The sequence below is a fragment of the Callithrix jacchus genome, chromosome 10, assembly GCF_049354715.1.
Source record: "Callithrix jacchus isolate 240 chromosome 10, calJac240_pri, whole genome shotgun sequence".
Classification (NCBI taxonomy): domain Eukaryota; kingdom Metazoa; phylum Chordata; class Mammalia; order Primates; family Cebidae; genus Callithrix; species Callithrix jacchus.
In genome coordinates, this window is record NC_133511.1 from 21,486,349 (window position 1) to 21,558,437 (window position 72,089).

General features: G+C 39.4%; 1 long non-coding RNA gene across 1 annotated transcript; it reads left to right on the forward strand.

Annotated features, from left to right (window-relative positions):
- The first annotated feature begins 21,004 nt into the window (after positions 1-21,004).
- LOC103796057 (uncharacterized) lies at positions 21,005-56,364 on the forward strand. Its single transcript, XR_623721.5, has 4 exons — positions 21,005-21,301; positions 21,415-21,527; positions 29,783-29,851; positions 56,188-56,364. It is a non-coding gene; the product is annotated as an uncharacterized LOC103796057 (long non-coding RNA).
- The last annotated feature ends 15,725 nt before the right edge of the window (positions 56,365-72,089 follow it).

The following is a 72,089-nucleotide window of genomic DNA, read 5'->3' on the forward strand; positions in this document are numbered from 1 at the left end:
ATTCTTCACAGACATTGGTCTCATCTTGCCCGCTGGACTTTAAACTATTTGAGAGGCAGAATTGTCACTCCTCTTTATCTTTTCTTAGCACATTTTGTCCTATCTCTTTTGCTTTTTGAGAAGTAAGTTGGCAATATTTTTGATAGAAAAATAGACTTCTGACCAGAGCAGTTTAGTTTCAGCAAGATATAATCCTAGGCTACTCAATGCCTTACAATGTCTGCCTGTGGAGAGTAAAAGACATTTTGGGGTGACATTTGATCCCTCCCATATAATTGAAATACAAAGGAGCTAAATGTCAACCAAGTTTTAGGTTACTTACAGACAAGCTTCCCACTTCAGTGATTTCAGAAACTGAGTGGATTGTTCTTTGTCTCATAAACAATTCATTTTTAAGATGCTGATGGCCTCAGCTCTGGCTCGTGGCCAGCTTCAGGAAGTGTGGTTCACAAGCCATCAAGGCCTGTGCATACTCCACATTCCTTGGGAAATGCAATTCTGGACCAAAATCGATTCCAGAAGTCTGATCTTCCGAGAGAAGCCAGTGCTCTGAGCTGGTTGAACAGCCCTCTCCAACTCCCCCTGCCCACCACCACAATCAGCCTGGAAGGGTTAAACAGCCAATCAAGGAGCTAAGCGAGCAGTTTGGTGAGACCAAAGTTGCAGGGATCTGAACAAGTAGATGAGCTTGGCAGCTTGTGTTTGAAGAATTTGTTTCATGTTTTGGATAACGTCTGGGAATTTACCCTTCAAAATTCCTTAGATTTAGTAACATGTCAATGCACTGTGTTAATGCAAAGAGTTTTCTTTCTCTTTTTCTTTTCTCCTCTTTTTTTTTTAAGGTTAAAAGCCGCCTTCCTTTTTAAGTATGAGTAATCCATCCAAATCCTGCCTAAGGGAACAAAAGGGGTGCCGGTAATTTTCTCTTTCACAAAATGCAGAGACTTCCTCTCTGTCCTCTCCAAGTACCATTCTATGAAGTGAAGGGAAATTACACTCCACCATTGAAAAAGAGATTATGCAAAATGAGAAGGTAAAGCCAATCGCTATAATACAAATACAAATACCAGCTTAATTCCTTCCATCTAGAGCCCTATGCCTGTTCTTTCCAGCTGTGGATGTATGTATATCCACATCTGCCCTAAAAAAATTATATTATCTTGTATTTTTAAGGGCTCATGCACGGTAGAATCTTCAGTAGCAACATCATGAGCTCCAGCATTGGGCTCCACATCTTGCTAAACTCATCGCTTTATCTTAAATATGGACCATCTCCACCGAATCATCTCACTGGGGGCTACAAAATTCAAGGTTATTTATTTATTTATTTATTTTGAGACAGAGTCTAGCTCTTGTGGCCCAGGCTGGAGTGCAATGGAGTGATCTTAGCTCACTGCAACCTCTGCCTCCTAGGTTCAACCAATTCTCCTGCCTCAGCCTTCTGAGTAGTTGGGATTATATCTACCACCCCCAGCTAATTTCTGTATTTTTAGTAGAGGCAGCGTTTCACTATGTTGGCCAGGATAGTCTCTAACTCCAGTCCTCAGGGAATTCCCCCACCTCCGCCTCCCAAAGCACTGGATTGCAGGCGTGAGCTATTGTGCCTGGCCAAGGTTGTTTTTTTTTAGGTAGTCTTGGCTCTTCATAATTTTGGAGATGGTTATTCAATTCTTCTTTCTTCCCTTACATGCACACATAACAAGTAGGGGTGACTTACTCTTCAGTGTGATAAGGTAGCAGAAGCCTCTTCTCTTTCCAGCCCAGACACTGGGATAGCTCAGGATCCTTTGTGTGCTCTGTGGAATGTCTTGGGTTCATGTTAGGACTACGAGAAGGCAGGGAACCTGCAGTAAATCTTGAGTAGAACCCTCTTATAGCTGGGGCTAATGGAAGGACAGATACCTGGAAATCCAAAAGTGGGGAATTCAAATGCATGCTTTGTTGTTGAAGTCAAATTTATCTTTCAATATATCTTCACTGCTTTTCCATGTTCAATATTAGGTCAATTTGCACTTTGTCAAGTTGGTGCCAATGTGCTGAAGGGAATGATGGGTAATAGGCAAAAGCTAGCATAGGGATAATTACTGGTCTCAGATTATTTAAAATATTGATTCCCTCATTTATGCATTAATTAATTAACAATATTGGTTGAGGTGCTGCTCTGCAACAGACACTGTGCAAAGAGTTGAGAATAATTGTAAATCTAAATTATCCTCAAGTTTCTTATAGTGTATATATGTTCTACACTATATGAAATATTCTGTACAGAATAAATATCCTGTGGCCTTTGCCACATTCAACGTAATGAAATATTATGTTGTTTGAGAAAACATATGAATAAAAAAAAAAAGGGCACAAGTTTCTAAGTCTGATTGTGTTAAAATACAGGTTCAGCTGTGATTAACCCATAGAAACCTGCAAAAACCACGGTTTAACCAAGATACACTTCTCTTTTTCACAAAAATAAGTCTGTGGATAGGTAGTTGGGGCTCACATTACAGCTTTAGATGTCAGCAGAAATCTGGGCTTCTCCTACATCTTTCCATGGTTCCTAGCTTCCACCTCATGATCCAAGATAGCTCTACTTTGCTCCAGCCATCACATGCTCATCTGGCCAGCAGAAAGGAGGAATGGGGAGAAGAAGAGACAGCTCCTCCTACAAAGAACAATTGTCAGTTGTATGCTAACACCTTATTGGCCAGAAATTTGTCACATGGTCACACTCACCTGCAAAGGAAGCTGGGAAATGCAGTCTGTATTGGGACTTACATTCCTAAGGAAGAAGAGACTATAGTCCTGAGTTTGAATCTCAGCTGTGTCATTTCCTAGCTGGGTGACCTCTGGTGAATTCATCTTGTGAATCTCAGTTTTCTTATCCCTCAAATGAAAAGATAATATCGAACTTATATGGTTATTGTAGAGATTGAAAAATAGTGTGACTTCATAATACCTAATGCACAACTCAAGTGTACTTGCTATCTGTAGGAGCACTTACTATTTTGATAAGATGTCATTGTGGGACAAAAAGGGGAGTGTCGTATCTCAGAATGACAGGAAAGGATCAAGAGAAGTGATCACTGACAGCTGAAATATTAATGTGTGTGATTCTATTGTAGTTCTTATTTAGCTAAAAAGCTAGTCTCAAACGAGAACCATAACCGTTGGCACAGTTGTCCTATCTGTTAGCTACTCAGAATCTGCCTCTCTGTCCCATTCTTTTCAATTCTACAGCTATCACACTACCTCAGCCCCTTACTATCTTGTGGCTGGGATGAGGCAATAGCCTCTTAACTGGTCTGCCTATCTTAATTTTTTGTTTTGCCAGCCCCCTCCCCTCCCTCTGCTCCCAAGAGTGATTTACTAAAATCATATGTACGTGGTTCTTCATTGGTTGCAGAATAAAGGAAAACTGCCTGAGCCTGGAGTTCAGAAATTCAATCTATTCTTTAGCTTCGTCTCTACCTGTCCCTCTACAGCCTATCATGCTAGACACAATGGGCTTTTATGCTGGTTGGGATTTGTTCGCGGTGTTTCTGAGCCTCTATTCTCCTCCCCTTCTTTTCTGACCAGCTAAATCCTACTTATACCTGAAGATAAGCTAAGATGCTACCCCTTCCTTGAAGATTTTCCTTTGTCTCCTTGAGTAAATTTAAATATTTATTTCTCTATATTTTTATCATATTCAGCTTGAATTCAACTACATTCAAAAGATACTTCTTGAGGGTATTCTATATATTAGATATTGAGCATAGTCCCTGCCCTGAGGGTGCTTGTAATTCAGTAGGGGAAAAGAAATGTAAGCAGACTGTGATACAGTATGATTGCATCACACCAGAAATATATGTATAAGGTAAGTAGATAATACAGAAGAAGGACTGACTAACTTGGAAGCAGATGGGGTTGGAAGAAAAGAGAGTACAGGGAAATCTTCCCCAAGAAGATGATGTTTGTCTTGGGTTTTGAAGAAGGTATAAAAACTATTCAAACTAAAAAGGGCAAGAGGAAGAGGCTGAGAACATCTGAGACAGAAGAAATAGTTCGATAATTTAATTTGTTAGGGAATTATAAGCAGCCCAGCATAATTTGATAGTAAACATAGTTACCACTCACAAAATGCTCACGATGTGCCAAGTACTGGACAAAATCATTATATTCTTTGTCTCCTTTTACCTTACACACCCTGTGAATAAAATTTATCTCTAGTTTTTAAGTATGGACACTGGGACAGGGCACGGTGGTCATGCCTGTAATCTCACCACTTTGGCAGTCGGAGGTGGGTGAATCACGAGATCAGGAGTTCAAGACCAGCTTGGCCAAGATGGTGAAACCCCATCTCTACTAAAAATACAAAAATTAGGCAGGCATGGTGGTGGGTGCCTGTAATTTCAGCTACTCGGGAGGCTGAGGCAGAGAATTGCTTGAACCTGGGAGGCACAGGTTGCAGTGAGCCTGGGCGACAGAGCAAGACTCCGTCTTAAAAAAAAAAAAAAAAAAAGAATGGACACTGCTCAAGGCCAGACGTTTAGTAAGGGATAGATATGGCATTCATATCTGTTCTCAGTGCTGCTGGGGGCTGAAAGCGGTAGAATAATGGGATCCAGGATGCATTAAAAGTCAGATGCCAAAGGAATGTGGACTTTATCTTCAGGCAATATGAGATGGGAACAGTGTGAACCCTTGAAGGGGAGGAGGTATGATTAGATTAGTGTTTTGGAAAGATGACTTTGTTGGCCCTGGAGAGGATGAATGAGATCAGGTTATTCCATATTTTTATTTAAAATCTTTATCATCAACACTACTTATATTAAAGTCAATAAATTTTGCAATTATTTTTCTGTTGGATGGAGCTGTTTTTTTTTAATCCCTCTCATGGAGTATGTTAATTAATAAGTGAAGTAATTAATTAATGCAATTTTATTTTAGAAAGTTTCTATGTATTATAAGGAGACCAAATAGCCACTTAGCTGAGCCTATTTGCTGACACCTAAAAAATGTTGTGAAAAAATAAAAAATGGTCACTAACTTTGGAGATAAGCCTTATGAAGTATGAGAGTACAGCTGACATTAGGGGAAAGACTGCTAAGTGACATCTTAGCAAAAATCGAAGTGAAAAATGTCCTAGTGTTTAGGAAACTTGGATTTGAATTGTAGCTCTGCCATTTCTTAACTGTGTATTTGGGCAAATTCCTTCACCTCTCTGAGCTAGATTTTTCCCATCTCTACAACGAGAATAACTTTTGAGTGATTCAGAGAAGGCACAAAGAAGGTGGATTCTAGGTACTAATAATGTTTAATTTCTTTATTTGAGCAATGGTTGTATGAGTATGTCCCCTGTGAAATGTTATCAATTATGCATTTATATGTATATGTTTCTGTATGTGTTTTTTTATTTTGAAAAGTAAGTTTATGAAAGAAAGCAAAACGAAGAAATTGTTTTTGACTTAACTTACTGTTTTTCCAGATTGGGTCATCAGTAGTCATAATTATTGATCTTTGGCAGAAATAAAAGTGTAGCTGTCATATCAAAACACAAATACCATGAGAGACTAGTCCATGAATTCTTTGGAGCAGCTACTTAATAAATTAAAAAGGAAACTACAATGAAGAGACTGCTTATGAAACATGCTTATCACTACTTGTGAAGCGTCACTAAAAGGGCAGCAAAAAAAAATAATAAAAATTTACAAATCTTTTTTTGACAGAGAAAATGGGAGGGAGAGTAGATGGTAGAAAATAAAAGTAATATTTGAAAATTTATTTTTATTACTTTAGATTTTGAAATAGCTTAATATTCATGATCAGTTGCAAAAATAAGTACAGAAAGTTCCTGTGTTTTCTTTAACCAGCTGTCCCTAGTGACAAAATTTTACGTAACCAATAGTACCTTTAAAAAACCAGGAACCTGACATTGGTACAACACTATCACTTAAGTACAAATTTTATTTGGTTTTCACCAGTTTTTATATGCACTTCTTTTTATGGTGGATAGTTCTATGAAATTGTATCGCATGTTAGATTTGGTGAACAGTCATCAGAATTAGGATACAGAAATATTCTGTGACCAAAATAGAAATTGTTTCATGTTATACCTTACTAGTCTCACCCTTCTGTCAGCCCTGACAATTACTGATCTGTTCCTTAACACTATAATTTTGTCATTTTGAGCATGTTATATAAATGGAATTATATAATAGATAACTCTTTGATATTAACTTTAAAAGCAAAATCAAGTTGTTACATGTATGAGCAGTTTGTTCCTTTTTGCTGAATAGTATTCCTTGACGTGGATATACCAGAATTTTTAATCCATTCACTTGTTGAAGCGGATTTGTGTTGTTGCCTATTATAGTAAAGCTGCTATAAACATTTGTGTACAGGTTTATGTGTTGACACAACTTTAGATTTTCCTAGGAATCATATGCAGCAGTATAACTGCTGGATCATACGATGAGAATATGTTTAATTAATAAGAAACTGCCAAACTTTTTTGATGACTATATCAGCAATGTGTGAGAAATCCAATTACTCCACCAACATGTGGTTATCACAAATATTTTAATCATCAGTATTAATTTTAATATTTTAGCTTTAGCCATTCTAATAGATGTGTAATGATATCTTATTTGTAGTTTTAGTCTGCATTTTCCTAATGGCTAATAATGTTGGATATATTTTCATGTTTATATTTGCCGTCCATGTATCCATGTACCCTATTTGGTAGTGTCTGTTCAAATTTGCCACCATTTCTGAGTTAGATTGTTTGTTTTCTTACTGTTTAGTCCAGAGGATTCTTTGTTTATTCTGAATACCCTTGTTATATATGTATTACATACATACATTGCAAATATTGCAAGTACTTTCTTAAGATCTTTCATAGAACACATATTTGTAATTTTGATAAAGCTCTATGTATTAACTTTTTTATGGATCATTCTTTGGTGTCATGTCTAAGAACTCCCTGCCTAACCTTTAGCCATGAAGATTTTCTCCAGTGTTTTCTTCTAAAAGTTTAAATAATCTTATGCTTTACATTTATGAACATAATTCATTTTGGATTAATTTTTGTATAAGGTGTAAAGTTTAAATTGAGGTTCATTGTTTTGCCTTTCATTGTTCCAACAGCATTTGTTGAATAAACTATCCTTTCTCCATTGAAATACTTTTGCATCTTGCCAAAAACTAGTTGGCAATATCTGTGCAGGTCTGCCATGGGACCCTATATTGTGCTCCATTGTGTTCTGAATCATATTATGATGAAATGTTTAACTTTATTATTTGTTTGTTTGTTTGTTTGTTTGTTTTTGAGACGGAGTCTTGCTCTGTCGCCAGGCTGGAGCTCAGTGGTACAGTCTCGGTTCACTGTAACCTCTGCCTACCAGGTTCAAGTGATCCTTCCACCTCAGTCTCCTGAGTAGCTGGGACTACAGGCACATACCACCACACCTTGCTAATTTTTGTATTTTTAGTAGAGATGGATTTTCACCATGTTGGCCAGATGGTCTCAATCTCTTGACCTCGTGATCTGCCCACCTCGGCCTCCCAAAGTGCTGGGATTACAGGTGTGAGCCACAGCACCTGGCCAAAACTGTCAAACTTCTCTAGTAACTGTATTAACAATGTGCCTTTACCAATACCACACAAGTCAAAATCAGGTCATGTTATTCCTCTACTTTCACTCTTCTATTTAAAATTGTTTTGGCTATCTTGTTTCTTTGCCTTTTTACATAAATTTTAGCATCAGCCTGTCAATATCTGCAAGTAGTCTTTCTAAGATTTTGATAGAAATTGCTTTAACCCTATAGATCAATTTAAGGAAAATTGGTATCTTTACTATGTTAAGTCTTCCAATCTCTGAATACAGTATGTCTCTTTACTAATTTAGATCTTTGACTTCCATCTCATTGTTAAAGGATCCCTAAACAAAAGGTTCTTATTTTTTATGGACCCTAAGTTTGGGGAAAGGGCGAGGGTGGGGAGCTATTAGTAGAAAAGTACTGTGTACTGAACCAGAATGGAGAAAATTGTCTTCAAGACTTCTTCCTCCTTCCCCAGTAAAGAGACTCCCACCATCATAGTATCAAATAGTGAACCAGTCTTTCATTCCTGCAATAAACCCAATTTGGTCATGGTGTACTATTATTTTTATGTATTTCTGGACTTGAGTTGCTAATACTTTGATGCAATTTTTTTTTTCTGCATCTCTGTTCAAGAAGGATATTGGTCTGCAGTTTTTACTTCTTTTTTAATAAAATTAGAAATTCAGTTTCTCTAACACTATGGAATTGCATGAATTTTCTATTTTATCTTGAGTGAGTTTTGATAGTGTGCTGTTTTGAATGAATCAGTCAATTTCATTTCCATCGTCAAATTTATGTATGCAGAGTAATTTGTAGTACTTTGTTATTATTATTTAAATGTCTGTTGGGTCTGTAGTGATATTTCCTTTTAGTTTTAGTATTGTTAAAGTGTCTTTTCTCTTTTTTACTTTGTTGGATTTGCTGAAAGGGTTTTGACTTTACTATTTTTTTCAAAGTATCTGCTTTATATTTGATGAATTTTCTGTCTTGCTATACTTTTTAAAATTGTTTTGTTTTACATTTTATTGAATTCTGGGCTTGTTTTTATGATATCTTTCCTTTTGCTTATTTTGAGTTTTTCTAATTTCTTGAGGTAAAATCTTAGATTATTTATCTGATGCTTTTTCTTTTACAATATAAGTGGCTAGTGTTATGGATTTTCTTTTCAGAACTGTTTTAGCTGTATCCCCATATTTTAATATATCATATTTTCATTTCAGTATAGTTTAATACATTTTTAAATTTTAAATTTGCTTTGAGATTTTTCTGTTTGAGCCATGGATCATTTAGAAATATTTTGTTCACTTTCCAAGTGTTTGGATTTTTCTGCTACATTTCTTTTATTAATTTCTACTTTAATTCCATGGTAGTAAGATAATATAATCTGTATTATTTTAATCATTTTAAATTTGTTAATGTTTGTTTTATGAATGTCCTATGAACACTTGAAAAGAATGTGTATTCTAATGTCTTTGGGTGTAGTTTATAAGTATCAGTTTGATCCCATTAGTTGAAGGTATTGTTCAGTTCTAGATTCATGCTAAATTTGTCTCATGGTTCTATCAATTACTGAGAGAGGGATTCTAAAACTTTCAACTATATTTGTGGATTTTTTTTCTCTCCTCATTTATCTCTGGTAGTTTTTGCTTCATACGTTTTGCAGCTCTGTTTTTTTGGTGCATACACATTTAAAATTGTTATGTCTTCTTAGTGAATTCACCCTTTTCTCATTATATAATGTCCTTATTTGTCTCTGTTAAATTATTTTTTCCATAGTTTATTAATACAGCCACTTCATCTTTCTTCTTGTTAGTATCTGCATGGAATTTTTCCCCACCCTTTTACTTTATTTTTAAATTTTTATTTATTATTTGTTTTTGAGACAGGATCTCCCTCTGTTGTCCAAGCTGGAGCAGTGCCATGATCATGACTCACTGTAGCCCAACCTCCTGGGCTCAAGCAATCCTCCAACCTCAGTCTCCTGAACAGCTGAAACTATAATCATGTGCCACCATACCCGGTTAATTTTTAAATATTTTTAGACATGGGATCTTGCTATGTTGCCCAGGCTTACTTTATTTTTAATCTACTACTGTAATTATATGTGAAGTTAGTTTTTTTGTAAACGGCATATATTTGGGTCATGTTCTCCACTTTTTTCTTCTTTTTAATTCATCCTGTCACTCTCAGTTTTCTAAATGGTACCTTTAGATGACTTACTTTTAATGAATTCACTCATATGCTGGAATTTAAATTCGCAATTTTAGTTTCTGCTTTTTGTTTGTTTTCTCTATTTTCATTCTTTTGTTTCTCCTTTTCTTTCTTCTTGTGGAATGCGTACACATTTTTTAGAAATCCATTTTGATCTATCTATAAATTTTTTTAGTATACTATTTCTGTATTCTTAAATAATTACCTCAGGGATTACCATAAACATACACAGTCTTTTTGCAGTCTACTAGTATCAACATTTTATTATTACCACTTTAAGGAGAATTATAAATACCTTATCACTATCAGTTCCCTTTTTCCATGCCCCTTTACAATATAGTCATCTTAAATATTACATTGAGAACCTTTTGTGACCCTGATGACACAGATATTAGATCATAATTGTATACTGATACTCTCTCCTCCCAACCCCCTCCCTGCAAGTCATAGAATCAGATATTTTACAGGTGAATTTACAAGGGCAGATATCTTCTCAAGTCATATTATGAGGGAAGTATGACTTTGATTCCAAAATCCAGGTATAGGTATTACTCCCAAAAATAAAATTGTAGTTCTATTTTATTTATAAATAATATAAGTATATAGATTCTAAATAGATGGCAACAATGCATTAAATAATGTATCAATATTGTGTAGAATTTTTACCTGAAGTGAAAGGGGAAAAATGGTTGTCTCAGTAGATTCAGAAAAGAACTATGATGAAGTTTATAACCTATTTATAGTTGAAGCTAAAAAATAACAAGGAATTTTTTAAAATCCTTAACATGGCATTAAAATAAATACATCAAGCCTAATATTCAACAGAAAAACTTTACTGCATTTTTTTAATTGTCTGGAATAAAATGAGGATGTCCACTATCACTGCTACACCTCAACAAAGTATTGGAGGTCTTGGGAGATAAAATAAAAATTAAAAAAGAAGTAAAAGGTATAAAGTTAGAGAGAGAAGAGATCAAACTCCTATTATACATAGACGACAAGATTACATACACAGAAAATATTATAAAATCAGGCTAGTAGGACGAATAAGAGATTTCTGTAAAATTTATAGTGTTCTTCTACCTAAGTGATAAATAATTACAAAAAAATAAAAAATATAGTACCATTCTAAATAGCATAAGAACCTATGAAATATGTAAAATTAATGAAACTCTATAGCTTCATGTGGAAAATTTGAAATCTCAGAAGGACATAAATGAAGAGTTATACTGTATTTGAATAAGTTAATATGGCAAATATAAAATTTTTCTTTCAAATGTAAATTCAGTGAAATTAAAATTATTTTTATAATTTTTTTTTTTTTTTTTTTGAGACGGAGTTTGACTCTTGTTACCCAGGCTGGAGTGCAATGGCGTGATCTCGGCTCACTGCAACCTCCGCCCCCTGGGTTCAAGCAATTCTCCTACCTCAGCCTCCTGAGTAGCTGGGATTACAGGCACGCACCACCGTGCCCAGCTAATTTTTTGTAATTTTTAGTAGAGACAGGGTTTTACCATGTTGACCAGGATGGTCTCGATCTGTTGACCTCGTGATCCACCCGCCTCGGCCTCCCAAAGTGCTGGGATTACAGGCTTGAGCCACCGCGCCCGGCCTTTATAATATTTTTGAAACAATCAACAAAATGAAAACAAAGTTAATGCTTAAAATTAGAATTTTTAATGAATGAACCCATGACTAAGTACATTTCATCGTAAAGCAAAGAAACATATCTACCATGTAATCTATCAGATATGAAGACATACTATAAGGCATAGGAATTTGAAACAAATTGTGATACTGCTGCAGAAATATAAAAATAAAACATAATATACAGTTTAAATATCAGCCATGTATGTAGATAAATAATATACGATGGAAGTACCAACAAAATCAGTGGAGATAATATAGATTATAAATTGGATGGTAGGACAACTGGCTCACTCTATGTAGACAAGTTGGATTTTTTATTGCATGCCATTTACAAATGTGAATGGCAGGTGAATTAAAGGCCCAAATGCAAAAAGCAACACTGTTTATGATCTCGTAATGAGGAAGAAGTTCTTAAACAATATCACAAAACAAACCGAAAAATTGGTAGATTTGCATGAAACCACTTTGGAGAACTGTCTGGCAGTTTCTTTTAAAGTAAAACTTGTGATTTCCATATGAACCAGCAATTCCACTCCTAAGTATCTACCCCCAGTGAATTAGAACATATGTTTACACAAAAAAAACTGTATATAAATGTTCTTAGTGTTTTATTTTTATAAAAGTCCCAAGCTGAAAACAACCCAAATGTCCACCAGCAGGAGAATGGATACATATACTGGCAAACACAACATGGATATAGCTCAGAAACCTTATTCTGAGTAAAATAAGCAATACAAAAGAGTACATATGGTATGATTTCATGTAAATAAATTTCAAGAACATAATAAACCAACTGACTGTAATAGAAAATAGGTCCATGGTCTTGAGGCCAGAGGCTAGGATGGGGTATTAACTTTAAGGAGGTATAAGAGAATTGTTTGAAATGATGAACATGTTCTATGTCATGATTGTGTGGTAGTTACATGGGTGATTGATTTGTCAAAAATAATCAAACTGTACACTTTAAAGGTGGTGTCTTTTACCGTGTGCAAATTATACCTCAATGAGGTTGATTTAGAAAAACATTAAACAAAAAATTATGAATCTGACTATATCAAAATACATGATGATTGTGCCCTAAGAACACCATAAACAATATTAATAGAAATGTGCCTTGGATCAGATGGGTGACACATTGGAAGAAGTTTTTCAATGTCAAAAACTGAAGAGATTATTATGTGCAATAGTCAAACCATCAAAGAGCTTTGCCAATCAACAATAAAACTGAGAAACCCAATAGAAAAAAAATGGGAAGGATAATAAGTTGATAATCCACAGAGGGGAAATTTAAACAACCTATAAATGTACAAGGAAATGGTCAACTTCACTAGGAGTTAGAAAAATCAAATCAAAATTTCAAAAACATTTTATATATGGTAAAAACTTAAGTCATATAACAAAATACTGAACTAGAATGAAAGAAGTGAGAATCTTCATGCTGCTCACAGTAATAAAGACTGGTATAGCCATTCTGGAGATTAATCTGCCAGTTTATAATCAACAAATATTTCAGGGCTAAAATAATGAGCCAGAAACTATTTCAAGGGCTAGGAAATCAGCAGTGAGTGAACAAAACATATAGAAGCATTTGCCTTCCTTAAGCTTATAATGTAGAGAAAAGAGAAAACAACAAACAAAAGTAAAACTAAGGTATGTTAGATGGTAATAAGAGGTATAGAAAAAATAAAGACAGGATGAGGGTAAAGTAGGTGGTTAAAGAAGACCCCATTAAGAAGGAGACATTTGAGCAAAGACCAATGAGAGATAAATCACATGTATACCCTGGAGAAGAGAGTGCTAGGCAGAGTTCATGACAAGCACAGGTCCTTAGAGATAATTAAGGAAAGCAAGGTTAGTGTGGCCTCGTCTGAGGAAATGGAAAGGAGAAAAAGAGAAATACAGTCAGTGAGGTAAATTGGAAGAGAGAGAAACGGGCCTTGAAGGTGTTTTCACAACTTTGGATTTCACTCTGAATAAGATGGGAAGTCATTCAACAGTTTTATGGAAGGGGTCCTTGTAAAAATTAGATACGTATATGGCCTAACATAGCATTTCCACTCCTGGCCAAATTTGACAGAAAAATCAGTAGAGAGCTGCATAATAAGACATACACAAGAATGTTTTCCTCAGGATTTTTTTGAATGAGGAATAGGAGGTCACTGAGTCATCCATCACTATGGGCCTCTGTAAAAACTCTTGAAACAGGAGGAATAAATAGTAGATACGTATAGTGCCATGGATAGATCTAAATAGTATTGAGTGAAAAAAAGGGAAAGAGAATGAGACCTACTGCACAGTGCAATAAGTAAATTTAAAATACAGATGGCAATACTAAACGTTGCCAAGACACAAATATCCAAGGATGTTGACCAATTAGGTGTCTATGAAGGGGTAGTGAAGAAAAAATAAGAATCAAGTTGTAAATGAAAAACACATATTTCTTTTTCAAAAAAAGAAAAGGTTATGGGAAGTTAAGAAAGGATTGTCTAAAATTTTGTATTCCCTCTGACAGTACCAGCAGCCTAATTGTCCTCTTCTTTAAAAAAATATTATAAGGAATTTCAAAGATTAAAAGTGTGTAGTGAATAATGTGGCAAATCACCATGTAGCCATCATCCAGCCCTCCAAATCAATCTATGGTCAGTCTTCATAGATTCACAGCCTATTCTCCTTCTTCCCTTTGCTTTTACCTGGTTTTTGAGCATTTAAAACCAACTTTGTTTGAAATGCAATTTATACACTAAGTATACTGTACTTAGTGTATTAAAATAATGTATATAATAAAATACATCATCCAAGTCTATTGACACTAATAAAATGCCTCCATTTTACATGTACATTTTGATAATTTTTTAGTATAATCATCTCAATCAAGTAATAGAATATTCGCATCACTCTAAAACAATTGCTACAGCCTCATTCCAGGCAATCTTTTATCACCACCTCCAGGCAACCAATGATCTGCCTTCTGTCATTAGATTCCAATTGCTTCACAGGTGTAATTCAAACAAGATTCACAAAGTAAAATTGTTGATCTGCCTTTGAAGCCTCTTTTAATATCCATGTTAACTTTTCATTTCTTTTATTTTTATCTTGACATATATGTTGTTTTTGAAGAATCTGGGTGTTTGTTCTGAGTGTTCCTTGCCATATGGATTTTGCTGATTGCATTTCTATCCCTATGATATAGTTGCTGTGGATTGAATGTGTCTGTTCAAAACTCATATTGACATTTGATTTCCACTTGACAATGTTGGGATATGGTTTTTGAACCATGGAGGCACTACCCTACCCTCATGAGTTGATTACTGCTATCTCCTGGAAATGAGTTCCCACTCTCTTAGAAATGGATTAGTTCCTGCGAGAGCAGGTTGTCATAAAGCAAGACCAGCCTCTTGTGTGTGTCTTTTTGCATGTGCATCCTTCCTTTTCACTTCTCTGCTATTTTATGATGCAGCACAAGGCTGCTGCCAGAAGCCACCAGCTGTGGGCTTCAGCCCTGAACTTTATAGCCTGAAGAACCAATAGCTCAATAAATCTATTTTCTTTGTAAATTACTGAGTCTCAAGTTTTCTGTTATAGCAACACAAAATAAACTAAGTCTGTAGTTTGATATGTTCCTTTGTTAAGTGCTACTTGTAAATTGACAGTTGGAGAGAGAGGTAACAATTTTTTTTGGAAACCTTGCTCTATCACCCAGTCTGGAGTGCAGTGGCACACTCTCAGCTCACTGCAACCTCTGCCACCCGGGTTCAAGTGATTTTCCTGCCTCAGCCTCCCAAGTAATTGGGATTACAGGCGCCCACCACCACGCCTGGCTAATTTTTATATTTTTAGTAGAGAGGGGGTTTCACTATGTTGGCCAGGCTGGTCTCAGACTGTTGGCCTCAATTGATCCACCTGCCCCAGCCTCCCAAAGTGCTGGGATTACAGGTGTGAGCCACTGTACCCAGTGAGAAACAACAATTTATAATAATGTATGTTTCTACTCAAGGACATTCTAGTCCTTTATTTTTTAAGTTCTAATTTTATTATCTGCAAAGTTTTGTGGGTTTTCTCAATTAGTGAATTGGACATTTATTGGTTTTACTTTTTGGTTCTTTACAATTTTTCTCTTGCTGTTGTGTTTAGCCTACATTTTAACTTCCTGTGGTTAGTCAATTTGCTATTGGCCTTGTGATCATTGCACAAACTTCACTGTCCACATTCCTCCACAGGATTCAGAGGAATGGCTATATGAAACATTGGAATCCTGTTTATCGTATGGAAATGCCTTCCGAAGGATTCCCCAAATAACCACAAAGGTCAAATAAATGCAATGTGCCCATTGCAGATGTCTGTGTGTATGCATGCTCATGTGACCTTTGCTTGGGTTATTGTTACTTCTTTAAGACTTGAGACTTGTTAATCTCCCTTTAGCCACTTATACACAGAACTAACAGGTTCAGTCTGAGAGTCTAAGAGGTCTTTACGAAATTTCATTTCTGGTCTTAAGCCAAGTCATTGCACTGCCCTGGATTCCAATCAGAAGTTATGGAATCAGGCTCTGTCTCTCATTCCAAGGTTTGGTGAGCCACAACTGCCTGAACCTTAGTTTTCATATCTATAAAACAGAAATTACAATACCTATTTTGACCAAATCATGGGGTTGTTGTAAAGAACAAATGGATTGATGTATTTAGAATTGTTCTTTATTGGCACTGTCCAATACAAACATAATATGAGCCACATATGTAATTTAAATTTTTCTAAACCACATTCAATAAAAGTGTGAGGAAACCAGTGAACTTAATTTTAATAATAGATTTCATTTAACCCAACATAACCAAAATATTATCATTTCAAATATTAAGGAGATACTTCACATTCTCTTTTCTTTACTAAGTTTATGAAATCTGGTATATTTTACACTTACAGCATCTCTTAATTTGGATGCTAACTTCTTATCAGAAATACCTGATATGTATTTAGATTGCAAAATATAGTTGACTAAATAGATTCACATCCTTAAATCTCCCCAAGCCTAAAAAGATTTTCTGTAACTGAATCGAGTATCAGTTTTTAAATTTAAGTTAAGATGTAGAAGAATTAGAAATTCAGTTTCTCAATCACATCAGCTGTATTTCTGGTGCTTAACTCCCACAGTTGGCTTGTAGGTACCATATTGGCAGTGCTGCTGTATGAACTGGAGCTCTATGGATGTGACTGACTTTACTAAAGTTCTCAAATCTCAGTTAGATTTTACATTGTTTATTTCACTTTGGTCCTCCACACGAGATAAACGAATTTCCTTTGCTTTGATCTACAAAGCATTTTCCAAGGAAAACCTCCCAGCTTTCCTGAAAACTGGACAGCAGATTGCTTTCATTTCAGTAATCCGAATTTACTTTGTCTAAGAGTGGCTACACATTCTGGGAAATAAATACGTTTCTAAGAGTGGAGGAAGGATGACCAAAATAGACTGCTTTTAAAAAGCTGAAAAATCGATTCCTGGTAGTAATGCAATCGGGAGTACATGAAACCATTAGCACAGGGGAGCCCACAGCGAGGTCAGGATCTATTCTGAGCCATGAAGAATCAAGCTCCATGTGACTTCGGTGCATTACCAGGAGCAAACTATGATTCCAAGCAAGGGTAAACCCATCCTCTCAGGGTGAAGAGCATTCTAGGGTTCACCTCTCACAGTTGGGATCTGCTAGCAGAAGTAAGGGCGTTGGAGCAATGACCCAGGATATGCTACCTCAAAATTTTTTTCTTAAGAATTCATCACAGAATGAATAACAGAGAATTTCTCATCTTCCTCTTAGTTGAGCAATACAATAGGAACTTTTCACAGCTATTCCTTGCCTTTCTAGGGATCTTTTGAAAGATCTCCTGCCTTCAGTCAGATTGGATGTTTTGAACAAATACGTACCTGGCATTCACCATGCTTCGGACATTGTTCTAAGTTTATTATTTTCCCCTCTTTTTTCTCCTTTCTTTCTCTCTCTTTCTTTCTTTTCTTTCTTTCTCTTTCTCTCTCTCTTTCTTCCTTTCTTTTTTTGGATAGAGTCTCACTCTGTTGCCCAGGCTGGCATGCAGCGGCATGAGTAGAGAATACTGATAAATTACAAAGCATTCGTCTAATCAAAAAAAGGTCTCCTGAGGAGCTTTTTTTCATCTTTCCCAACCTTTTACTGCTTAATCCGAAATACTGGTTTTTCTAAAGCTGCCTTAAATTAAAGGAATGTCTTTCTTCTCATAGCATCAAGTCCCTGGGGATTAGAAGTATATATTTTTTTAATTTTCGTATCCCTCACAGCACCTAGCATGATTTCTTTTTGCCTTCTAGGCATTCAGTAAATATTTATTAACCTAATTGACTATAAATATAATATATTGCAAAATGCCTTGTAGTGGGTTTCAAAAAACTTGAGTTTCAAACTTGGTTTTATGACCAATTAACAGTATACATTTGGGCAATTTATATAACCTCTGTGAGTCTTTACTGTCTCATCTGTAATTGGATGAGATAATCTCTGAGGCCTCATGATGCTTATGGAATAGGCTATTCTTTGCTCTGAATTTATGTACACAAAAGGTTTTTAAACAAGTCCCTAAAGGACATTTCATATATTCTGAGATCACTCCTGGTAAAGACCCCTGCTGAAAGAGGGTGGAAGGAGCATCCCACTACCTGAGGCAGTTGAAGCCCCTGAGTTGTACTGTCTTAGGGAAGGTGATTGATGGTAAAGTAGAGAATACTGATAAATTAGAAAGCATTCATCTAATCAAAATCGACTCTTGGAGTTAAGTCTTGATGTAAAATAATACATTAATAATTAGTGGAAAAGCTCTGAAATTGTTGCTTCAATTTTCAAAAGAGTTATTTTTCATCAGGTAACACAAACACAGTGCGGGTATCACCTGAGGTCAGGAGTTCGAGACCAGCCTGGCCTACTTGGTGAAACCTCATCTCTACTAAAAATACAAAAATTAGCTGGGCATGGTGGCATGCGCCTCTAATCCCAGCTATGCAGGAGGCTGAGGCATGATAATCACTTAAACCCAGCGGAAGTTGCAGTGAGCTGACAAGAGCAAAACTCAGTCTCCAAAAAATAAAAAAAAAAAGAGAAAATTCCAAAAACATTTATTGGAAATACTGGTTTTGTCTTTTTTTTTTTCAAGTTGTTTGGATAAAAAGTTTATTTCCTTTTTAAAGTAGGCACTGAGTGGAAATATTGGTTGTTCTGTCTGATATTACATGAAGGTCAGATGCCCTCCATGCAGCCATGAGGTCAGATGACAGTTTGATACTGAACCAGCAAACAAGGTAAAGGTGAAATTATCATTTGCATTGTACAGAATGGGAAGCCAAGGTCTCAAATTAGGATATAATTTAGACTAGAGGGATGCTGGAGGAACCGAGTTTGGAAGTCCAACTAGCCTGACTGCACGCTCACAGTGGACATGATCTTTCTTCTTGTCTTCCTGCTCAGCTTAGTTTATTTGAAAGGGAAGCACACTGCAGTTCTGGGGTCAGGCCAGGCCCACCTGGTGGCTCAGCACCTGCCTGCAAAGGTAAGAAAGCCTCTCCAGCTGAGGCTTGTGATGGTGTCAGGGAGAGTTAGGTTCTTTTTGGAGAAGAGCTCCTTGGGATCTTTGTTCCCAAACAGGTCCCATTTCCTCATGTTTACTGAATTCTCTCACTCACACAGTTGATCACTGGGTCCCGGGAAGGGAAACTGGCTTAACCAAGAACATGCAAATTTGAACTTTATTTACTCTTAGTAAGAGAACCAAAAGAAAGTTAACTTTTTACCCATTTTATTCTCAAAGCTATCAAAAGAATTATGAAATCTGTTTGAGTGCAAATGTGGAGGTTCTTCACAAAAGTGGTCACAATGAACGAATTTGCAGATCTTTTACACCTCTTTCACTTTGTGCAGAAATGAGCAGGATGATTTTTCTCCTCTGTGCGTGACTCTGCAGGCCATCGGGGACCCCACGCCTTTCTCCCTGCAGGCCTCCTCTGTCACTTGCTACTCCTTTGTACTGGCTCCACCTTGCAGAGTCTGAGGAACCCAAACTACAATGCAGGTACTGGATCTAAATAAGAGGCTCCGAAGACAGTTCAAGAAGGGAAGTTTTGAGGCTTGGACTCTGGAGAAAGGCATTCATCTCCCAATAGGCCCAAGTTCACTTCCTTCTCCACTACAGAACTGCCTCGATGCGTTCGAGAACATTTTGTCCTTATCGTGAATGCTCCCAACTGACTTGCTCCCATCAACACGTTTCTTTAATTCCTTTAAAACCAGCTTGTTCGAGCTGTTTACAATGCTATGAGGTTCCAACTTCCTCTGATTAATTAGGAGGCTCGGATATGTGTGAGTATATTTTAGAAACTGTACTGTGGGTGATCGTAGTAAGTCCACTTATTTAATATTTAATGGTGAGTTATTTTCTACTCTCAAGATAGATTGGGGGAAGGAGCCCTTTGATGAGAACATGTGTTCTCATCTCTAGTTCTTTATGGCATGTGTTGCTGACCTACTTGCCCCAACTCCCTACCCTGTTCCTCTCACCGTCAGCCAAATAAGAACAATAAAGCTACAACATGGGAGAACTATTGTTCTCCAGACGTGTATGAAAAGGAGGCACCGCTAAAATTATCCAGACAACTTGGATCCCAGGCTCCCTTTGGAGAGGAAAGCTTTTGGGATACGTGCCATGATCATTTATTACGGGTGGCAAAAAGACTTGTTATATAACACACTGCTGACATTTCTGCATCCTTGTTTTGCAGTAACGCTAAAGGCCATATGAATTAGGCACATTCCAGTCAGCCTAGCCTGGGCTTGGGTGTTTCTCCATCTCCTCAGCTACCCATTTTCTGTTTGGCCCCTATATCCCAATCTGATCTACTTTATTTTGTATCTCATCCTTTCATTGTCAGATGCAACCTTGTTCCAAAGTCTGGGACTGTCATATGAACCTTTTCCAATATCCCCATGATAGTTCATTGACTCATCTACCCAATAAATAAATATGTATTTGTAATTTCGGTGTAAGCTGTTGTGTGTTCAAGAATGAATAAGACAGATGGATCCCATTCTTTCCTTTGAGGTGTCTTGTTAACCTAGGAAATAATCTTTGAACAAAAATTGTGAATGTGACTAGTTTCATGCTGATATGCAGGGAGCTTTGGGAACAAATTAGAAGAGACCTAACCTAGACTGCATATGAGTCAAGAAAGACATCCCGAACAATGTGCCATTTAACTTGAGACCTGAAGGGAAAGAATGCACAAGGAAATGATTTCAGGTACTGAGGAATAACATACGTGAAAGTTCTGGGGTAGAAAGGGGTATGGTGTGTTCTACCAAAGAGAAGACCAGTGTGGCTACGGCATAATCAAAGGTCATATGTATTTGGCATTTTATGTACCTGGCAATGTTCAAAGCAGTTTAATTTATTTAACCTTCGTAACAAGTCTATGATGAGAAAACTGAGAACTCAGAGAAGTTAAGTAACTTGCCCAAGGTCACAGAGTTAGGAAATTCCACATCTGGGCTGTGAGCCAAGACAGTCTGGTTCCAACCCTGTCCTCCGAATGCAGCACTAAACTGCAGAGAGAGCACAGGGAGAGCAGATAAGGACCACATCACAGAAATCAGGGAAAGAAAAGGAAAATCATTTAAGTAAAACATCTTGGATAGCAGTGAAAGGGAAATACGGCAACCAGGTCTTTTAGGTACTGACTTCTGTTTTTTTCTTCAAATGGAAAATTAGAGAAACCCACCAAGAGACTCGCTTTTGGTTAGGCACTGTGAGAAAAACAAGAAGCAGTCAAATTCATCCTCAACGGATTAAGGACGGAAAAGGTTAGTGTGTGGTAGAGAGCCGAAGGATTCATGGAGCAGGCTACACTTGAGGTGGCCTTCTAGAGATAATTAGGATCCATTGTCTATTCCTGTTGCATTCTTTCTTTTTTCAGCGTGTACTTGTCATGTACCTTCTACATGCCTGGTTCTCTGCCAGGAATTGATGGCAAAGCAGTGAATTGGACAAATAAAATAGAAACCAGCATCCATGAGGGCACAGTAACGGGTAAGTCTGTGATCATGGGTAATATTGAAGAAGATAGTCTGGTTGGCACCCAAGGACCATGTTGAGAATAAATTGGGTTAAGCTTTGGGGATGGGTAATGAGGGTAGGGGGGATAAAGCAATTGACTCCTCAAACTTCTAACTATCAGAATCAAGAATGGGAATTTCTGGACTGAAACAGTGGCTCATATCTGTAATCCCAGCACTCTGGGAGGCTGAGATGGGAGAATTGCTTGAACCTAGGAGTTTGAAATCAGCCTGGGCAATACAGCAAGATCCTATCTTTAAAAAATGAAGAATGGGGACTTTTAAAAATAGATAATGGAAAAACATTGCTAGTTTTTGAGTTGGAAAAAAATAAGAGAATTTCTGGAATGATTTTCCTGGCATCTGTGCACAGGCTATGCTAAACATTAGTATTAGTCCTGTGGTAAGCCAGTTGGAAGGAAGCTCAAGGAACAGAAAAGAAGGGTGAAATACTATTTACTCTTTTTTTCAATTGTCCTGAATATGCGTTATAATGAAACTGCTATGAATTAATAGGTTCTCTCATTCTTGAGGAGCAAGATCAAACTAGTTTCTCTTGGTTTCTGACCAGTTTTATTAACCAAAAACTGCCTTCAACTTGGCACCTCTTCAGCCAGAAACAAACATATTATTCACCCTGGACTGCCCTGAAAAGGGTAAGAGAAATGAACGTAATTTAAGAAGACCGTCCTTAATTAAAGGAGCCACTCGGTAAATTCCAATGGCTGCCTTGTTTTGGCTGAACCTTTCTTTTCCCCTAAACTTTTCTCTTCGTTTTTCATTTAATACACTTTCCCACATTGTCCTGTTGGAATGTTTACCACATTTAGGTTTTACCTGGTAAATTTTGATTTAATCTTCAGTGGATGCTGCTTCAGGTTGACTGTAATTCAGGGACTGGCATGTACGTTGTATCTTGGCACCAGAGCATGTGGGGCAGTGGATGACTCTGGAGCACTGAATGCACCCTGTTGTGTGGTTCCAAGTTCTCAGGATGCCTGGGCTGTGCCCTGGCATTTCAGTGAAGCCAGAGGGGCAAGTGGAATGGATTTCTTTTTCTTTTCTTGGCATTTGCAATTTAGGACCTACTTTTTCTGAGTAGCCCTGAGTGGGTTTTTCTCTACTCCACATGCATATTTTCACTGTTAACCTCACATTACACATTTTGCTGATTGATAATATTTAATGTGTGGGTAGAGGTGCTGTGGCGATGAGTGCTGCTTATAGTCAAACAAATCAAAGCAAGAACGATTGTGCCATTTTAGTGAACAAGCTGCTTTGCTCATTCTACCTCTTGCAGAGCTAAAAAGATGCAAGCACGCATGTGTACACAAACACACACACACACACACACACACACAGTGTTCTTTGCCCTCAAGGATGTTTTTTAATAGCATACCAGAGTGCTAGAATTGGCAGGGATTTTATAAATGATAAAGTTTATTCCCATTATTTATAGACAAGGAAATTGAGACCTAGACAGGAAAGAGGCATGGATGCCAAATGCCACAAAGGGAGCAGGGAGTGTAGAGATCAGAATACAGCTTCATATTCACACTGTGGCCTTGGGTTCTCTGTACACCTCACCACCTAAAATTAATGCACTTTTAGAAAGAAGGAACTATGGTCTTGCGAGATTGAAAACTTGTAGTGTTGTATTTTAAAAGCAACGCATTTAGAAGAGTTTCACATATATATGTCTTTTTGTGTGTGTGTGTGTAATTCTCACTCTGTGGCCCAGGCTGGAGGGCAGTGGTGTGATCATAGCTCACTGCAGCCTTGACCACGCAGGTTTAAGTGATCCTCCTACTTCAGCCTCCTGAGTAGCTGTGACCACAGGTACATGCTACCCTGCCTGGCTAATTTTTATTTTTATTACTATTTGTAGAGATGAGATCTTGTAATGTTGCCCAGGCTGGTCTTGAACTCGTGGGTCCAAGAAATACTCCTACCTTGGCCTCCCAATGTGCTGGGATTATAGGCATGAGCCATGGCACCCAGCCCTTAGGTAGGTCTTGAACTCAGGTCTCTGGGCTACCAAACCAGGATCATCGTATGGGAGTGGCATGTGGGTGGTGTTTAGATGTGCTTGGAAAAGCAATGGTGGAATAAAAACAGTTAAAAAATTCTCCAAACACCATACTCTGTGTCCTGACCCCCTTCAAACCCTGACCTCATCATCCCCAGGAATTCTGCTGACTGTATTTTTCTAAAACATTTCAAGAGACTGCAGACAGCATGGCTCAGGGTCTGTTGAGATAGTCTGCTGAATAGATATTCGGACACAGCACTCTGGTTATGGTTGATCATTCCCCTGGTACAGTGTTGCCATGGTCAGAGTGCATTGCAAGAGAAGGGCTGTCTTGAACCTGCAGCCTCCAACCCTCTCATTTGCAGAAGCCCCAGTGCCCCTAGAAAAAACAACTGCCCAGGGCTGCCCACTCCAGCACCTTGTTCTTATATGTCTTCCCTTGACAACAGTCCCTATGCCGAAATGGGCTTTCCCATCTACTTTCTTCCAGCTAAACCGGCCTGTTTTGAGTTTCAGTGCTTCAGCTGCTCTCTGTGGTGACTGTCCGGGGTCTCACTCGTTGGTCTATTTGAAGACACTTTCGTTAACATGGAGAATGTATATCTGTGGCATTTCAGACTTGTTGGCTTAAACAACAGAAATTAATATTCTTACAGTTCTAGGTGCTAAAAGTTCAAGATCAAGGTGCTGTCAGGGTGTGGTTCTCCTGAGGCCTCTCTTCCTGGTGTGCAAACAGCACCTTTTTGCTGTGTCTTTACATGGCCTTTTCTCTGAGTGCACATTCCTGGTGTCTGTCTTGTATCAGGACATGGGTCATATTGTAGTAGGGCCCCACCCGTATGACCTCATTTAACCTTAGTCACCTCCTTAAAGGCCATATCTTCAAACACAGTTATACTGGGGATTAGGGCTTCAAGATATGAAATGGAGGGGGGTATAATTAAGTCCTAACAACACCATAGATGTTTTTTCTCTAATAAAGATATCTGCAGCCTTATCCCAGAGCAGTAAGTCCCCATTAGCACTTCCACAATAAATGAGGGAAGTGTTTTGGACAGAGGCTTCTACCCCTGCACATCTGTTAGGCTGCCTACAAATAAAGCTAGATAAGAACAACTAAAGATTTTTGTTCCAAGTCAAGTACAATAATGCAATTTCCAGGATTATAACTTCTGAAGCAGCCCAGATGGCACTTTCAGTAGGTACAGGGGATTGCCCAAGTAATGTGCCTGTATTTCTTGGGAACCAGTTTCCTTTTGTTTGACAACTTGAGTTTCCATCTTAAATAATTTTAGAAAGTAGGAAGATGTATATGGATATCTATAAGTGTGTGTGTATATCGTGTGTCTTGTGTATATATGGTGAAACTTTCTTCTACCATGAGCTTTGAGAATTTTCTAGAAAGCTAACAGACTAGATCAGGTGCTGGAGAAAAAGGTCATGCCAATTAGAGGCTTACATGTGGACTGCGAGGCCACGTTACTGTGATATTGAGCCAGACACCTCTGTAAGGAACTGTTTAACATCAATAATATCTAACACTTAATGAACAATTACTTTAGTCAGTCCTCACTGTAATTCTCTATGGGGTGTTACATTCTCCTCATTTTAGAGAGAGAAAACTGAAGCATTGAGAAGTAACTTGCCTAAGGTCACGAAACCAGTCTGTGGGAAGATGTGCCTGTCTGATATCAAAATCTAGACATAGTGGCATCTACTTGAAGAGACAAAGCACAAACACCAGAAATAAAGACCAGAGAGCTCATCTGTGTAGTTGACTCAGTAATGTCTTATTTAAAAGAACATGGGGTAATCATTGTGAGGATAAGTTGTTGGAGAAAGCCTTGTAAAAAAAGATATCGCTGGAACCAAGCTTTGAAATACAGGTAGAATTTAAAGAAAGACAGAGGTGGGGAAAAGAGTTCTACTTCAGAACTGGAAGTAGAAATGGCAAATTGAGTGCAGGAAAGAGAAAAAAATGACATGCCTTTATTTGAGGGTTTCAAAGCAAAGAATGCAAAGGGAGTGTGCACTCCTATTTGTTAAGATTGGCACTGGACTCAGTGCAGCACGGGTAGGATTTAGAGCTGGTAAATCTTCACAGATGGCAATTCACCTGCATCCTGGAAGTAAACTTTTGGGTCAGCTGGTAAGAATTTTTGTATTGAAACTATATTAATTGTAAATAGCCACCAGCCTTTCTGTTTACTGAAAATAGAAATTAAGTGACAAGAAAGTGAAAGAGAAAATCAACTCTTGCATTTTGTACCTCTGTCCTCATTGGGGTGCAGATGGACTTGTAGGGAATTGTTCCAACTTACAGTGGAGCCACAGTCTGAGTGAAAATGTGAGTCAGACACAAAACACTTTGTACCCAATCAAATATTTTATGTTTTTACAGAAAAATATGTTTAATATTGTCAGCTCAGACTTTGAGACTGCTTTTATATATCTCAAATTACCTCGAAGTTATTTATTCCCCATTCACAAAATGAAACTGTAGATGAATATGACCTAAGAATTAATTATTTTCCAACAAATATGTCCTCTTTCTTCATGGGTTTATGTGATCAACCTCTTTAGTCACTTCACTGGAGCTATGTGGTCTGTTCCTATATTAATCAGAGTTCTCCAGAGAAATAAACAATGGGAGATAGGGATGGATGAATGGATGGATAGATAGATATACATAGATAGAAATAGATAGACAAAGATAGACAGATAGATAGATAGATAGAAGGTAGATAAATGAAGTAGATAGAAAATAGATTAGATAGAAGATGATAAATAGAAGATAGATAAAGAGGAGATTTGTTTAGATATAGATAGATAGATAAAAGATAGATAAATGAGGTAGATGGAAATAGATTAGACAGAAGATGATACATTAGACGATAGATAGATAGATAGATAGATAGATAGATAGATAGATAGATAGATAGATAGGAGATTTGTTGCAGGATTGGCTCACACAATTATGGTGGGTGAGAAGTCCCACAATATGCTGTCTACAAGTGGAAGGACCAGAAGAGCTGATGACATAAGCTCTGGAGTTCAAAGGCCTGAGAAACAGGATCTCTGATATCTGAGGGGAGGAGATGGATGGTCCAGTGTAAGAAGAGTGAGAGAAAATCCACTCCTCCATCTTTTGTACCATTCTGGCATCTGATGGATTGGAGGACGCCCACCTACATTGGTAAGGGCAGATCCTCTTCACTCGGTCTACTGATTCAAAGGCTAATATTGTCTGGAAATGCCCTCACAGACACATCCAGAAATAATGTTTTACCCACTGCCTGGGCATCTCTTAGCCCAGTTAAGTTGAGATAAATTGGACCCTCACAGTTTCTAATCAAAGACGGCTTTTTATCTGCTTCAGGACCTTTGTCTCTGTCCTCTCTCTAGATTTCTCTTCTCTTGGGAGATGAAGCGATAGGAGAGAATGAAGAACCTAGATGAAAACTTTGGTCATATGGTAATTGTCACCCTCAAAAATCATTTCACAGAGGTAGTGTCAGAAGCACTGGGTGTGCCAGGCGAGGTGTCAGAGCCGTGGCATTGGAAAGCAGTTTACTCACAGGTTGGCCAAAAAAATTACCGACAACAGTATAGGTTTGAAAAAGGGAAGTTTATAAGAAAGAAAGAATGCTGCAGAAGAGTGCAGTGGGGTGCTCAGCCATAGGACTGAGCCCCGCCTTGGAGTTTTCTTAGGGGTATTTATGGGCCTTAAAGTGGGAGCTTAAGGTCTGCATGGCATTCCAGAGACGTATAGAAATTTTAGTCACTTATTAATTTGTTCAGTGGCAGTGGCGGGGGAAGAAATCTGGAGTGAGATGCTTGCTTTAGATAACAGAAAAGTCTAATTACTTCAACTTTTCCCTAGATGAGGAATTTTGCAAGGAGTTTTTGTCCCCAGAGCCTGTTCAATGGTCACCAGGTGATTTTTTTTCTCCTCAGGGAGTTAAGTTGCTGTTGGTAGTGACAGATCGTTAGCATGATTGCATTAGATGTGGGGAGGACGGACAAGCTGGGAAGGAAACCTGGGTAGGAAGTTCGAAACATTCCAATCCCTAGGACAAATCTTCAAGGGCTCAGTGCTAAGAGATGGGTAGGTTTTGTGATGTTAGTAAGATGGAGTCATGAAAAACCAGCATGTCCTCAACCTGCTGCTATTAAAATTAACACCAAAACTCAAATTATCCTAGCATCATCTCCAGCAGACATTTTCTGGGCACCTCTCAATGTGCAAGGGAAGGGGAATATTAAGAAGGAAATCATAGTTCACTTTTGGTGGCTAGGCCCAACTCGTGAAAAGTTAACATGCAGGAAGACATAGCAATGTAGAGTAAGTCCTAAAGAAATCACTCAGCGCCCTGTGGTGCTCCAACTATTTTATGCATTTAAATCAACTCTTAACTTGTGAAATTACAGATCCTCGGGCCCTGATCCTGGAAATTCTTCCTGGACCTTCGGATTTGGGTTTTTTGACAATCTGGAGAACTGTTGGTGAAGACAATAATGAGAAAGAAAGGGGAGGATTACTGCAGGCCGGGAGTCAGGGACACCCCCAGCACTAAGTACAGAAATAAAAGAGCCAAGTTCATGGAGCTAAGCCTCTTTCTATGGGTAGACAATTGGGGTGGAGTGAGGAGGTGATATCAATGGGGTACATGCCTAGATGGTCTGTGGGTTATTTCCACCCTGTGAGAGCAGGAAGGTAAGAACAATTTGGTTCCTTCAAACAAGGGCTCTGATGGAGAAGGTGATAAGTTATAATGGCAGGTGGAGAAAAGTGGTTGCTGGATCTTCAGATGGGCAATCGGCTAACAAGGCCTCTCAGGAGAAAGAAAGAGCGGTGGGTGTGTTTGTGTTCCTTCCCTCTCCCTGTCTACTCAGTGAAGCAAACTGATTTCTAGCACAATGCAGGGTGCACTTTAAACAAAACACTAAGATTAGCCAATCCACTTACCTCCCCCAAAGGAGATCAGTCGCCCAGAGGAAGCCTGACAAATGATCGTGTAAAATATTATGCTTTTAAGAAGGTCCCTTATATCTCTCAGAGAGTCAATATAGTCCATTATGTCAGTTCCCATCCACTGGCTTCTTTCTCAGCTATTTATATTTCCATTTAATTGAAGATTAGGCAGAGCTCACCAAGGCCCAGAAAATTGAAGTTATCGGAGACTCATTAGTTATCTTTTTTTAAGACCATCTATCTTTTTCATCCCACTCACTCGAGGCCTGGCGATTTGTCTGTTGCTTCTCACTTCCTTCTGGCCCCTTCCAGTGTGGGATCCTGCCTTGATCCAATGTTTCCACTTCTGTTCTTTTGACAGTATCTTTCCCTCCACTGACCTTCTTTCCTGTTTCTCTTTTTTGGGGTGTAGGGAGGTGGGGAGAGGACACAGGGATTGGAGGTGGGGAAAGAACTGGCCTGTTCTGCTTCTCTGGCACTCTTTCCTTCACTTTTCTCTCTTACACCGTCATGTTTACATTTTATACTCCACACACCCTTGCCGTTCTAATCTTCCTTAAACACCACTTCCAGAATCATAGGAGAGATGAGATAGATGAGTATTGACACAGACATAAGCCAACAGCGTCTTGAAAGATAAAGTTGGACAATGAGAAGAGACTCTGGGGAGAAAAGGGAGGAAAAGGAAGACAAAGGCCAGTATAATAACAGTAATAATAATAATAATTACTATATATTAAATAACTGATATGCATCAGACAGTGTGATAGCATAAGTCACATGATCTTCCCAATGCTCCTTTGAGTCTCTGTTGCGTTCTTATTTTTGAAATAAGTGTGATAAGACTCAAAGTTTAACCTTACTTCTCAAGGTTGTACTGCTGGAATAAAGGACAACCGGAATTCAAGTTCAGTCTGTCTTTCTCTTCTACATCATGGAGAAGTAAGCAGGCAACTGATTTTAGATTTAAGCTCAAGATATATTTTTAAAAGAAAGTTCCCTAGATGCAAGTATTTGAAAGTGTATATAATTTTGTACGTCTGTATACCCTTGATACTTAAACAACACAAGTTTGAACTTCATAAGTTCACTTACATGTCAGTTTTTTCTTATATCAAGTGTACTTGCCTCCCCTGCTGTGCCTTCCACTTCCTCCACCTCCTCTGCCTCTGTCACTCTTGAGACAGCAAGACCAACCCCTCCTTTTCCTCTTCTTCCTCAGCCTACTCAGCATGAAATGATGAGGATAATAACCTTTATGATGACCCACCTTCACTTGGATCAATGATTAGTAAGTATATTTTTTCTTCCTTATGATTTTTTAATAACAGTTTTTCTTAGCTCACTTTATTATAAGAATACAGTATATAATACATATACAACATATGTGTTAGTCGATTATGTGATCAGTAAGGCTTCCAATCAGCAGTAGGGTATTTATTAGTAGTTGAGTTCTGGGGGAGTCAAAAGTGACATGTTAGATTTTCCACTGGGCATTAGTGTTAGTGAGCAACACTAATTCCCATATTGTTCAAGGGTCAACTCTACTCAAACATACACACATGCACCAATCCACAAATCAAGTGTAAGTTATTTGTTTGGTTTGGTGATATTATTTCACCCTGTCTTACAATCTTTAGAGTTGGGAGGGACCACAGGATTCTTCAAGTCCAGTGGCAGGAATCTCTGTACAGTTTCTACCTATGCTTAAGTATTTTCAGAGAAAGGGGAACTCCTCACCACAAAGGCGTCTGGTTCATTGTTGTATGCCTAGATGTTTATATAATTATTTCTTCTAGGATGCTGTGAGGATTGTCTCAGAGTTGTCCAACCATTTTTGCCCTCTGAAGTTATGTAGAATGCATCAAATCCTTCTTTCACAGGATAGCTGTTTGTATGTGTGAACAAGAATTCACACGCATACACACACAGAGCCTAAAGTCTCCTCTTCTACAGCTAAGCACTTCTAATTGTTGCAATTATGACTCACTTGACATAGTTTTCACCTTGTTTACTGTCCTCTGACCAACATTGGTTATAAAACTGAGTGTAGAACTCAGTATATGGTCAAACCAGCACAGCCTAAAGAGAGATGTTCCCCTCCTCTTATGGACATAGGCTTTTGCTGAGACAGCCTAGGTTCTATCAGCATTTTGAAAGCCAAGAAATATTTACAGGCAACGAAGACCTAAAGTTCTTCAATCTAAGCTCAGGACTTTAAAAGTATCCCTGTTTAAATTTAATCTTGTTAGCTTGACCCTCCTACTGTGTTGCCAAGATCGTTTTAGATTGTTCTAGACTGTGACTCTTTCACCACCATATATCCTCCCCGTCTTTGTATTATCTAGTGCTGGTAAGCGTATTTTGATTTTTGTACATAATATATTTTTAAATGTAAATAACTTAAAAACTATGTTATGGTGTAAACTTGTTTTATTTAAATTGCCAATTATTTGAACAAAAATGATTCTAAATAGACATATACCAAAATAGTAACAGTCCTTATCTCTGAGATATTGAATAATTTATGATTTATAATTTAGATATTGAAATTTAAAAAAATTAGTTGTATATAGTTTTCTGATTTAATAAATGCATTTGGTGATTTCACGTATTAATATACCCAAATCAAAATCTATCATTTTAAAAGAAATGTTTTTATCTGAAAAGGTTGGTTTATTTCATATATTTTGTTTTGAATCTGTAGTGTCTGTGTTTTTTTCCTAATTGCCATGCATATCTAGACTCTTGCATTTGATTCAAAGCTCCTTGAAGACAGGGGAACTGTGCTTTCGTTATCCCTCATGGCAGCTGGCACAGTGCTGAACTGATTGCTCTGCTTTTAAATTAACTTGTCCTTCATGCAGCCCTGGATTCATGGCCTTCATTTGACTTTATCTCTTGTTTGTATCAATACCTTAAAATGATGGGTACATGATGTTTCATCTATGATCTGCACTTAAACAAATTAAGCTAATTCATTTACTGGTGAATAATTCTTCACTGTGTTAACAAATCTATTTAGCCAATTGAAAGACAGTTATTTTGATTTATGCTGGTTGGTTGATAATTATACAATGTAAGCATAAATAATGAAATAATTTTGGTGAGTGAGGAATACTGGTGAGCTCCCAAGTATTTATTGAAACCAGCCATGTGCTAAAAATTCCTACAAATGAAGGGCAAGACACAAGTTTTTATTTTAAAGTGCTAACAATATAGGTAGGAAAATAGACTCTGAAGAACAAAAGAATGTTGCACATTGGGAGATTAGCTGGTGTTTGCCCTACCTGAAAGTAATGGAGGAGTTGGGTGAGGGGTGGCAACAGGACTGACTGCTCCAGTTGCAATCATTGGAACATAATAAACTGAACACAGTAAACACAATAAACTGAAATGCACAGAAAAGCTATTGATATAAAGTTTTCCTCCATATTCTACATCTTTGTTTTAAAAGATGACTCTAGTTTGCTTGTGTTGAATGGATAAGTGAATAGATTGTCATTCATCTGCTACTTCCCTGCAGATGAATGTGTAGGTCATATTCTTTTTAAAATTTTCAAAGAAATGGTTTCTTCATGATGTCATAGAGAGAGAGATTTGTTATCAGGAGTCATTAATTGCTTCAGTGTGCTTCACTTAAATCTAAATCATGCTGTACATCCACATTGGGCCATAGCAGAAGACATTTTCTTTTGCTACCACTTGGTAACACAGACAAAACTTAAGGACAAGATAAGAGCTCTGGTTCTGGTTTAATTAGAGCCCTGGCATTCTCAACTAGAACTCAGGCAGGACCATCAAAGAGAGGGATGGTAACTATCAAAATGACCTTTTTCTTCCAGACCCAGCCTCAGCTGCATGGGGAAAGCAGTTGCCCTATCACTTGGACCTGCATAGATGGGACCCAGGTCTCTGTCATTTATAGTAGACTAAGGCATAGGAAGGCTGGTGAAAGCCACGACACTAGAAAGCTGGGGAATCTAGCTCCAGTTACCATGCTTAGATCTCTTCCACCTACTCTGTCTCTCCCTCCACCCCATCCTCCCCTCTAGAACTGGCCCAGGAGAGAAAGCCAAGGCCTGGACTTGGCCTAGGCAGAGAGCTCCCAGATGAGACTAGTAGGCTTCAACCAGATTTTTAACTCCAGCTTCCAAATCTGCCTCTTCCTCCACTCTGAACCATACCCCATGTCCTAGAGTGGGAATGATGTTAAGAGTCTTCATTTCACTTATCTGAATGACCAGTCCCAAGGCAACCACACACAACTCCCACCTCACAGCCAACCGCAGGAAGGTGGGGCAGGCAAAGGATGTGTTAAAAACTTTGGCCCAAGACAAGATGTTTGTAAACTAAATGCCTGAGATGAAAGTTGGGAGGCACAAAAGAAATGCAGTTATTCTCCCAGCTTTGAAAAACTCCTACATGGCCTTTGAGAGATTGAATGAGTGCAGATGCCTCGATCCATTCATTTTTTAAAAGTTTGATGCATAGTGAGTGCCTATATGACATATATCATGCCTACTATAGTGAGTGCCTACTATATGACATATGATATATGACATATATCATGCCTACTATAGTGAGTGCCTACTATATGACATATGATATATGACATATATCATGCAGAACAGACACTTATGACAACCACAGCTTCTTTCAAGCTGTGTACTTCACTCTGGGGCCACTGCCTGTAGTAGTTAAGACAAAGTCTGCAGATAGTTCTGCCTGGGAGAGACTCTCCAGCTCTGAGGCTAAATACAGCATAATGGCAGAGACACATAGTCCTTTCAGCAACCCCAGCATCTTTCCCTTGTTGGTAGAGGACCAGTATGGAGTTCCAGTTTTCACTGTGATCCCCTCCCAATGGTTTATGTGGTAACTATAATTTAGTGGCTTCACAGTCTGTCCCAGAAAGCTCTGGGCTGAGATGTTTTCAGGATCCAGTTGCTCACCATCTGAGCCAGTCTTCAGGGGTCAGAGGGAAATTCCTGGTTGAAAGTAAGCTTCCTCACTCTGACCCTGGCATAGATCCATGATCTTAGGAACTTTTACCCTGTGATAATGGAAGTCCTGGCCATGGGCAGGTTCTTGTGCAGATGCCAGAGTTTGAACACATGGAGCTCAACTCTTGGAACCTTCTCATGATTGTCCCCTGAGGAGATATTGAAGGAAAGATAGTTTTGGCAGACAATTCCCTTCCCTTAAGACACTGAAGCATATTACCTGTGAGGGTGTTGGGTTTGTTTATTTATTTATTTATTTATTCATTTTGAGATGGAGTCTTGCTCTGTCACCAGGATGGAGGGCAGTGGTGCGATCTTGGCTCACTGCAACCTCCACCTCCAGGTTCAAGCAATTCTCCTGCCTCAGCTTCCAGAGTAGCTGCGACTACAGGTGTGCACCACCATATCCAGCTAATTTTTGTATTTTTAGTAGAGACAGGGTTTCACCATGTTGGCCAGGATGGTCTTGATCTTTTTACCTCATGATCTGCCTGCCTTGGACTCTCAAGGTGCTGGGATTACAGGTGTGTGCCACTGCGCCGGGCTGGTGTTGGGGTTTTTAATCCCCTAGTTGGGATGAATCCTCTGGGAGAGGTCCACCATCAAGCTGAGTGGGCATCAGAGTAAGTCTTGTATGATGTAGCTCTCTCACTGTGAATGGGTGTTCCATGTCCTGTACCAGCTCCTCCCACAGCCAGGCCTGATCCTTGTATCAAGTGCCACCAGGCTGCTGCACAGCAGGGCCAGGATACCCAGGGTCCATGATGAGCAGTGGCATGGAAAGTCACCCAGGCACTGGCCTTACACACTCTGACAGACCATGTCTTTTTTTCACAAAGCTCAGAAGTGAACGATTAGATGAATGAGTAAATGAATGAATTAATCTTATTTTTGCTGAGAAAATACATTCTTGCTTATGACAACTTTGCTAAAGGATTCTAAGACAATATTCTCTGCCAAGCTTTCCTACTGCCTATGATCACAATGGAAGAAGGGAACCGTTGAATAACAAAATCCTATGAGAATTCAGAGAAAGGAAGAAGCATTACATTGAGTTTGAAAATACATGGAACTTGAAGGAAACGTCGATTTTAGGTGGCGAAAAGATTGGAGTGTTCAAAATAGGCAAATGGGACCTAATCAAACTCCACAGCTTCTGCACGGCAAAAGAAACAGTCATTAGAGTGAATCAGCAACCAACAGAATGGGAAAAAATTTTTGCAGTTTACCCATCTGACAAAGGGCTGATATCCAGAATTTACAAAGAACTCAAACAGATTTACAAGAAAAAAACAAACAAGCCCATTCAAAAATAGGCAAAGGATATGAACAGACACTTTACAAAAGAAGACATACATGAGGCCAACAAACATATGAAAAAATGTTCAGCATCACTGGTCATTACAGAAATGCAAATCAAAACTACATTAAGATACCATCTCATGCCAGTTAGAATGGTGATCATTAAAAAATCCGGAGACAACAGATGCTGGAGAGGATGTGGAGAAATAGGAACACTTTTACACTGCTTGTGGGAGTGTAAATTAGTTCAACCATGGAAAACAGTGTGGCGATTCCTCAAAGACCTAGAAATAGAAATTCCATTTGACCCAGCAATCCCATTACTGGGTATATATCCAAAGGACTATAAATCGTTCTACTATAAGGACACATGCCCACGAATGTTCATTGCAGCACTGTTTACAATAGCAAAGACCTGGAACCAACCCAAATGCCTATCAATGATAGACTGGACTGGGGAAATGTGGCACATATACACCATGGAATATTATGCAGCAATCAAAAATGATGAGTTCGTGTCCTTTGTAGGGACATGGATTAATCTGGAGAACATCATTCTCAGCAAACTGACACAAGAACAGACAACGAAATACTGCATGTTCTCACTCATAGGCGGGTGATGAACAATGAGAACACATGGACACAGGGAAGGGAGCACTACACACTGGGGTCTATTGGGGGGAATAGAAGAGGGACAGCAGGGGGGAGCTGGGGAGGGATAGCATGGGGAGAAATGCCAGATGTGGGTGAAGGGGAGGAAGACAGCAAATCACACTGCCACGTGTGTACCTATGCAACTCTCTTGCATGTTCTGCACATGTACCCCAAAACCTAAAATGCAATAAATAAATAAGATTGGAGTGTTATTCTAGGTGGGAAAAACAACAACAAAGCGTGTAAAGGTAAGGAAAGCACATGTTCGTGTGAAGGATAGGAGACCAGTTTGTCTGAAGCCCTTAGTGTTGTTTTGTTGGAAACCATGAGGAGAAAAGTTGTATAGGGAATGACGTTGATAGATGGAGGATCTTCAACATTAGAAATTCAGGATATGCCATTTACTTTTGTATCTTCAGTGCTTTGCCCAGAACCTGACATAGAGTAGGAGCTTCATAAATGTTTATTGAATGAGTGAATGAATAACTGAGTGGATGGATGAATAAATGGACAAATGAGTAAATTTAATGGGAGAGAACATGTTTAAGCTGAAACCAATGAGCCCGGAAGAATGGGAAGGAGAGAGATGGGAAGTTTGGGCATAGTAAGTTAGAGATAATGGTAGGATCTTTGCATAGAAATTTCCCACAGGAAGCTATTTGGAATTAAGAAGAGAGCAGAGCGTACCTAGGTGTGGAAATGTGTGAATCATTATTGCAAAGGTAATTGAAACCATGAGCCTGGATAAGCTCTTGAGGGCAGTTAATGTAAAAGCTGAAGAGCAGAAAGCAAGGACTGAGCAGTGGGGTTTACATTTTCAGCAATGATGGAAAAATAAGTTAGAGAGAAACCACCAAGTTTAGAAAACCAGGAAAACAGTGTCAAAGAATCCCAGATAAGAAACTTTTCTTTTTTAAGAAGTTTGAAGGATGACTACGAAGCAAGGTGGTAAAGTTGAGAGGCTGAGTGCATGGAAAAGGATGTTTCCTAGATAATCGTGGACAGTAGAGGCAGGTAGAGGCAGGGCTGGTGTCTGTGACAATCCAGCAGAATACAGGACGTTGGCAGCTGGGGCTGAGGAGATTGCTCTGAGTATGGAAAAGCATCTGCAAAACTGAAGTTTGAAGCCCCATGAGTGATCTTTTGGGGCCTGGAATGGAAGTGTTCTCAGAGAAGCTGACCAGAGGCAAAGGAATGAAGAAATGCTGACGTAACTCATACTTGGGGCAAAGATTATAAAGCAGATTTAAGCCAGGCCTAAGTATCTCACATCTTAGCAAGTCTTTCAAGCCATGTCTCTCTCAGCTCTCATCCAATATAAGCAGCCAAGTCAATTAAGAGAGAGCTCAAGACACCGTCTAGAAAGGAAATCACTAAAAACAATAAAAAATTTAAAAATAGGAAGTCAGGATCACTATTTGTTAGATCAATGGCTATAAAAATCTGAAGGAGACTAAACCTCTTGGCTCCTATTGTCTTTTCCTGGGATGGTGCTCCCTTTGGAGCAAGAGTAGCAGAGGAGGAGCCGAGGATATGATGTCCTGGCCCTCTGCCAGCCTTGGATAGAGGTATGTTTTAAAAAGGGAGGAAAGAGACAGCTGACAGCCTCTGAGGCCTGCAGGAAGACAAGAAGGAACCATGTGTAGGAATCAGTCCAGGACTGAAAAAACTGCCTGAAGGCGTAGCCATCTGCCCTTGCAAATGAGACCAGGGGAAAAGTCAATGAGGGGTTACACCGGCGGCTAACCACAGGGCTCAGAGTCCTACAGACGCAGAGCTAAACTGTGCCTTTTCCACTCACCAGCTGTCCCCTCTTGGACGAATTGCTTAATCCTGAGTTTCTCACCTATAAAATAACAATAATAAAAACAAGAGCAACAATAATAGAATCCACCTTTTAAACTCCTTGTGAGGATTAAATAAAATAATTTGCCTAGTTAAGGACTTGGCACTCAAAAAATGGTAGTTTTTAGAAAAGTAGGTTCCTAATAGGAATATTAACTCTTTGGATCCTGTGGTCCTGTTGGATAACAGTAACTCCAGCACCCATTTTCCTAAGTCCTGGCCCTGCAGGCTGCTAAACAGACCCTGAGCACTAGAACATTCTCTGTGCCAGGTCACGAGAAGGGTATGTCAGTAGTTTTCCAGGATGGTAAGCAATCTATGGGGTGCCATTTAAAGCCAAGAAACTCAAATGAGACCCAAAGGAGAGAAATCTGCTAATGAGTCCATCAAGATAAAGAGGTAAGAGTGTCAGCTTCTGACCATCTGTTTTGTTCTGGCAGTGCATGCTGTCCAGACCCTACTCCCTGCGCCGCATCTGAAACTTGCCAATGCCATTGATTTGTATTAATCTGATTGAGCATTCTTTACCCCAAGTACCAACCTGTCACTGTTTGCTTAGCTTGCATGAAATCAGAGCTACATAAAAATCAATGTGTGAAATCTTTGTATCAACATATAAGAAATCAAAAAGTTTATGCTGGCAGATGCAGGTTTTTAGACAGATTAAAACTGACAAATTGGCACGATCCACAATGAAGGCAATGATGAGGTGGAGGAAAATGTCAAAGGTTTTGAAAATGTCATGCTGAGGAAGACATGCATTATTGTCAGAGGGAAAAAAGGAAAAAGAGAGGGTTGTTTATAATAAAAAGCATTTGGGTTTGCACAAAGGCTGATGACTTTTCTGAAGAAATAACTTGCAGTCAGTAAGGCTGGTGCACTGTGATTGTTCTCCAAGAAACCAATAAGAAAAGACAAGGGGTTAATGGCTTGAGCAAGGTCACAGTTTGCCGTAACAGTGCCAGGACAGAATGGGGGAGGCTGGACGCCTACTTCCGCCAATCACTGAACCCTCTGAAACTCAGAGGGAGAGACTCTCACCTCTTGCCCTCCACATGACTTCTCCTTCTAGGCGAATACTTCCCATTCAAACAATCACAAACCCCTGACAGAATTCTAAAGCAGACTGATCAGAGCAGACATCTGCATGTTTTGCACAATTAACGGTGTGTTCTGCAGTTGAATTTATAAGACACTCATGCATTGGAGCAAAATATCTTAGCTTGCCTTGCAAAAACACCTTTGGTAAGGGCGATGGCCAGCTTAATAAAGAAGAAAAAGCCACTTCTATTTATGACACATTTTGCATTATACATATTTATATATGCAGCACCGTAGCGCTCTATAACTGTGATAACATTTTCTTTTAATTTTCAGTCCCCATGTCTCACAGCATACTTTCGGACCATCTGCTTTCAACATCACTGGGTTGTGTATGCTTCAGGAATGCAAACTCTCTTCTTAGAAAACAGTAGCTAGGAAAGGTAAATATGCTGCTGCAGAAGGAAAAAATAATCCAGACAACTCAAAAAAAATATGTTAATATACACGTGTACCAAAACCAAAGGGAAATCACTTTTTGGAAAATGTGGAGAATGATGTAGTGGAAAGAGACTAAGCATTGGAATAAGAGGAATCAGACTTGAGTATGAATCTTGTCCCTAACACCACTGGTTTGGTTTGAGGTTTTTATTAATTTTCTAGACCTTCCCCTGGAGCCTAAAAAATAGGAGCAAGACTCTGCAAGAGTTTTATGAAGATTACATGAGAAAAGGAAGGTGAAAGTTCTAACATCATGCCTAAAACATAGTAGACTCTTTCTTTCTCTTTCTTCTTTCTTTCTTTCTTTCTTTCTCTTTCTTCTTTCTTTCTCTTTCTTTCTTTTTCTTTCTTTCTCTCTCTCTCTCTTTCCTTCCTTCCTTCCTTCTTTCTTTTCTTTTCTTTTCTTTTTTTGACAGAGTCTTGCTCTGTCACCCAGACTGGATTGCAGTGGTGTAATCTCAGCTCACTATAACTTCCACCTCCTGGTTTCAAGCAATTCTCCTGCCTCAGCCTCCCAAGTACCTGGAATTACAGGCACACACCATCACACCAAGCTAATTTTTTGCATTTTTAGTAGAGATGGGGTTTCACCATATTGGCCAGGCTGATCACAAACTCCTGAACTCAGATGATCCACCTGCCGTGGCCTACCAAAGTGCTGGGATTACAGGTGTGAGTCACCATGCCTGGCCACATAGTAGATGTTCAATGCAGGTCTGCTCTCCATTGAATCATTCCTCGTCATGCAGGATCATCTGCAACCCTATCTCCCCCCATTAGAGCGGATACTATAGAAATGCAATGATTAGTACTTTGTTATGTGGTTGTAAATAGTTGCACAAATATTTTCCAGCTCTAAAATTTTTAATCCTCAGAGCAATGGAGTCACAGTCAAGTAAATAAAACTGACTTTTGTTACTGTTTGGCCAGGATTCTTCTGTATGTGTGTTGGTTGAAGTAAATCTCCCACTGAGCCTTTTTTCTCTGGTAATCTGTTGCTGTATTAAAAACCACCCCCAAAACCTGGGCACTTAAAACAATGATCATTTATTTTGTTCACAAATTTGCAATTTGGGCAGGGCTCTATCGGAAGGCTTCTTCCTGTTCCACGTAGCATCAAGTGGAGAAGCTCCACTAAGTGCTGGAGGATTCACTTCAGGATGACTCACCCTACAGCTGGTAAGCTGGTGTGTCATGTTGGCAAGCAGCTTAGCAGGGGCCAATGGCTATGCGCTCCAATTTCTTTTCATGTTGGTCTCCCTATATGGCCTAGCCTTTCTCACAGCATAATGGCTTCCAAAGGCAAGCATCCTGAGACAGAGAGAACCAGGTGGAAGCTGTATCTCAGTTTATGACAATCATATAGTATCAATTCTATCATACTCTATTAGCTGAGGTATTCACAAGTCAATGAGAGGGGACATAGGCGCCACCTCTTGATGGAACTGGCAAGCTTCTGGAAGAGCATGTGTGATGAGAAATACCATTGTGGAATTTTTTGGAAAACATAATCTTCCATACCTTTTTTTTTCTTATCTTTTGATTACTGTCTAGTTCAAATCCTTATTACCAACCTGCCAGGGTTAGGATCTATTTCTTTCTTTTTATTTGCTTTTCCATTCGGTCTCCTCTTATTCCCTTCCACAACAAGTTGGAAGGACAATTCCACTCTGAGTAGGAAGGACAATTCTGATTATTTCCCTGCCCCATCCCCATTCTAAAATCTTCTTTGACTGCCCATTGCCTGTGGAATGAGCTTCAAATCTCTTGAGGTGATACTCAGTGATTCCATGTCTTCATGATCTGAAACCAGCTCTCCAGCCCTAGCTCATTCTAGTCTAACACACCCACTCTTATGTCTCAGGGGAATTAGACTATAGTTCATTTCCCTGAAGGCAACCTTGTGAAGTGAAAGACTGTGGACCTGTAGATGTTGGGGTCAATGAGACCTGGTTTCAAATCCCAGTACTGCTACTAAACCTTTGCAAAGTGAGTTTAATAACACTTATCTTGGCCAGGCACAGTGGCTCATGCCTGTAATCCCAGCACTTTGGGAGGCCAAGGCCGGTGGATCACCTGAGATCAGGAGTTTGAGACCAGCCTGACAAAACTTAGCTGGGCATGGTTGCGTATGACTGTAGTCCCAGCTATTCGGGAGGCTGAGACAGGAGAATTGCTTGAACTTGGGAGGCAGAGGTTGCAGTGAGCCAAGATCATGCCACTACACTCCAGTCTGGGCTACAGAATAATAATAATACTTATCTTGAGGATTGCTGTGAGGAGTAAAATGAAACAATGTATGTAAAGTGACTGGCATAGAGTAGATTTTTAAATAAATACCATTTTCTTTCTCCCTTTCCATTTTCCCTTTGCTCATCTAATTTAAGCACCTGTTTTTGAAGAGAGTCCTTCCAATGCAGGTTATGAGCTGGGTCGCCCTGACCAGTGCTTCCCTCCGCATTGCCAGAAATCCAGGCAGAAGGAACATTCAGAGCAGCTCAGCCTGTGGAACTACCTGGCTCCATTTCACTGGCCACAGAAACCCACATTGTGAGTTGGCAGCAGCAAGGCACAGGATGCACATCCCACAGTCCTTCAGCCTGGGTACCTTAAATGGCTTGTCATACACCAACAGAAACTGGTTCCTAATTTACATGCCTTTGGAAATAGTTGTGGTGTTGTGGTTTGTGTTCCACACATGCATACCGGATTGGGCAGATGTCCAAAGCAGTGTTGCCATAATCCCTAGGAGCCTCCAGTATTTTCCTTCTTGAATTCCTTACTCTTTGAAGCCTTTTTATAAGTCTCCAATCAGTCAGACATTTTTTGGCTACTTCTCACATTTTGCCTAATCAGTTCACTTACTAATTGTGTTAAATATATACCTTTCAAATTAGATTTGCATTTAGTAGATGTTTTGTTTAACCAATCAATAGTAAAATTCCAAGAATTGCAATATCCCTATTTCCAATAATTTGTAGAGTCTTAAAAAGGTCATCCCTCTCATCTGCATCAGAAGCAGCAAATCTATGAAAAGCAAACCAACTCATTAGACTTAACCTTTTAAGGAGTTTTCCGCAGTAAGAATAGCTCAACATTATAGTATACTCTCCCTTTTTTTTTTTTTGAGATGGAGTCTCGCTCTGCTGCCCAGGCTGGAGTGCAGTGGCACGATCTCAGCTCACTGCAACCTCCACCTCCCGGGTTCAAATGATTCTTTTGCCTCAGCCTCATGAGTAGATGGGACTTCAGGCAACTGCTACGATGCCCAGCTAATTTTTGTAGTTTTAGTAGAGACGGGGTTTCACCATGTTGGTCAGGCTGGTCTCGAGCTCCTGACCTCAGGTGATCCACCTGTCTCGGCCTCTCAAAGTGCTGGAATTACAAGCATGAGCCTGGCAAGCACACTCCATTTTTAGTGGCATTCTACTGAAGCTGTTCTTCATTCTAGAATAGGATTTGCCTTAATGCTGGCATCTCCCCATGTGTCCTGTAAGCCAGGCATCCGCATGCAGCCTCTCCTATGATGTACTGCTTTTACACTATTCCAAAATATGACTTAAAAATCTGAAAACCTGTGGAGACAGGCAGTGTTGGGAACCCACATGCAGTGATTAAACCAGCCTCCCTATGCGAGGCTGAGGGTAAAGAAATAATCCCCTTCTTGTCCTCTTTCCTAAGCCCCAATATTGCTTTCAAATTCCTACTGCACTTTCACTTTCTCCATGAAATCTTTCCCAATTTAACTCCATTCAGTTTTATTGCTCTATTCACTCCTTAACATGAATAGTTACTATTTAAAATTTTATTTAGCTCTTCTATCTGTCAGGTCCTGTGCTAAGCACTTTATATTAATTATCTCATTTGGTTCTCAAAATAACCCTGTGAAAAAGATACTATTATTTTAATTTCCTACATGAGGAAACTGAAGCTCAGAGGAGAGTGAACCTGTCTGGTGTCACACAGCTTGTGTTAGAGCCAGGGCCAGAAGTCAGGTCATTCTGTCTCTAAAACCTCCCTTAACTATCCTGCAACGCCACCTGTCCCATGAGGCTTTCTTACATTCTCCTAACCACTCCCAACTGATTCCATAGTTCCTGGGACTGAAGAGTTTAATATTCATTTCCTTGTGTATCTGCCTCTCTAGTTTGTTAGACTAAGAATCACAAAAGAAAGATGTACATGATTAGTGGTCCAGAACTTTGCTCTGGTGTAGTGGAAAAAGTGCTGTACTTAAGTATAATCTGAAGGCCAACTCTTGACTTCCCCTCTTCTTATCTATGTGAACTTTGGTTGAGCCAATCTTGCTAAACTCATTTCCTTATCTTTAAAATGATGGCTATAATGCCTATAGTGGAACTTCCATAGGCACAAATGTTAGGTAAAGCACTGTAAAAATGTAGAACATTCTTTTATGTCATCTCTTAAAGCCCCTTACGGAGAGTTTTGTTTTCAGAGGGTGATAAGTCACTTGTGGTAATTTTAGAGGCCTGGGAAAACAGTGCCCCAAGTAGATACCTGGTGCAGCAGCAAAGTGACTGTTCAAAGGAGCCTGAAGATCTGGCCTGGGTTCCTGCTGGGTGACAGACGAGGAGCCAGGCAACAGATTCCCAGAGCCATTTCCTCTGCTGAACAATGGGAAAGGGGAATGATGTGACTGGCAAGGTGCCAGGCAGCTGTTCTTCCAATCCTTGGAGGATAGCAATGGTCTCACGTTGCAGGGATAGGGATTGAAGTTAAACCTGAGGAAGTTACTTCCTGAGTATAGGCACTGTGAGGCTCTGGAATGCAACGTTAAAGAAGGCCAACGTGCCCGTCTTTGAGAATGCTGAGAAAAGGAGAACAAAAACCCAATCTATTTGAATGTTGCATTGCCTGGAGGCAGAAGAATGGATTAGTTCCTTTTAGACCAAGGAGTCAATATTGAGAAATAAGATCTGCTTCTTGAGTCATCTCACTTGGCATAAAAGAAGACTTCATTACAATGCTTGTAAGAAGTGACACACGCATCCCCTACTCCAGTAATTATCCCCACACATCATCCTTTCCCCAGATATCTGGTTCAGCTCTCTGTTGACATCAGTTCGTTCATGTGGGCTGACTTCTTGTCCATAAGTTCTTCAGGAAGCACGTGCCCCTAGGAGCAAGGCCCCAATGCCTAAGAAAGCTTCAAGAGTCCAAATAGACCATGGAATACACTATGCAGGTGTTGTAGAAGACACCTTCCCAAGATGGTTTTTATAGGCAGCACCTACTTGTGGGTTTTACTTCGCAATTGCAACCGTAAGTACTCCACCTGTCAATCAACAACCACAAATACATAGCGTTGGCTTTTCCCTTTATTGTCTCATTCCTGCCAACAGAGACTACACTTCATTAAAAGTCATGGGGCAATCCTCCAAACAAAAGAGAAATGAAGCTTTTGAAAGATGCAAGATGTGTGAGGTCTGGGCCCATAAAATCATTAACCTTCAGAATCCTAGGAGTTGCCAGCACAGTGCTGAAGAGTGTGGTGTTTCCATGCACAATGTCAATGAGCACGCCAAAGAAGTATTCAGCCACATAAAGTAACTCGCAAGGCTGCCCCACTTCTTTGCAGTGTTTGTAACCTTCTCAGTGTCCCTGAGACACAGTTGTTCCAGGTGGATATGTCTTACAATTTAAGATAAAATTCTCAATTTCCAAGGCTTGAATTTTTTACCACAAAACCAGAATGATGTCATTGTTGTTTTAGTCCATGGACCAGTACCATTTGCATGGTCCCCAAAACAGCATTAAAGATTCTTAGTTTGAGGTCTATGGGTGAGCTTCAGGAGTTTTTGAACCTATTAAAATTACACTGGAAATATCATGTTTATGTGCTCGTTCCTGGAGAAGATGGTCTAAAGCTATCTTTATATTCTCTTGGTGGGCAGCAGGTAGTGGTGGTTGGGTTTGTGATTATAAAACGTAAACAACCACTGCATTCAGGGCAAATGCTTTTCACTTACTCCTCTACCAACAAAGAGTCCCTGGCACATGGCACATAAATCTCCCTTCATTGATTTGCCGAAGGAGGTCCTTCTTCACGGTAATATCTAAGCAGAGGCAGTAGCATTGCACATCAGGCAAGCCATGGGGGTTTGTCATCAGACGCAGCAGACACAGAGAGATGCTACTTTAGATGGTCCCTGGATCTCTTTAACTCTGAGGTCCTAGTAGGTCCAGTAAACTGTGACCCAGAAATGAGAGCTTTGGATGACATATGAACATTTTATTTTTGCTTTTCTTTTAAGGGAAAATGTAATTCTCTTTGCCTTTCTGGTGTTTAGGAGACTGAATCTGACAAGCAGAGTAAGAATGGAGTTTTTTGGCTACAGACCCCTTTTACCTGGGAATGTTTGGATGAGGGGATGTGGGAAGTGGATGGTTAGACAGGGTGCCCAAGGCCAAGCAAATGGTCTTTGAAAGTTCAAGTGATGCTGACGTGACACCTGTGTTCAGGGAGTTGCCTGTGTTCTAACTGTGTTTGGAAAGGCCATGCATCTTTTTCAGCATCTTCAGGAATGACTTTTAATTTTTTAATTTTTGCTGAGATGGAGTCTCTTTCTGTTGCCCAGGCTGGGGTACAGTGGTACGATGTCAGCTCACTGCAACCTCTACTGCCTGAGTTCAAGTGATTCTCGTGCCTCATCCTCCCGAGTAGCTGGGACTGCAGGTGTGCGTCTCCATGCCTGGCAATTTTTTTTTTAAATAGAGATGGGGTTTTGCCATGTTGGCCAGGCTGGTTTCAAACTCCGGACCTCAGGCAATCTGCTTGCCTCAGCCTCCCAAAGTGCTGGGATTACAGGTGTTAGCCACTGTGTCCAGAGGGGAATCATTTTTAAAGAGTTGATAGTTCTGTTGTCTTTTCAGTATGTTGTGCTAAGAATTAATTTGGTTGTAGTCTCCACTGGCGACTTCTTGCCCTTTGTTTCAGTAGAAACAAGACCTTCCAAAACAAAATTGACACGAACAAGGTATTATAACATGGTTACTCAATCTGGATCCAAACCTTCCTAACCTTCTGGGCTCCTACGTCTGAGCATGAAGCGGGCAGGGTACCCACGAAATGACTGAATGATCAGCACGGCTCAGCATCCACAGGCAGAGATCAGTGGAAAGTTACAACAAACCCCTGTTGCTCAGTAGAAGAAACAAAGAAAGCCTAGCATGAGAGAAACACAAGGTGGAGTAACTTAATTATTAATTAGCTAATTTGTTCAAAACATGTTAATGTCCTTCCCATGTAGATAACTCTGTAGCACGGCATGAGCCACTGTGGGAGAACCTGTCCTCAAGGAACTTGTAAGCCCCTTACATAAGCCATAATACTTTGAAAGCTGAAGTGCAAAGATCCCAATTAGCTAACAGCGTACAGAAAGTAACTGCTATGGGAATTTAGAGAAGGGAAAGATCTATGGGGAGAAGAAATGCGTTATGGAAGTGGTAAGAATCTAAGTGAACTTCCAACATGAATAAAATTGGGTGGAGATAGGTGGTAGGAGAATTCCAAGTTTGGAAGGAAAAGTTGAGTACAGTTGTAGAATATGAAAGTTATCGGGTGTTATTTATTGATCTACTGCGAAAGACCTAATGTCATGCAAAAGGGTTTAGATTTCATCTTTTAGACAACAGCTTTTAAAACGTTTTAATAAGGCTGGGCACAGTGGGAGGTCAAGGCGGAAGGATCCTTTGAGCCAGGAGTTCGAGACCAGCCTGGGCAACATGGTAAGCATCATCTCTACAAAAAATACAAAAAAATAGCCAGGCATGGTGGTTCACGCTTGTGGCTCCAGTTACTTCAGAGGCTGAAGATGGAGGATCACATGAGCCCAGGAGGTGGAGGTTGCAGTGAGCTGAGATTGCACCACTGCACTCAAGCCTGGGCAACAGAGTATGACCCTGTCTCAAAAAAAAAAAAAAAAAGAAAAAGAAAAAAACCACTTTTTAACGTAAGCAATACTTTAAATTAGTTCTTCTTCCTTGTTTCCTCTCTTCCTCCCTTTCTTTTCTTTCTTCCTTCGTTTTACTTTTCCAGATTTAATTTGCATATTGTACACGATCAGGATTATATACATTTCCTTCACAGTTGAGCCACGTGGTCCACTGGGATTACATTTTCCTTTCACAATATGTTGTTTTCCCTGGAATTAATAATAATATTATTATTTAAAATTCATTTTTGATATGCTTACCACTAATTTACCCCCAGACTTGACTTAGGGGCTAAATCTCCTCTTAGTACTTCTGTTTGTTTAAACACCGCAGGTACTCTCTGTTTCATGTTTTCCCGGAGGACTTCTGGGGCCCTCTAGGTTCCTGCTCCAATCTCAGCTGGATCATCCTGAATCTGTTGCAGTGTCTTTCCAACATTTTCCCTGATTCCTTCTGGAAATTCCTTTCACCCCACCCCTGGGTTGGATTTCCTGTTTCTTGGATCTTGCATTTCTTGTTTATATGCTCATTTTGGTGGGGCACACCCTCCAGTATTTTAAGAATGAGTGCAGAGAAACTGCATTTTTGAGATCTTACTTTTCTGAAAAAAATCTTTGCTCTATTTTGACCTTTTATTGATATCAAGTGTAGAATTTTTTATTGTAAATTATTTTCCTTGGAAATTTAAAGATAACGTTTCTGATGTCTTTTAACTTCCAGTGTTATTGTGAGAAGTCCTAGCCTATGTAGACGCACCCTTCTTTATAACTTCCTCATTCTGTTTCTGTGGAAGCTTGTAGGATGTTCTCTTACAATTTTACTGGACACCCACAGCCATTCCTGTCTGTTTGTTCTGAAAATTTTACTTGCACGATTTCTTTGATAATTTTTGCCTTTGTCCGCTCCATTCTGTCTTTCTAGACCTCTTAGTCACATGCTAGATGATCATGAATCTTTTTTCTTAGGTTTTCCAGTTTCCATCTTTATCTTTTTGTCCCACTTTCTGCAATATAACCTCACCTTTATTTTCCAATTTGTATATTGACTATTTTATCTCTGCTATCTTCTTTACTCTTTCTGAAGGTCTTACTTACAGTTTTTTTCTCCTCCTCCTTTTCCTCCTTTTCCCACTCCTCCTTTCACTGCTCCTAGGATTGCTCTTCTTTCCTCTGAATTTTTTTGGTCCCACTGATTTGTTTTGCTCCCTGACTTTTCAGTTGTGGGTTCTCTTCAGTGTATATTGATCATTGTCTCTTCCTATTTAAGGTATCAGCACTGTAAAATCCTATTGGCAACTCCTTGTACATAGGAGAGCCTTGTCTAAGGGTAAGCCTTATTGTAGGTTAATAAATGTGGGAAACACAGTGGTAAAAATCTTAAAGTCTTTTTTTTTTTTTCATGGGCTTTTGTTCCATGGGTAAGGTTTTTTTTTCCCCCCTCTGCCAGAGGGAATTTCACCAGTTTCTTGATTGGTGTGGGGAAGGGGCACAGGCCAAATCTGTCTATTTCATGAGTGGGAAAAGGGACCAAGAGATATCATTGCCCTGTACATAGATTTTTATTTATTTCTCTTTGTTTTCAGCAATGCATTTCCATCATCATCTTGCTTGCTGATCCATGTCTAGAGTCCTCCCGGTTCATCTTGTCCAAGAAAATAAACCTCCTGTCTTCTGCCAGTGTGGGGAAAGGGCAGCTACTGCTTCTTATATACCTTTTTAACTTGTTTTCATTTTACAACCTCACCTTCTACCCCGATTTTAGAGGCATTTGATGATTCCAATTGCCTCTAATGAGGTTTTTTGATAAAAAGCAGCTTCAGTGAAGTCAATAGTTGCTCCTCATTGGCTTTCCAGCTTCTACATTGTTGAGGTTGTGTCTCTATTTCTGGTCTCTTAAAGATGTTTCTTTCTATCTTTCTGCTGTGTGTGTGTGTGTGTGTGTGTGCGTGTGTGAGAAACTTCAAGAGGGAACAGAAGTAAACATGTTTTAATCCATCACTTAGAACCAGAACTCAGGACAAATTCTATAAATAAAGGAGGCTGCTCATCTGAAAGCAGCACATCCATGCGTCAGACCTGCTCTTTTTTCAGTCCATAGTTAAGTCGAGGTGTACACATAAATAAACCTGTGTACTTGCGTTATATCCACAGCATCACAAGCTGGGACACCATCTTCATACTGCTGAAAGGAATTATGAACCGCTGAAGGTTTTTGAAAAGGAGACATGAGAAAAGCAGGGGCTTTAGGAAATGGATCCTCAGAAAGTGGGGTAAATGATAAATTGGTTATAAGAAAATCTGAAGAGAAAGAGGCAAGCATGGAAGTTTTTTCAATAGCTGAACATAAGATAAGAAGGTCTATATGGGGGGAAAAAGGTCATTCATTCATTCAATCACTTACATTTATAGAGATCATTAAGTGCCAGGCATTTTGCCAAACACTGGATTTATAGCTGTGGCACATTGCATTTTCCAAAGATGGCTACAGGAGTGTTTTCCATCCCACGTGCTCATCTTACAGTGGGTTGCTGACCCTACTCCCTGGAGTTGAGAAATGGGTTACCATCCCTCCCCATGACTCTGGTTGGGCCTTGGACTGTGTCAAAGTGGCACTGTGTGATTGGACTCAGTGATAGAAGGCAATACAGTTTCTGCCTGGTTCACTCTCTCAGGACACTTGTTTTTGGAGCCCTGGGGGGCCATGTAGCATATGTGGCCACTCTGAAACTACTGTTGGGGACAAACTACCGGGAGAGACTACACAGAGGTGGAGAGGTGGCCCAAAATGCCCCAGCTGTTTGAGTTTGTCCATCACAGATCTGTGAGTGATGAAGTGTTGCAATGATTCCAGCCCAGCCCTGGTCTGATGATCACTATAGGGAGACCCTGCGTGACAACTGGCTGAGTCCAGTTAAACTCCGGAACCATGAGACATAACAATTGTAATAAATGTTGTTTTATGAGACTGAGTTTTGGGGTGGTTTGTGTTGCAGCCAATAGAGAAGCATAAATAAATAATTATGGTACAATGTGATAAGTCTCATAATAGCTGTGCTGACATTGTGCAATTCAGTCACAAAGAAGAAAGAGGCTGATTCTGCCGGTACAGTGTGGGAGGGAAAGTGGTTAGGTCAGGGAAGTGTTTAGAGGGGAGGTGAAGTATGAGCAGCAATTTTAAGTGTGAGTAGGTGCATGTCAACTATGTACTGGAAATGGAGAGAAAGAGATGGACAAAGACAGGAGAAAAAAAAAAGAATTGGCAGCGTTTTGAGACTGCTTCACTATGAGGCAGGGAACAAAGAAAGAGACAAGCTATGAATGGCTACGAGGTGTTTACTCTCTTCCTCTTATTCATGTAAAGATATTCTAGTACCAGTGGTCACTGCCTATGTAGCCTCTTTTGCCTCATTTAAATTAACTTTACCTGAATTGAATCAAAATGTACAGTGCTCAGTAAAAAATTCTTTATTAGTAGAAATAAGGAGAGCCTGGAATCTAGAGGTACAATAGTGATATGTCTAATAACTAGCATGTGACTTCCTCTCTCTATGTAAGATTAAAGGATCGGTTGCAGATATCACACAGCTCAGCATGACTGTGTCTGAGATTCATGCATGCTCTGAGCACCCTCTTTGCACCTGCCAGTGTGCTTGGGCCGTGCTTCTCCCCTGGTGCACGCACCTACACACATGTTGAGATGAAGGGGGCTCCTTCCACAGTCCCTTGGCTTACTCAGCTCTCTGCACTAGCCCATCCCTAAGTGATGTGTTGGGGGTGGGGAAGCGGGGTGTGTGTAGAGATGAGAAGAGAAATAAGCTGTTTCCTGGAAAAGGGCTTCTTGGTATTCTTTTCTGATCAGGAGCAAAATGACAACTTAATTAAGAGACAGTGTTTAACGACAAGGAAAGAAAACGTCCCTCATCTTGTAAATTCCTTTGCTAATGGAATCTTCCAACCCACCCTGCCTAAGTAGTTTGACTGTGCCAAAAGGATTCACTTCCAGGAATGCTCCAACATTCAGTTGCAGGGCAGGAACCTCATGATATGGGTACAGACTGGCCATCCTACCATTTTGGATGTTCCTCGACTATAGAAACATACCTGCAGTCATGCTCCCAGGATTTTCTCAGAAAATGCAGCCATTTTGCATGATCACATTTCCTTATCATACAGTCCCACCCCACCCCATGCTGAGCCACATTGATTCACATGCACTTTCATGTCTTTCATGCTTGCTGTGTTATTTCTGTCTGGATTTCTCTTTCCTCCCTTTCTCCCCTGGGAAACTCATCCTCATCCTCAGAAGCAGACTTCAATGGCACCTTCTCTGTAAAAGCTTTACTAGGTAGAATTGATCGTTTCTACTAGATGCTGCCTTAGTTACTTGGTAGTAAAGCATAGACAATAAGAAATATGAATATAGATTTGAGGGTCAGATAGACTGGATTCAAATCTTGATTAGCAAGATTACTCATTCTGTGATTTGGAGCAAGGTAGTTTTATTAGGTTCCTAGAGTTCACATAATAAAGTACCAGAAATTACGATGGCTTAAAACAATAGAATTTTATTGTCTTGCAGATCTAGAGTCTAGAAGGCTGAAGTCAAGGCATTGGCATATCCATGCTCTCTCTGAAAGATATAAGGGAGGAATTTTCCTTGCTTCCTCTGTCTTCTGGTGCGTGACCACAGTTCTTGGCTTTCTTTGACTTGGAGAGGCACCACACCAATGTCTGCCCTGCCTCCACCTTAACCTAGTTGTCTGCTTCTTGTGTGTCTCTACATTATTTTCCCTTTGTGTATGTCTGTCTCTCATGTCCAAATTGAGCCCCTCTGTCAGGACACCAGTCACACTGCATCAGGGCCCACCCTAACAACTTCATCTGAATTTGATTACATCTGAATTTGATTCTATTTCCAAATAAGGCCACATTCACAGGTACCAGGGGCTAGAACTTGAACACATCTTTTGAGGAGACATAATTCAATCCATAATAGAAGTCAAACTTTCTAAGATTTAGTTTCCTTATTTGAAAAGTGGAGAGTTGTAATAGGAGCAAAGTCAAAGAGATATTGCGGGGCTTCAATTAAATATCACATCTGAAGTATTAGACTGGATGCTTGGCAAAAATAGCCCTCAATAAAAGGTGGCTTTATTAAAGAAAACATGCACTGGGTGAAGAGGCAATCCAACTTTGCATTCTCGACTCTCATCCTCCAAAACATACCATCATGTTGAGATTTCCCACCACACCCACTGAAACCACAATAGATACAGGAACTCCTCTAAGGTCTGGGTAGTGGAGACAGTAATCATTAGAAAAAGTTTACCAGAGGGAAAATGACCTTTAAAGAAGAGAAATGGAGGCATGGTCTGCTCGTTTCACATCTTAAACTGTGACTGATCCAAGTTGGATTTTATCAATGAAGCTCGTAGCTCTCCTTATCGTAAAACCAGCACCTTTATATTCCCTTGCATATATACCCACTAATGGGATTGCTGGGTCAAATGGTATTTCTGCTTCTAGATCTTTGAAGGTTTGCCACACTGTCTTCCACTAGGGTTGAACACAGGAACAGAAAACAAAACACCACATGTTCTCACTTATAAGTGGGAGCTAAATGATGAGAACACATGGACACATGCAGAGGAACAACACACACTGGGCCAGTCGAAGGAGTGGTGGGAGGGAGAGCATCAGGAAGAATAGCTAATAGATGCTGGGTTTAATACCTAGGTGATGGGTTTATCTGTGCAGCAAACCATCATGGCACACAGTTACCTATGTAACAAACCTGCACATCCTGCTCATGTACCCCAGAACTTAAAAGTTGATTAAAAAAAAAGAAATTAAAAAAATGATAAAACCAGTTACCATTTGATGGAGAAGCCACTAGCTTGACTTTATTTTCTTATTCATGGAGAGAGTTTGGAGGCTTCTCAGAAAGCATCTTGACTTCCACCCTGGAGATTCACAGGATTTCAGCACCAGAGGCCCTGAACAAGTCAGGCAGTTCCAAGACTTCCCTTGTATGCTTTGTCCATGGGCCCAAAGTCAATGACATTGTCCCTCTCTCAGTAAGTAGTGCTGAGGATAAAAAGCAGCCACATGACCTGCCTGGCCTTCACAACCCCGAGCCCTGACAGCGCCTTCGTGTCAGTGTTGGAATGAAAGCCATTGGCCAAAGTGCATTTCATCTGGGAGCCCTTCTGGTCCAGGCTCTGTTGCCTTTTCTATGTAATCATTCCTTGGCCTTCTAAATCACTAATAGTCAAAGCAATAAAGACTAATTTTATGCTCTAGAACTTGACAGTGAGAAATATTTTAGGTGATGGTCTGTGACTGGTTGTCTTAGGAAACCAACAAACCTGACAGCTGAACATAACATAACACCACAGGAGTGATGGGATGATCATATGTTCTGTTTTGCACCATGTAAGGCAATTAAAATGCAGTTCAGCAGATCAAATGTAACTTCTTGGCTTTTGCTCTTTTTTCTTTTAGGAAATAAAGATCTCAAACTACTTCCAGTATATCCTATCATATAGGTCAGATTTTCAAAATACTTGCACTAGTAAGGGTTCCCTAGAAAACAGGATGTGTAGAGAGAAAGGGATTCATTACACAAAATCACATGATTATGCAGGCTGACAGGTCCCAAGATCTGCAGTTGGTAAGCTAGAGACCCAGAAGAGACAATGTGCAGTCCAGTCTTAGTCCAAAGCCCTGACATCCAGGATAGCTAATGGTATAAACTTCAGTCTAAAAGTCATGGGCTCAAGACCCCAGAAAAGTCAATATTTCAGTTTGAGCCTGAAGGTCAGGGAAGACTAATGTTCCAGCTCAAAGCTCATGCAGGGGGAGTTGCATCTTACTCATGAGAGAGTCAGCCTTTCATTCGATCCAGTTCTTCAACTGATTCAATGAGATCCATCTGCTTTAGGGAGAACTATCTGCCTTACTTATTCTATGGAATCAAGTGTTAGCCTCATCCAAAAACATCTGCACAGACACATCCAGAATAGTGTTTGACCCAATGCCCAACTGGGCACCTTTAGGCCCAATCAAATTAACACACAAAATTATCATAGTACTGTAGTTAATTTTTACACAGCTAAGAGTATGGACTTTTGATTCTGAATGCTTGAGTTCAGATGCACATTCAGCTGTTTACTAACTACATGGCCTTGGGCAGGTCACTTTATTATATCAGGGCCTCAGTTTCTTCAGCTGTGAAACGGAGATAATAGTAGTTTCTATATTACAGGTTTGGTATAAAGATTAGATTAAGAAAAATACTTAGCATAGCACTTTGCCCAGGATAAATGCTCAGTCATAACTCTTTTATTCCTCCCTCCCTTTATTCTTTCCTTCTCTCTATACTTTTAAACATACAATGCAGGGAATATAAAGATGAATGAGATATGATTCCTGCCCTTGAGGGGTTTGCCTTCACAACTGAAGGACGAGGTTGTGAACGAGACCCATGTGTATCGATCCAGGCTGGACAAGGTGGCTCATGCCTGTAATCCTAGCACTTTGAGAGGCCAAGGTGGGTGCATCACCTGAAATCAGGAGTTTGAGACCAGCCTGACCAACATGGTGAAACCCTATCTCTACTAAATACAAAAAATTAGCTGGCCGTGAGAGCACATGCTTGTAATTCTAGCTACTTGGGAGGCCAAGGCAGGAGAATCACTTGAACCCAAGAGGCAGAGGTTACAGTGAGCTGAGATTGCACTCTAGCCTGGGCAACAAGAATGAAACTCTGTCTCAAAAAAATAAGAAAAAAGAAAGAACCATGTGTATAGTTCCTGAGACGGAAGTAGGAACACTCCACTGTGGGGGCACAAAGCAGAGCTGTGGAGCAAACAGTGAGATGTTCTGCATAGCTTGTCATTCTGGTACAAGGTGCAGAATCGAGATTTTCATCTGGCAATTCCTTACTCTGTGGGTATGGAACCCAGACCAGGACAGTAACCAAACCTCCCTTCAACACCTCCTCGCTCCTTCCTCTTTTTACAGCCAGGATTCCAGAAATGGTCTACATTTCATCTTCCCACCACAGTGCTTCCCCTCACTCCCAGACCTGCTGCAATCAAGTGCCTGTCGCTCTTCTTCCACCAAAACTTCTCTGTTGGAGGCCAACTTCAACAGTCTCTCTTCAATTCTTACTCTGTTTTTTGGATTGACTGTGTGCCTTCCTCTGTTGTGAAACTGTCTTGTGTTACTGCTGCCGCATGGCTCTCTTCTGTTTTTCCTCCTCTGTCTCTGACTTGCCTTCCCTTCCGCCCATCCCCTAAGTGCTGCACTTCTCTCTGGTTCCTCTTTTGAACATCTTTTCTTTTCTTGGCCTATGCTCCCAGGCTGGTCTCAACTCTGACCTCAACTATCATTTGTGTGCTGTATTTTCAACTTAGTTTTCTCTCCTGGAATTTTTTTTTTTTTTTGCCTCTGTTGCCCAGGCTGGAAGGCAGTGGCACTATCTCGGCTCACTGCAACCTCTGCTTCCTGTGTTCAAGTGATTCTCTCCCTCAGCCTCCCGAGTAGCTGGGATTAAAAGCACACACCGTCATGCCTAGCTAGTTTTTGTATTTTAAGTAGAGTCAGGGTTTCACTATGTTGGCCAGGCTGATCTCAAACTCCTGACCTTAGGTGATCCACCCCCCTTAGCCTCCCAAAGTGCTGGGATTCCAGGCATGCCCAGCTCCTGGATTTTAGATGCATGCTTCCTGAATGTTTCACTTACATATTCTATACTATTCAATACCTCAAATTCAACATGTGTTCCTGATTTTAGTTTCTGACACTTTCCTCAGCCAACTAGGCCAGAAACCTGATAGTCTCCAGGTTTCCTATCCACATCCTCTCAGTTCCGTGAACAAAGCGTCTCTCAAATTTGTCATCTCTGACCTTCGTTGTCTTTCTCTTGTCTCACTGCAATACCTCCAGGCTCCACTTGGTCCTGGCTACAGACCTCACACAGTCCTCGTAGGCATACATCTGACCAAAGCACACTCTTGCTGAAAACCCTTCTTCTGTTGCCCATTAGTTTAGGAGAAAGTCCAGACTCCTTAGTCCAACCATCAAAGTTCTTTACAGTCTGATTCGTACCAACCTTTCTAGCCTATTTCTTCCAAGATCCTGAATTATAATGCACAATTTTGGACTGAACTGTGTCTTCCCAAAATATATACGTTGAAATCCTAACCTCCAATACTTCAGAATTGACTATATTTGGAGACAGGATCTTTGAAGAGGTAATTAAGTTAAAACAAGGATACCAGTATGGTCCTAAGCTAATATGACTGGTGTCCTTATAGGAAGAAGAGACATGGACACATAGACACATACAGAGAGAAGAAAGATCATGTGAAGCTACAGGGAGAAGACAGCCATCTACAAGCCAAGGAGATAGGCTGTACAAGAAACCCACCCTGACGAAACCTTGATCTTGGACTTCCAGCTTCCAGATTCACAGGAAAATAAATTTCCATTGTTTAAACCACACAGTCTATGGTATTTTGTTATGGCAGTTCTAGCAAACTTATATACAGCCTATAGCATATACTACTCATTTTAGACAACTTTTATTTTGAAACATATCATATTTTTGCTACTTTTGCTTACACAGTTTCTTTTGCTTAGTGCCCCTTGCTAGTCCATATTTATACTTAAAGGTATTTTAGGCCTGGTGCAGTGGCTCACACCTGTAATTCCAACAATCTGGCAGGCCGAGGTGGGTGGATCACTTGAGGTCAGGAGTTCGAGACCAGTCTGGTCAACATGGCAAAACCCCTTCTCTACTAAAAAATACAAAAATTAACCAGATGTGGTGGTGGGTGCCTGTAATCCCAGCTATTTGGGAGGCTGAGGCAGGAGAATTGCTTGAAATCAGGAGGCAGAGGTTGCAGTGAACCCAGATCTCATCACTGTATTCCAGCCTGGGCAACAGAGTGACACTCCATCTCAAAAAAAGAAAAAATATTTTTCCTCAAAGTATTTCTTAACAGCCTATGACCGTCAGAGCTAAGAGTAATTTTCCCTTCTTCTACATTATTTTTGTAATTTTTCCTTACTTCTAATAAAGCAACCATCACATTATACTTTTTGTTTCTCCTGTAAAATTGCACCAGTCCTCGAAGAAAAGATTAGAGCAGTGACAAGGGTCAAGTCAGACATGATGGTTGCCTGGAATGATGTGATGATAGTGTTGGTGAGAATATGTGAAACAAGGCGGAACTGATGACCTTGGTGGTTTATAAAATTCAGGGAGACCAGGTAAAAGTCCATATGAAGGATGCAGTCCCGGAATGAGGATGCTGTCATCTTGGACCCTAACACATAAAGGCAAGGGTGGCATTACGAACTGAAAGGAGCCAGGAGCTTTGTTGGAACAGAACCACCATATTAGCCCTGGACTTCCTGCATGGGCTGGTTTGCATTTGAGAGAGAAGTAAACTACCTTATATAAGCCACTGCAATTTGTTTTCCCACTTACAGTCAATATAATCCTAACGGAGAGAGCAAACAACAAGGTAAGTGTTAGCCCACCTATTTCCTGCCACTTCCCACTTCCTTCTCTGTTTCTATAAGCAGTTTTTTCCCCCTGCACTCAATTCATAGTGAACTCCTTGTCTTGCTCACAGAGCAGTCTTAAAACATTAGCCAGCCAGCTGGTTTTCCTCCTTGTGTTCCTATAGCCAAGTGCTATGAAAAATTAATGCACAAGGTGCTATGGGAGACTCAACAAAGGCCACACTGGGTGATAGAAATGGCAGGTAAAAACCCACAGAGGTATGACAGAGACTGGCACTTTCAGTGACTTGCAAGGAGCTTGGCATAGCTGAAGTATAATATAAGTGATTGAGATTGAAGCTTAAGAGGTAGACAGGAGCTAATACTAAAGACCATTCTTGCTAAGCTAAGGATCTTGACTTTCTCTTGCTTCCCTTGGAACATCCTTTCCAAAGAAGAACAGGAAGACAATATCTTTGTCATTGATTCACCTGTATAAGCACCGATGTTGAAGCAACCTCATAACCAATGGTGCATCTTTCAAGGGAAAAACAGGACCAAGGCAGTGCTAAGGAGGCAGTGCTGGAAGAATAAATAAAAGAATTATAGTCCACCCTATACATAATCAAATGGTTCCTGAAGGACCTCTTTAAACAATTTTTCTCCTATCCTGTTATCATAAGACCTAACACTCTACTGTCAGTGATATATTTATTAACTCTTATTAAAGGTATTACTGAGTTAAGATGAGAAAGAACATTACGAGGAGGTTAAATCCTTTACTTCCAAATGTTGCTGTTAGCTGACATTGGTGAGTAGTCATGACAATGCAACCCAACCAATAACTGAGAGGCAGAAACGATAGAATATGGTTGAAGATGAGGAGGAAATGCCTTCGCTAGAAGACCAAGCTGACTTCCCCAGGAGGGGAAAAGTCAGGGAGCTACTGCTGCCTCACAACTGCTTATGCAGACAGTCAGACTGAGTAGGGAGGAAACTATCCCACCAGGCTGTTAAGGAGAGCTGACAGTTTCAGGAGGTGGAACAGCATGTAACTGATACTACTGCATGGAGAGCAAAATGTGTTGGCCACCTAATGTGAGTCTTCCTTGCCACCACCACTCCTACATTCCTGTTCCCCAGAGCAGATTGAGCCCCACTTGCCAAAAAAGGCAGGGGTGGGAAGATGGTTGGCCTCATGCCCACTTGGATATCTGCTGGGAGAATTTTACACATGCTGCTAAGTGCCCAGTGGCACCCAGGGTTCCCTTTTACATTATTAATTGCCCTGAAATTCAACCACATGGTCCTTCTGCCTGCCTGGACCAGTGCTTGATGACAGCTGCTATTGGATACTGACTGTGCTCCAAGAGTCCCCAAGTTCCATCCTCACCCTCTCAGCGAGGGTCCTCCCAAACCAGTGAGGAGAATGTGTATCTCTGTGTGCGGGCACCTGTGCGTGCTTGGTTTTATGTGTTTATCTCTTGGTTCCAAGCACAGATCTGCATGTATACGTGTATACATACCTGGAGATTGTGTATGTCGGCATGGATTCATGCTCACCTCTGAGGATATTTCTTGATTATTTATGATGATTTCAAAATAAACCTGGTGGACAATGTTTTAAGATTTCTTGAGGAACCAGAATTATTTTCATCTTAATGTGAAGAAACACAGGAATAATAAATAATAACTATATTTATCTTTTCTGAACAAGGAGGGGCAAAGTTTTCAGAATGTTCTTTCTGGATATTAGGGCAAAGTGGAAAAAAATGAGGTGGAAGGTATTCTGAGAAATGTTTGAGGTGGGATCACTTTGCCCTCCCTACGCAAATATCTCATGTTCCCCTTTTTCTGATTTTGTTTTGGAAAAAGGGTTTTGAATTGGGTATTTGTGCAGTATATAATTTTACACACACACTCATATGACTGCATAAACATGCATGCATTAACATGCTTATTCAGTACATGAAACATGCAAGGTATTTTGCTAGAAACTTCAGGAGATGCAAATGTAGTTTTCCATTCATCCTCAACAATCTCCAACCCTGTTAATGACAAAAAAAAAAAATAGCAGAAAGCAGTGAGTGTTAGAAGCCAAATGGCTACTACAAGCATCATGTACAAAGAAGTTCAGAGAAGGAGGGACTCACTACCTCCCTCTGCAGCCAGGGCAGGTTATAAGGAGGAGCTGGAACATGAGCCCAGTCTTGAAGATGAGTTGGCTCTTCCTATGTGAGTATATTGCTGAAAACTGCCACTGTGGGAAATAATGGGGAAGAGCAAACCAGTAGCAGAGAGGGCCAAGTGACAAAGCTCCCAGAAAGCCACAACGTTCTTATGCCCATTTTCCCTGTGGTGAAAGAGTGAATCATCTGCTGTATAGTATGGGTCCATCCCTTGGAACCCAACTTTCTTCTCTAACTTCATAAAGGGATCTCATCCTGACTTCATAAGGTCTCATTTACATTTCACAGGGGAAGCTCATCCCAACTTTTCCTCTTTGCTGCTGTAGGACTGAAGAGCCAATCAAAGCAGAGGGATGAATAGATAGAAGTCACAGACCATTCAAGATGATTGATCGATTGAGCGAGTCCCCCTTTGATTAGTTCCACTCATTTAACAAAACCTGCATTAACCATTTACAAATTTTCCGGCATTAGGCTAGGCATGACCCTCAAAATAGTTAGGAAAGGAGAAGTTCTATAATATAAAATCGATAGCACATGCAGTGGAATAATGATGTGTACAGGATGGTCTTGGAAGTCCTGAAGGGAAGCTATTTAAAGAAAACTGGACATTCAGGATGACTTTATGGAGGAGAAACTTCAGTGGCATCTATTGTCTTGCTAAGTTTTGAAGGAAAAGTAGGTGTTAACTTGATGGAGAAACAGTGTGGACGATGGTAAACTTGTATTTGCAAACACCATGCCAATCTATTAGCCTTCGTTGCTTATAAAGAGAATTTCTAGAGGATAGCACTTCAAGCTGTTTCCTGGACACATTAATTTAATGCTGTCAAAACTGATGGTTTAGCTCATAGTATCAAATAGCACTGAGATAAAATTTATATCAAGATTAATTTATAAAATGTGATGGCATCTAGCTTTAAAAAGTAAATCCACTATTGTTTGTGTTGAACTCTTTGGTGGTAAAACAGAGTTTAATATTGTCATTTGTGATAAATTTGGTTATAAAATTGAAGATAGACGTTAACAATTATTATTGAAATATTCCTTGAAAAATATTTTAAAATTTTATTATTATTATTATTATTTTTTTTTTTTTTGAGACAGAGTTTCGCTCTTGTTACCCAGGCTGGAGTGCAATGGCGTGATCTCGGCTCACCGCAACCTCCGCCTCCTGGGTTCAGGCAATTCTCCTGCCTCAGCCTCCTGAGTAGCTGGGATTACAGGCACGTGCCACCATGCCCAGCTAATTTTTTGTATCTTTATAGAGACGAGGTTTCACCAGTTTGACCAGGATGGTCTCGATCTCTTGACCTCGTGATCCACCTGCCTCGGCCTCCCAAAGTCCTGGGATTAAAGGCTTGAGCCACAGCGCCCGGCCTATTTTAAAATTTTAGACCATAGTAACAAAGATTGAAAAGTGGCATAGGTGTGTGAGCAGTGTATATGTGTTTAGAGGAAGATGGTTCACAAGAGCATGCTAAACCATTCTTGAATGAGTATCTAAAAGAAAAAAGATAAAATTATAGTCACAGTTTATTTATAAAGTGATGGCAATGAAAAGTATTTCCAAAAACTTGTAGAATATAGCCAAAGTTCTCATTAGAAACAAATGATAGCCTAATATCATTTAGTTTTTAAGAACAGATAATTATTCATGTCAAATAATTAGAAAAGTGAAATTAACCCAAGGAAGGCAGAAGAATAAAATAGTAATGATAATAGTAAAGATAGCAACAGAAATAATTGAATTTAATACAGGAAAAATAATCAGTAGGCGTAATAAGTAAATCCTCCAACACAGATAAAATTAAGAGCAATTTTAACAAGAAAATAAAGGAAAACACATCATATTTAAAATAAATGAATAACAAAGGATATGATATACATGTGTATATTTAATATATATCATAGCATTAATGCACATACTGTGAATGAGAATGTTATGTGAAACTTCCTGCTGCTTTGTAAAACACAATAAAAAGATAAATCCTAGGGAATTTACAAATTACAAAAGTCGATTCAAGAAAAACATGGACACAGCCACTGTGGAAAGTAGTCTGGAGATTTCTCAAAGAACTTGAAGTAGAATTACCATTTGACCCGGCAATTCCATTACTGGATGTATACCCAAAGGAATATAGATCATTCTACCATAAAGACACATGCACCTGTGTGTTCATCAGAGCAATTTGGATAATAGCAAAGACAAAATCAGCCTAGATGCTTATTAACAGCACAGTGGACAAAGAAAATGTGATCCATATATACCATGGACTACTACACAGCTATAAAAAATGAGATCCTTGCTTTTGCAGCAAAATGGATGGAGTTGGGGGCCATTATCTTAAACTAATTAATGCAGGAACAGAAAACCAAACACTGCATGTTCTCACTTGGAAGTAGAAGCTAAATATTTACTACACATGGACACAAAGAAGAAAACAATAAACACTGGGGCCTATTTGAGGGTGGAGGGTAGGGAGAGGGCGAGGCTTGAAAAACTGCCTGCTGATTAGTTTTTTTATGTTGATTACTTGGGTGATGAAATAATCTGTACACCAAACCTATATGACATGGAACTTACCTGTGTAACAAACCGGAATATGTACCCCTTGAACCTAAAATAAAAGTTGAAACGGGGGAAAAAAATGGAAATTTTGAGCTACAGAAATAATATGATAAACATTTTCAAAGAATCATTATGGAATTATTTTATCAGATAAAAAGTTAACAGTTTCATTGATGAGTTTTTTTTAATGAAATAGGTTTGCTTTTGTTTAATTTAATGAAAGTAATATAAAATGTAAAAATTTTGATAATAGAGAAAAATATTTAACGTCTTCATTTACCAAGCTAATATAAGACCGATAAGAAAATCTTTTATATAATGCATTCAACAATACTGTGAAATAGCCTTATTAAGAATGTGGATACAAAAAGTTAAAATAAAACATTCATACAGCTGGGAGCAGTGGCTCACGCCTGTAATCCCAGCACTTTGGAAGGCCAAGGCGGTAGAAACGCCTGAGGTCAGGAGTTCGAGACCAGCCTGACCAACATGGAGAAACCCATCTCTACTAAAAATGTAAAATTAGATGGACATGGTGGTGTATGCCTGTAATCCCAGCTACTCAGGAGGCTGAGGCAGGAGAATTGCTTGAACTCAGGAGGTAGAAATTGCAGTGAGCCAAGATCAAGCCATTGCAATACAGCCTGGGCAACAAGAGTGAAACTCCGCCTCAAAAAAAAAAAAAAAAAAAATACAACAACAACAAAAAACACTCATAAATAAAGTAGGTATGATAAAAAGAAAAACAAAAGCAAACCTATTTTGACATAGAAAAGTATGTTCTTGAATAAAATAATTCACATTTATTAAAGTACTGTCAGTAAGTCAAAATGAAGGAAGGCCACATGATTATGTCAATAGTTGCGATAAAATTTAATATCTAGTATTCAAAAAGTAAATTACAGTGAAGCAGGAGAAGGAACATTCTTTCTTAATATGAACAAAAGTCTGTATCTTAAACCAATTATAAATATCAAGCTCATTAAAAGTGGTGGGAGATGGGAGAAAAATGCTTACATATGAAACAGAATCAACAAATTTGCAAGGGATAAACTAAATATTCATAATTTTCAGAATACTTGATATTTCATTTTCCAAAATCTCTAGTAGACAATAATAGTAGTGAACTGAAAAAAAATCGGAATGAATTAGTGTTAAATCAAGTGGTGGATTACAAAGTATGTATATAATATTCAATTACTTTTGTACTGTAAATAGTTAGGAAATAGATAAAATAAAATGGCAACTAAGACAGGTAAAAATGTAATAGATTAAAACACAAGAATATAATAAAAATAGGCTGAGTATGGTGTCTCACATTTGTAATCCCAGCACTTTGGGAGGCTGAGCCAGGTGGATCACCTGAGGTCAGGAGTTTGAGACCAGCCTGACCAACATGGTGAAACCCTGTCTCTACTAAAAATACAAAATTTAGCTGGGCATAGTGGCGGGTGCTTGTAATCCCAGCTACTCAGGAGGCTGAGGCAGGAGAATTGCTTGAACCTGAGAGGTGGAGATTGCAGTGAGCCAAGATTGCGCCACCGCACTCCAGCCTGGGCGACAGAGCAAGGCTCCATCTCAAAATAAATAAATAAATGTTTTTAAATGTAAAAAGCCTGTGTTAAAACAGAAAAACAAATCAATAAAATATTAAAAAATTAACACATGAAACTCTAAACATAAATTGGCAAACATGTACATCGGGTATCCTCCAAAGAGGAAATCAAATGTATATTCCACATTATTAGAATTAAGAGAAAATCAAATAATGAAATACTATTTCCACCTGTGAAAGTTTTCAAAATAATAATACTTCATTTTGAAAAGAATGTTGAAAAATTACTTTTATGAATTATTTGTTACAGTAGAAAGGTACTGACTTTCCAGAGATTTGTCAATAGTTATCAAGAACAATAGAGAAGTTTCTGCCATTGGGCCTAATAATTCCACTTGTAAGAATATATTCTCAGAAAATTATAAGAATCACCTAAGAATGTTTTAAACAAACTATTTATCATTAATTTATTTATAATAGCAAAATATTAGAAACAAACAAAATGTCCAACAATAAGCAGGGTGGGGTAGAAAAATCATATTTTCATATAAGAGCAGAAGAAATAGTGTTTGCATAGAGTAATGACAGGAGAATGTTCATGATATAATCTATTTACAGTGAGACATAGAGAGAGAGAAAAGCTAGGAGGAAACACACTGAAATATTAAGTTGTAAATCTCTTTGTCATGAGATTACAAAATATTTTGAAATTAGCTTTACACTTTTCTTCGTTTTCTGAAGTTGCAAGAACCTCAGTTGGGCAAAAAGCATGAATGAAAAGAACAATATTCCTGATTGTGTTTTATTTTTCCCCAGATCCAACATGACTGTTAGAGCATCCATGTTATGGTTAGCTTATTTGTGTGGCTTTTCATTCTACTTTTCAGTTCTTATTTTATAATTTTTAGCTTATAACCCTCTCCACCCCCACCAGGATCTGTTTCAATACTTTGCGAAATATATAGAGATGAAACAGGGACAAATGGGAAGCAATGTCACAAAGGTTATTTACACTCAGTTCTCTTTGGTTTGAGCCCAGACCACGTCCAGAATGTGGACTTGGCACCTTTCCCTCTGAGGTTAGATTTGTTCTGATGTGTCTTATTAAACTGTCCAACAGAGAGTGCCCAGGAGCCAGTGACTGGCCAGCCTCCTGGGAGCTACAGCCATTCTCATCCATGTACGAGTGCCAGGAGGAAAGAACTGACATTTGAGAGTCAGAGAAGGTGTGGCAAATCCTACCACATCTCCATTTTCCACTTCCATGACCAGAACTGTGCTTGAAATCTGAATGTGCTTAATGTCTAATGGGCTAAGGAGAGCATTTCTATTCCCTGAAACTCCTTTCACTATAGAGTTTCTCCGTAAAGTTTTCTTTAAATCTTTTTAATGTTTAAGATATTAAAACTAAATTTTAATGATAAAACTTTCAAGAAGAGATCCACAAAACCTTAAACTTCCCCCTTTCTCATGAGAATTTTTTTAAAAGAAGGATCAATTTATGAAATACCTAACATAATGTTACTCTGATTAATCTGAAGAAGTGTGAGTCCTTACAGAATCATTCTCAATTCAGAACAAAACTTCATGGAATTATTGTGCTTTTAATCCAAAGCGTTGGGTGTTTGAAATTTCATGCCTTTGTGGTGTCATACCAACCAGGGGAGCCACTTCTGAAAACAATGCATTGTTGAATTCTGGGTTTCAGCTCTATTGGGTTGATAAATGGCAATTTTATAAGACCTTTCTCAGTTAGAGAAAGGATTAAGGTATGATCAGGAGTGTTATAAACATTTAATGTAAAGTTACATTTCATAATGAGGATTAATTAGAATCTGTGTAATAGAAACATTTTTTTTCACCCTAATAGGAAGAGATGTAATGCTGAATTATTTACATATGAAGGTTAAGTTTGTCTGGAAGACAGAATTTAACAGTATAGCAATTATTGAAATTAATGCTAAAGGGGAATTAGGACCTACTGTCTGTAAGTGTGCTTGTGTGAGAGTGTGTATGTGTCTGTGTATACGTGAGACCCATTTGTTGCAGCAAGCATAAGCCAAATGGTAATGGCTCTTCCCATTCACAGGCGGGGTCACATTTTATCTTGCTTGCACAGGTAAAGTTATAAGTGAACACTAACTCAGTGCTTTGCTTCCAACTTGAGTTTCAGCACCATAGCTGCCCTTCTTCTCTCTTTTCCTCCTTCCTTCCCTCTTTTTCTTCCTCCTTTCATAATCTACTGCATTGTTATATAATACACAAATATTTATATATACATATACACACTCTTGAGCTTATTTATGCTATATGTATATGTATACATCGCATAAATATGTATATATAATGGTAAAGTCACATGAGTAGTTGGTTTTATGCTAATAGATTTCCTATTTATTTTACTTTCTTCATTGACTTGGGTCTCCTGAGTTTTCTCTATCATATTTAGAAAAAAATAGGTTTTTTTTATTGTATGGTTCTATGTTTTAAATTTTTTCTCCCTCTCTTTCAAAAAAAAAAGGAATGATTTTGAATTGCATGAGCAAAAAAATAGTAGCACTATATGGGCTCATGAAAATGTAGTCTAAAATTCTCTTTCTCTTTTCAGATAAAGAACCTGAATCTCAAATCAAACCAAATGAAAATGCTATATTCTTTTTTGAGTCATAACTAATTTGTAACTTAAATACAAACAAAACTAAAAACTTAATATTGTAATTATCACCATTAAAAATGACCTGTGTAAGTCTGATTAAAAAAGTAATCTCTCCAATACTCCAAATGCACATATTATTCCCAGGATTGTTATCCATTTATCTTATTTTATTTTTGAGATGGAGTTTTGCTCTTTCACCCAGGCTGGAGTGCAGTGGCTCGAACTTGGCTCACTGCAACCGCTGCCTTCAAGCAATCCTCCTGCCTCAGCCTCCTGAAATTACAGGTGCCCACCACCATGCCCGGCTAATTTTTGGATTTTTAGTTGAGACAGGATTTCACCATGTTGACCAAGCTGGTCTCGAACTCCTGACCTTGTGATCCTCCCACCTTGGCCTCCCAAAGTGCTGGGATCACAAGCATGAGCCACGGTGCCTGGCCCTGCTATATTCTTTTTAAAATACATTTTGTCAGGAAGATATCCTAAAGCTTTTAGGAATCTCAGGATATCATCTTCCATTCTGTTTGTGCTCAGTTGAACACATTGCCTTATTTTTGTTCATACTTGCTGCTGTTACAAACAAACCCAAAATTAACAGCTCACATCTGAAATTAACTTTTTTACTTTTTTCTTAGGTAAAGCATAAAATAGGTGTTCTTGATTGTTGGAAAGCTCTCTTTAACAGGGTGATTCAGGGGCCCAGATTTCTTCCATCATCAACACTTGGCTTCTAAAACAGTCATCATTCATCTACACCAAGCAAACAGAAGAGGAAAGAACGTGAAGAATGGTACGCGAGGAATATTAGAGGTACGGGCCTTGAAGTGAAGCCCATCACTTATGTTTAGATTCCACTGGCTAGAGCTCAGTCACATGGCCATGCCAACTAAAAAGGAAGGTGGGGACACATGTAGTCTAGCTTTGTGACCCAGAAAAAGAAGAATCGGGCTTGGCAAACAGCTAGTCATTCTCAGCCACGCATGTGTTCAACAGTCACAATGTGGTAGAAAGTGCTTTCTACTTATTTTTCCTATGGTGTCTCAAGTTAAAAGTTTCACTTGCTTAGCACTTTCAAAGGTCATTTTCCTTTGTGAGCAACTATATTGGAATCTGATAGAGAATAAGATTCGTCTAATTAGAAAAGTGTGAATCAGAACAAAAGCTCTGTACAACACAAAAGTGTTTCAATAAGTAAAAATCTTTTTTGCATCCATTCAAAGAAAAGGCTAGAATCTAATGACAGATTCTCTAATGATGCAACGATCAGCATCTGGATACATCTGTCCTGGGATTAAAGCTACCCAGCTAAAGAGAACAGGAAAAGGTAGTGAGTAAGAAGAGAAGCATCATTCCGCCTAGAAGACTTGCAGAAGCACTGTAAACTTGAAACATTGCTCCAGTTGCTGTGCCAGCTATGATCCAGTCATGTTGACAACCATCATTATTGTAGTGTAATAATGATAGCAGTGCCAGGGTTAAAAATGGAAAGACCAAGCGAAGTTGCCTTTCTATTCCAAAACCTATATTATTTTCTTCTATTACTTTGCTCTATAAACTGATTTATAAGTTACAGCCTCTGAGCTGCAATTAATTTCACTTAGAGCATTTTCACAGTTGTACGATAAATGTTTGAATTAAGACATTTCTTTTCTTCTGAAATTGAATTGCATGTTAACTGGTTATTGGCTGATGTTGGTGGTGCACACAATTACAGATAAGAGCATTGATCTGGCAGGAAAACAAATTGGCTCCTAAAAGAGGGCAGTTTGGATTTGACAGCTGCAGATGATTAGGTGTCTCTCTAATGGATACTGTATATTACCATCAGAGGTGTTAAAGATCTTCAAATTCTTCCTTTCAGCTGCCTATTTTTACCAAAAAGTGTTGCTTAGATATGCCTGTCTCCTCCAGTGAATAGCTGAATCTCATGATAGGAAATGGTGTCCAAAATTATCTAGTTGGCTGGTGAGTTACAAATACCTAGATCATGCCCTGGGATGGGCAGAAGTAATGAGGAGAAGCCTTCTTGGTTCAATCAAGTAACTTTAGAAGTGAGGCTGATTTCAAGTACAAATGCCTAACAGGCAAGAGACATAAGCCACCTCATCCAAGCATGACCAAGTACTTTCCCAGGATGCTAGAGCATCAAGAGTGTAACCCAGATATCTTACTCTATTTGGAAGAACCCAAGTTGAGGCCATCTGGGCTGGAGGATGTCTAATCCAATGTATAGTTAGGTGGCTTGTGCAGAAGTTGGTTTGTTGGCTTTTAAAGACTTCATCTGAGTTCATGCATTTTTGGGGAGAATGACTCAGGGCTGGTCCTATCCAGTGATCTCAATATAGAGATAGGATCACTTGCTTCCTTTTCACGAACATCAACAGCTTGACCTCTGCACTCCTTCGCTATCCTACTCAAGGCAGGAGGCCTTTGGTGAATAGCTTAGTACTGCCAATCAGATATCCTAACTACCCCTAGTAGAAGAAACACTGGGTAGGTTCCTTTTATTTTAAGAGTTATCTATATGACACCTCCAGTGTAAGATGATCTTATTGTGGAAACCTCTCTATCCCCATGGGAGTGATAAGCAATATTCTCTTTAAGAGCTTCAGGTCAAAGTCCAGATTCCCAGCTCTGGATACATCTAAAGAAGCCTATTATGTTGCAGAGGTCAAGCTTTCAGGTCTTGTCCCATTGAGAAGATAATAAAAAAGCACTTGCAGTTGGGTTTTATTCATCATTTGTATAATCACTGAAATTACAGATGAAATAGGTCATTACGTTGTCGAGGCTCTCTGGCTAACAAGTGTATGTGTGTTTTCTCTTTTATAATATCCCATAAAAGCATGCTACACAGGGTTGGATTGTAATAATCTCTTGGCCATTTGTGGCAAGTGCAAACTATTTCAAAGGAGCTGAGTTTCTGCTTGATTTCCATCTGGAAGACTTTTGACATTGTTCAGTTTGAGCAGCCATGCCTTTGGCTTCATCTTCTATACTTCTGTGATCCCAACATAGCGAGCTCTGCTTGGACGGTGGTATAGGAGCCCTCTTATTGGCGGGTGATGGAAGCCATGGTGGTTCCCCGGTCATGTTGAAGCAGTGTTTGTCAAGCAGGACTATGTGGGATCTTATGGGGTGGGGGAGTGGGAAGGGTTGGTGCTAGAGACTTATTCTTGGAAAGTCAAAAGTTCTTTATTAGAAATTTTCAAAGTCATATTTTCATTTCAATGATCTTTAAGACATGTATGAGCATATTCTGGAGCAACTGGAAGACCTTCTCATAAAAACACTGCCATGTGATTTCAATGCCCCAGATGCATTTTCTTTAGGACCTACTGAATGAATGAAAATAAATTTGCAAAAGTAGAATTCATTTGCTCCTCAGTGAAGACCAAAGAATATCAAAGTGTTCTGAAGAAATGATGGGTTCTCATAATTTCCATAAAGAGATGCACTGAGGGGAGGGAGTCATTGCCTAGCAATGATAGCAGAGGCAGACTCAACACAAAAGTAAGTGCATGACCAGGTGCGGTGGCTCACGCCTATAATACCAGCACTTTGGGAGGCAAAAGTGGGAGGATCACCTGAGGTCTTGAGTTCGGGACCAGCCTAGTCAAGATAGTGAAACACACTCTCTACTGAAAATACAAAAAATTAGCCGGGTATGGTGGTGGGCACCTGTAATCCCAACTACTAGGGAGGCTGAGGCAGGAGAATCACTTGAACCCAAGTTGGGGGAAGGGGGCGGAGGTTGCGGTGAGCCAAGATCGTGCCATTGCACTCCAGCCTGGGCAACAAGAGCAGAACTCTGTCTCAAAAAATAATAATAATAAATTAAGTGGATAACAACCCTGGGATAACCATATGTACATTTGGAGTATTGGAGAGATTACCTTTTTATCAAACTTTCATAGGTCACTTTTTAATGGTGATAATTACAATATTAAGTTTTTAGTTTTGTTTGTATTTAAATTGCAAATTAGTTTTACTCTACTGCATAAGGAGTTTATTATGCCTAGCTTTATGGTTACATGTATTTAAGAAACATTAAAATTTTAAAAATTGAAGTCAACAGAGGGCTTCAAATTCTTTCTCTCTGAAAAGACATCTATATACTCTTCAAGTTGAAGAAATAACTGCTTTATATGATTATATATGTTTTTCTGGGGCAACTATACCCAATTTACCCCTCCAAGGGCTAGCTGTCCACAAAAGTCACCATTTTCTAATTTTAGTAACTTGTGGGGCCAAAGTAGAGTTGATCATAATTAACAAGAAGAAAACTACATGCTCTTTCATGTTCACTTTTCTTTGGAGGATGTTCTGGCCATATCACTCAAGCGACATTTTCTATGGACTTCTCTGAGCAACTGTCCACAAATTTTGTGGACTAAGAAAAACACACCAATTGCATAAGCTCTTCCTAGATACTTCCTCCTGTCCTTTAATGAAAGGAAGGGGCTCTGTATTTGTTGCCATGGATTTTAGTAATAATCTGCCTCATAGAGGTTGTTCAAAAAGTTGAATGAAAGGATAAACTCAGATCAATTACACATGAGATAGTTATGTATTATCAACCAGTTGGTTAATTAAAGAACTATAGAGTAGGATGGAAGACATCCTCCAGAGAAGTCTTTGGAAAGCTCTCTGATTTATAGTCTTTAAATGGGGTTCTCAGAGGCCTGGTATATATTAAGCTCCCTCCTTCATTTTAGCAGAGCAGAAGAAATATAGTCCACTAGTCTCGTAGGCAAATACTTAACTGTTCTCTGATAGGAATCCTCTGACATGTCAGAATAGATAGGTTTAGAGCAAGTGAGCCTTCTGGGGATTTATCTAGGCACTTGGAATGAAGTCATGAGCAGGAAGGTGCTTGAGAGAGCTGTTGAGAAAGAATCATGGCTGCAACTCAGAGGAGGGGAGGAAGAGGCAGATGGGGTAGGCCAGAGTCTGGGAAGGGTTGTGTTAACTCACCCCAATTGCATGCTCTGTCTTGGATCTCAGAGACAAGATAAAAAGAATTGGCCGGGCTTTGGTGGTTCACGCCTGTAATCTCAGCCCTTTGGGAGGCCAAGGCAGGTGGATCATGAAATCAAGAGTTCGACACCAGCCTGGCCAAAACAGTGAAACCCTGTTCTACTAAAAATACGAAAAAATTAGCTGGATGTAGTGGTGGTTGCCTGTAATCCCAGCTACTTGGGAGGCTGAGGCAGGAGAATCCCTTGAACCCAAGAGGGAGAGGTTGCAGTGAGCCGATATTGCACCACTAGCACTACGGCCTGGGTGACAGAATGAGAATCTGTCTCAAAAAAAAAAAAAGAATTGGTTGCAACTGTGATGCCAGGGACAGGCACACTCATCCGGGTTCTTCCTTGCTATCAAAAGTGACATGGTGTGAAGGATAACTCTCTTATTTTATTTTAAATAAGTGTCTTTGCTTCTACTGAGTACTCATCTCCAGGTGGGAGAGGACATCCACCCAGTGAGTCATAGCCAGTGGGTGGGTGCTGGGGGCACCTGAATGAAGAGGCTGCACTTGAGTTGCACTCAGATCTGACAGGAAGCAGATAGAGCGTTGTCTCTAACCGGAAAATATCTTTGGACAGCTCATTTTTCCTTTTAATGCCTCAATTTTTAACCCATAAAATAAAGGCAGAGATACTTCTTACTTCTGGAACTGTTGTTGGGATATGTCTGTCCTCAAATTGCTTTCAGTTTATAAAAGAAAAGAA